This window comes from Parasteatoda tepidariorum, chromosome 2 (assembly GCF_043381705.1).
Source record: "Parasteatoda tepidariorum isolate YZ-2023 chromosome 2, CAS_Ptep_4.0, whole genome shotgun sequence".
NCBI classification, from domain to species: Eukaryota; Metazoa; Arthropoda; class Arachnida; order Araneae; family Theridiidae; genus Parasteatoda; species Parasteatoda tepidariorum.
Window position 1 is genome coordinate 9,328,552 of NC_092205.1, and position 72,089 is coordinate 9,400,640.

A 72,089-nucleotide genomic window follows, 5' to 3' on the forward strand; every position below is an offset into this window, starting at 1 on the left:
GGAAATTCTTTTGATAAGAATTCTGCGACTATTTTATGAAATGGTGCTCATTAAGTAGCTTGTGTAAAAAGATTTGAAAGAAAAATTATCTAGTATTAACCAGAACAGGAGCACAAAATGAAACAAAAACAATATAAATAAAAAAATAAACATGTTAAAAATATGGTTTTGATTTATGCGTTAGTGAGTCTCAAAGGTTACTTCAAAAAAAAGATTCTTATAAAATTTTTCACATGGAAGGGAAAAAAATTAATTAATAACAGAAACCGATAATCAATTTCAAAACAAATAGATATTTGTTATTTGCAACGATACAAAATAATAACTCAACTGTGCTATTCAATAACTTATTTTAAGGAGTAAATTGCAACCAAACTTGATTAATGTTTTTCAATGTAACGACGATCTGCTATAGTATTATTTTTTTTAAACGACAATAAATAAACTTACTTTATTTACTTATACCTCTGAAGGTTTTTCAACAAACGTCGATTTCGTTTGTTCGAGAAGCTGGATCACAAATAATACTGCAATTGAAAACTTTTTAAAACATTTCATTAGATTATGAGATAAAGCAACAAAATACATCGACAAAAAGCTTTTTAAAAAGGTATTAGAGGAGAAATCGTAGAGAATATTACAAATAATTTAAATACAATTTTCTTATTTAACACCAATTTTGTTTGATCAATAAATTGGATTACGAATATTATCAACAGAAAGCTATCAATTTACTTTTTAAAAGTAAACAGTAACAGAAAATGAGTGAAAAATTCATCATTGATGATTTTCTATAAGTGATCAATTTTCTGCGCTTAAGAAAACAGATTGTGAAAACTACTACAACTGAAACATTTTTTGTAGATTTTATTAAATCCTTAAGGATTCGTATATTTGCAACTGTATAGACCGATAAAGATCCATAGATCTGCAAATGAATAAAAGTGCTCAACCCAATTGCAATTTGCATGAATAGATCCATCAAAATCTCATTTATAAGTTTTGTACTTTCGTTATACAAAAAAAGGGAAAAAAAGTAGGATGATTTTGCAAGAAACTCTATTTTAAAAACTACTGCAATTGAAAAGGTTTAAAAAATTTACTTTAAATATGCAGACAAAATACTAATAAAGGTTTTTAATTAAATTACATTTGGATAGGCTTAAGGAAAATTACTAATTCGACGATTTTCCAGTTGGGTTTGTTTGCTTAAGAAACTAGATTACAAATATTGATGCATAATTAATTGGAAAAATTACGGTAGATAAAGAATAAAAATTTAACAGCATTAAGTTTTAAATATGGTATTAACTTAACTTTTTGAAAGGAACCTCTCCGAAAATAAGAAAAAGAAACATTCAGAATTCATAAATGGGATTTGTTTGCATAAGAAACTAGATTGCAAATATTACTGCAATTAGAAAATTAGTGAAAGAATTTATAATTCGATAAAATATTAAAACTTTAACTTTTTAATATGGTGTTAACTTTGTGCTTGTACAGGGAAAATGAGAAAAAAATGATATGATTGAGGTTTTTCTAATAATTTTTTTTTGTTCAAAACTTTTGATTTCAAACGTAGCTTCAAGTGGAACAATTTTTTTAAAAAAACTATTGGATGGCTTCATAAAATGTTGAAAAGACTTTTATAAAGAATAATATTGAGAATTTTTCAGTACGCGAATACTGGATTATAAATATTGCTGAAGTTTAATAGATCACAGTATAAAATTCAATTTCATCACTTTATTCTGTTGCAAGAAAAGAAAAAAACATTATTCCTATAGAGAGAGCCTGTTTGCACCTAAATGCAGCCCAAATAGATTCCAAACTCCCAGCACAAACCATATCAACATCGCCAATAATGTATTTGCAATATAACCTAAATTTATATAGTAATGTATTTATGTAAATGCAGCTTTAAAGTGCTAAAAGCCTTACAAATGCCAAAACATACAGATCCTACGGTAGCACTTGTATTGATGATGAATAGTTCTGCTTTCACAAAAAGAACAGTGCAATACGTATCATACATTTATACTTTTCTGTTTACTTTATCGATTTCATATCAGTCTCTCACCGGAATTACTTATCTAGTGAAAAGCAAACCACGAAAGCTGGAAATAGGTTATCTTTTATCTATATTCTTGATAGTCTGCCTAAGGTACATATGGTTGAGTGAATGTAAGTATTTGTATAGTTTAATGATAAAATTAAAGAAGCAAATGAGACAAAATGACCCAGACATGCGAAAAGCTTTTGCATGGGCGTTACTATCATTGCTTGCTTTTGGAATATTCAAACCTCTTCTTTATATGTGCTTGGCATTTAAAAATGAAGGTCATTTTGAGTTCTATAACTATCAAATTTCAGATGAAACCTTTTCCCTTTTGTTATATTGCATCAAATCCTTTTCATACTCTATACTATTTCACGTATTTCCGTTGACCGTCACTTTGTCCATGATCGTTTTGATGCATTGTTCAACTAAACTTCTGTTGGAATACAGACAGGATCTGACAAACGTGCGATTGAAGCAAAACTCCAGAGGATTTAAACCTGAACGAGTTACGGAAATTTTAGAAAGATTTTTCGTCATCAAAGGACTAATGGCATTCCTAAAAAAGGCACTTTTTGTTCCTATCTTTTTACTTATACTATTTAATTTCAGTTTTCTTTTTGTATTGCTGACAGAACTGTTTTCAATGAAAACTGGTTACTCAAACGCCTATATTCTCAGACAAGTCACAAATTTAGTGTTCGATTCAGCAATACTAGTGTCTGTAACACTTTTTGCATCGAAAATTCCCGAAGCTATGAAAAGAATTAAAGAAGATATTCATCTATTTGCTGTCAGCCACCGACACCTGTGCTTGTGTGACCAGAATATAAAATTTCTAATCGAAAGAATAGAGAAAACGGAAGAAATTTACATATCGGCTTGTGGAGTAATCCAAATTCAGAGGCATTTTATAGTTACGGCTGCTGGTGCTCTTCTGACTTACGGATTACTGATTTTAAATATGCCCCAAATTTAGTGTTCGATTCAGCAATACTAGTATCTGTAAAATTTTTTGCATCGAAAATTCTTGAAATTATGAAAAAAATTAAAGAAAATATCCGTCTATTTGCTGTCAGTCATCGACATCTGAGCGTGTATGACCAGAATATAAAGTTCCTAATCGAAAAAATAGAGAAAACTGAAGAAATTTACTTATCTGCTTATTTTTCATTAATCTTTATTATTTCCCATTTTTTCTCTATATTTTAAACTTTTTTATATGTATGTATATATACCTTCTTCATGATAAACTTCCTTAAATTATACAGCATAATATTATTACCTTGCACACATCCATTTTCGGGCCAATCCTTGGTAACTAACAAATCAAACGCTTTTCAGTACGGTAGTAAGAACGCCCTATAAAACAAATTCCCTCCATTTACGCTTTTAGCTCCTTTTGAGCTTCTGTTTTATATTTTGAAACATGGCAATCTTATTACGAAAATATTTTAATTCATTCTTGAAAGTTTCCTGTACATGTAAGTTCATTTGATATATTTTGTATTAATAATCTTTTCAATTGTATTGATATATTTTGCTTTGGCTGTATTGATACAATATTGGAAAGCATTCTTGTTTGCGACTATGGTCATGTGAGTTGATGGAAGAGATTATATCTTTCCGTTATTTTGTTTCCCGGATTTTTAATATTATTTAAAAAAAAATTTAATGTGATATTATAATAATTTTTTTTCTTCTCTTTTCATCATTAATCTTTGATTTTTTCCCCATGTTTTCTCTATGTTTTTTAACTTTCGATGTTTTTACATTTTTTCTATCAGAGCACTGCTGTGTAAAGCTGTTAGTCTGTTTTAAAAACGTAACTATGGTAATATAAAATAAACACAGAAATACATATTTTTCTTCTTTTTTTCTTTAACCTGAACAGTGCAGGTAAAACAGCTAACCTTTTTTTTCTATAGACACCAACATTTAAATATATTGAATGGGGAGGATAAAATGATGAATTTTGGAACGATAACAATTTAAAATAAATCTGATTTGTTTAATGGGAGCATAAAAAAAAGTTGCATAAAATGGAATGTTTTTCGAAAGTCGGAATAATGGATAATTTGAAAACGATCTAATTATAGTGCTGTTTAGGGGAAACAAAAAAAGTGCTGCTATGTTTTCCTATTTAGATTATAATCGAAGTAAATAATAAAAACTATTGATTGGTATTAATTTCATTTTCAATTGAAAGGATACATTATATAAATTTAATGTTTCACAAAGGCAGGCAAAACAATTCTACTATGGCAAATTTATTTATTGCCGTTAGGAAACTAATGACATTTACTTGAGTGTCTAAAATTACAAATACCAATGAGTTTTGAAAATTTGAAATCGTATACATTTAAGTACACTTCATAAAACACATAAATTTATTTTTAATGTTTAAGAATTATTTCAATCATTATCATAAATTTTTGAAAATGTTTGATAGTTTATGTTGATGTACTTATAAATAAAAACAAAGTCAATAAATCTAATTTTTCCTGATTTAATGGTCTTCGTAATGGTTTCGTAATGGTAATGGTTGATGGGCAGTCTGTTACCGGTAATTTTACAGTAATTTTAGAAAGAAAATTCTAACAGTTCAATTAAATTGTACAAGTAACAAGAAAGAACACAGAATACTGTGTATAATGTTTGATTAACTCATCAGTAGTATCCATTATTTTAATTTGGAATAACATATTCTCACTGAAATACTCATTAAAACTAAAAGTGACATTTTGGAATAATATGGTCGTCATATAATTCTTTGAAAAACTCGCAATTGGTAAATTGTGAAAAATAAACTCTAACTGAAATGTTATTTAAATCGAAAAGTAACAACTTGGAATAATATGGTCGTCATGATTTTTGGTAAATTGTGAAAAATGAGCTCCAGCTGAAATGTTCTTTAAACCGAAATGTAACAACTTGGAATAATATGCTCGTCATAATTTTGAAAGACTCGTCATTGGTAAATTGTGAAAAATATGCTTCAACAGAAATGTTCTTTAAACAGAAAAGTAATAACTTGGAATAATTCATTTAATAAATAATTTTTTGAAAGACTCGTCATGATAAAGAATGTACATTTTTAAAGCATGGAAAAAAATTTAAAAATGCTGTACAATATTGACCCTTCATTATTATTAACCATGTGGGTAAACAACTGTATATTAGGAAAGAGAATTACTTTAGCAAAATATGCATCATACATGTATATTTGTGTGTTCTCAATGTCAGCTATGTTCCAGCTAATGAATGGACTATATTATCTCATTAAATATAAAGCGAAAAAGCTTGATTTAGCTTATTTTTTATCCATTTGGCTGGTTGTTTGTTTGTGGAGCTCATGGTATCATCAGCGCAAGAATCTATTCAGTTTAGCGACAAAATTAAATAAACAAATGAAAAATCAACTTTCTCGGAATACAAAAATGCTTAAAGGTTTTCGGCGGCTGCATTTATTACTACTTGCTTTCGGAATATTCTATCCCATTATTTACGTATCTTTGATTTACAAAAGTAAGAGCTTCTATGAATTTTACGGTTACAAATTTTTTTCTGAAATCGATGCCTTTTTCTTCAATTACTTCAAAGCTTTTACGTACTCATTATTATTTCGCGTAATCCCTTCAACTATCACACTATCCATGACTGTTTTAATGACTATTTCAGCTCAGCTTCTGGCAGAATACATACAGACTCTGATTGAAATACAATTGAAAAGAAACTCTGGTGAATTTAGTTCTGAAGTTGTGAAAATATTGGAGAGATACTTCGTCATGAATAAATTAATTCTATCACTAAAGGATATCTTTTTCGTTCCATTCTTTTTACTCATACTTTTTAATTTTTCTTCGCTATTTATGATGATGACTAAAATATTTTCAGAAAAAGTTACTATTTCGTCCACTCGTTTACTTCGACATGCTGTAAATTTGGGATTTGATACAGTAATACTTGTGTCAATCACATTCTTTGCATCGAAAATTCCCGAAACTATGAAGAAAGTAAAAGATAAAGTTCGATATTTTGCTATCACTCACAGAACCCTGTGCGTCCATGACCAAAATGTAAGCTTTCTAATCGAAAGAATTGAGATATCGGAAGAAATTTACATATCGGCTTGTGGAATGATCCAAATTCAACGACATTTTATACTCACAGCTACTGGTGCTCTTTTAACTTACGGATTGCTGATTTTAAATATGAAATAACTGTGTTTTTGTTTTTTGATATTAAATGCTCGCTATTGATCAAAGAACCGCGTGTGAAATAGTCGATGCGGGGTTGCACCATTTCTGGTCGCTTCTTTTTTTTTATTGTTCTTTAAAATCGAAAATTTATATTCCTAATTCTCAATAGTAGGGTGAGTCGAAAAAAATAAATTTCGGAACGATTTACTCAGGATTTGTTGCTCATTGTACCAAAATTAGAAAATAAAAATAAAATTAAAATCGATTAATATATTCCTTTTGCGTATAATACCCCAAATCAATAAAAACTTGAAGAAATCGCGCTTTTTAAAAAATAAATTTTTTAAGTCGGCTAAAACTTTCGAACTGTACTCACTTTAGTTTTTATGCTTATTTGAAGGTTTAAATTATCCAAATAAATTAAACTCTTATCAACAAGCTAATGTTTTACATCAATGAAAGGTCTTATAAAAAACAGAAGTTTACCATTTTTTTTGTAGCCTTAACTGAGTAATTCTTCGCTTTTTTTTGTTAGAAAAGAACAACCCAGAACTCACTATGTGGAGGCGGTTGCTAGTCGAGTTTGAGTAAATGGTATTTTCGTATTTCAAACCACACAGGCATATATGATTTTAAAATGAGAAACCAGCTATTTCTTTTAAGGTCCCGAGGAATTTAATGAACTTGTGTGCAACGTAATGACTGACTCCATTGGTAAGAGTTTACCAATTGGAATAGGAAAAAATACCAGGCTACTGATTCGTCAAGTCTTCTGGAACAATACTTCAAGGTGATTGCATTTGAAATGTCCAAAAAATACAATTATATGACAATAATTTGTTGATTAAAGACAAATATCTGTTGAATATTTCACATGAATCTCGACATGATTAAACAAGACTTGGTGAATAAGGATCTAGATCCTTTGTACCATTCTAAATAGATAACTGTTGTCATCAGAGTCTTACGTTATATCTAAGTAAAATTTTAATTTCCTCCTAAAACCACACGCGTCATTGTGGTTTACTGTAAGAAAAGTACTGTGAATGAAATATAAGTTTTCTTAATAATTTGGCAATTTATTATTTTTATTTTGAATTGGTTATTCTAACTGTAACTTTATCCTTATTTCTTTTACTTATATGCGGACGCTTCATAATTAAGTATTACTCTGTGTACTTTTAAATTGTATTTGTTTGCTATTAATATTTCATTGCTTTTACGTTTCAATTTTTATAATTGCTTTTTCCTATTTTTTTATTCATTATGGGGCCTCGGGGCATTGTCAGTTTTTGGTATTACCACTGACAACATAAAGGCTCCTGTGTGTTGGCAGGCAGTGTGTCCCCTGATGAAGTACTGTTTTCCTAACACATATATCTAAAAATATTCTTCGTATTTCTGACTTTTTAAATTAAAATAAAACAAATTTGGGTTTAGCTACTCTTAGCGCTTTTCCATTTTGGTTTATTATTTTGAATGTTATTTACTTATTTTGTCTTTTTCGGAATTTGTATAAATCAGTTTCATTCTTTGATTCGAAAAGTACTATGAACTAATGTGTGAATTGTGAACCGATATATGTTAACTGTAACTTTGCAGTACAATATGTTTCATGTTTTCCGTCTAATTAGCAGTATCTAGAAATATAGATAACCACATATAGTTGGACAACGTCACTGTAATTGTATAATAAGTTGTCTAAAACCACGCGCTTATTTTGTTTATAGTGGTACTATAAACCAAATAATTTAAAATCGACTGTAACTAATGTGTAAAAACAAGTTATGTACTTTCAATGGAAGAGTGGTACTGATTCGTTTAGGTTTAGGAGAAACGTAACAAATCGCCAAGCAATTTTTGATGCCAATGATGATTCATCAATATCGGTAATAGGTAAGAATATAAATAAAGAACGAACTAAGTAACAAAATTTATGAAGAAAAGTGCTTTATTTGTTTAGAGGAGACGTAAAATGTCGCCATATTATTATGGACGCCAGTGATGTATAATTAATGTTAGTAATATGTATTAATGAAAATAAAAATATTAAGCTGTGCACTAAAAAGCGAAGTTTATGGGGAAAAGATACATATTCCCTGTTGGGGAATCGTAAAAAGTCGCCATATTATTATTATTGACACCAATGCTTCTTTAATTTGGGTAATATGTTGTAAAGAAGCTGCCCTCACAAAAATTCAAAAAATGATTTCGAATTATTTAATTTTAATCTTCTTTATTTTTTTATCACGCGAGAACATAAAATCATATTGACTGGGAAATCATAAAATCTAGAAATTTCAAAGCAGAATTTCAAATAATTATTATNTTTAGGTTTAGGAGAAACGTAACAAATCGCCAAGCAATTTTTGATGCCAATGATGATTCATTAATATCGGTAATAGGTAATAATTGAAATAATGAACGAACTAAGTAACAAAATTTGTGAAGAAAAGTGCTTTATTTGTTTAGAGGAGACGTAAACTGTCGCCATATTATTATGGACGCCAGTGATGCATAATTAATGTAAATAATATGTATTAATGAAAATAAAAATAATAAACTGTGCACTAAAAAGCGAAGTTTATGGGGAAAAGATACATATTCATTTCTGTTGGGGAATCGTAAAAAGTCGCCATATTATTATTATTGACACCAATGCTTCTTTAATTTGGGTAATATGTTGTGAAGAAGCTGCCCTCACAAAAATTCAAAAACTGATTTCGAATAATTTAATTTTAATCTTCTTTATTTTTTTTATCACACGAGAACATAAAATCATATTGACTGGGAAATCATTAAATCTAGAAATTTCAAAGCAGAATTTCAAATAATTATTATCAAGCAACATAATATACTTTCCGTTATATCTTCATCACTAATTAGAACTAATACTACTAAATCTGAGTTGAGATCTTTGCTTCCAGCTACGTGGTTGCTTATAAGGTCTGTTTCTTTACTCATATTTAATCCTGAATATGATTAAGCAAGCTTATTTTTATTTCGTCTGTTTAAAAATAATTTACCCTACCTAGATTATGAAACTTTGCCAGAGGATAACAAAAATACTTAGCTAACCATTTAAAATATTGTAAGAGCACATTATTATTCTACTGACGCTCAAGTCACTTTGTATGTGAGTTGAATTATAATATCGGGAGAAAATATATCTCTTAATTTCATGATTAACAAAATTCTAAAAGTATATATTATGAATTTTATACATTTTATATATTATAAAATATTCCCATGATAGCTTTAAATATGCTTTTTTTTACATAAAATGTTGACGTAATGATTTAAAATACATAACAAGATATTTATTTGCTACTAAAGAAAATATGGTTAGCATTGCAATAAATGATGACAAAATAGAGTAAGAAATTATGTCTTCGAATATATATATGTTTCGTATGTTTTAAGAGTTCACGAATTTTAATAGACATTAAGGACATAATTTGGGATTATCAAGTACATTCGAATCGACTGACTCATTATCAAGATACTGAACTTTCTTCATATTTCAAATAATTGAACTTATGCGAATATATTTTAGAACTTTCCTCAGTGATAAGATTGAAGTTTTAGTTATGCTTTTTTACTTAAATATGCAATGAAATATTTCTTTGAATGCATGCACTTTGAATTTTTTTCATTTGCAAATACCGTTTAAATATTAATAATGTAGTGTATGTGATGTAATTAAAAACTATGAATCATCTAATAGTATTTCCTGTAGTAAATCTCATTTTTAGATAAAAGAGTGGCAAATTTTAGATGAAAGTGTAACAAATTTTAAATTAAATGGGTAACTCTGGCAATCTTGGAAAATCGGTGTACATATTGGGCAGGTGTTTTTCTGAAGGGGATAGGATAATAGTGAAATGTAAGCAATAGTGAAGAATATAAGTATTAAATATATTTATATTCAAAAATAAGTAATCTCCAAAAATCGTTTTTATTTCTTGTTAATAGTAGTTAAAAAATCCTTTTCTCAGAAATAGTATATTATTAACGATAATTAATTTGGGATTTATTATCGCAACATGACATGAAATGATATTAAACTAACAAATAATCCGTCAACGCGTGTAAAAAGATTTTGTCCAAAAAGATATACATGTTTTCTAGGTAAGAGATCTATCTTTTAATAGCTCCAGCCCCAATCTAAAATAAAAACGTCTATTATATTTTCCATCAACGTCAAACGTCTCATATATCAAACGTCTATTATATAACTATATATTTTCCAAATATTCGGACAAAAAATATATAATTCACTAAATTATTTTCAAAATATATATTACCTTTAAGGTGTGTATATTCAAAATATTATGCTTTTATCTAGTGTTGACTAATCCATCCATATCCGGATTTGCTTTTAATTCTCTAACCGTGTAATTTTGATACCAACTTTGAAGATAAGGGAATAATTACTGGTTTAAACATTTGAGATTAATTTGCTTGACGGAGAACGTTTTGAGTGGAGCTAATTCGTATTTGCATTATGAATTGAATACGTTGCCACAGTTAGTTCGATTGCAGAGAAATTCAGTTTTAGTGTACATGTTTTTTTTAAATTTTGTTTTTATAAACTGATAAAGCATAGAAAACGCAAATGGTAATAGTTACTGTGAGATCGTAATCACAACAGAAAGTGCTGAGGAAACAATAGAATAAAGACTATTTTAGTTTTGTTTTAGTTTTAAAAAAGAAATAAAATAATAAGAAAGAAATAAAAAAAATAATAATTACAGATGTAACTTTTCGTTCTTCGTTTCTTTCTCTATCCCAGTAATGTTTTTCTTATGGCATGCATACAATTAATTCCGTCTAAAAGATTTAAAGACTAAAATAAGCTGAGTATAATATCGAATTATGTCTCGTAAAAAATTCAATTAAAATATTTAATAACGAAGTCTTTACGGTATCAATTATTTCCACCTTAGCAACTTTGAAGCAAAATATTTATGTCTATGGTGTTTGATGTTTAATGGCAAGTGCTCAGTTAGATAATTTTCCAGTTTTGATAATTCTATAAGTATATGCTGATGGCAAAAGATAAGGAACGTTTCCCTTCTTAAGAAGTTGAGTTTACAATATTATGACATAAACTGGAAGTTAAGGCTTTAATAATAAAATATAAATTAACTTTGAAATTACTTTACATTAGTGTGCACACATTATAATCTTAAAATTGGGTACTTGAAAGTGACGTTACGCTTGAATACTGAATCTCATTGACAGCTTAATCATGGTATTTGTTTATATGTTACAGCACAATTTATCAGCCATTCAGGTGCGACTACCACGCGTGACGTCTTGCAGGTATTAAATCTGATCTGAAAATTAATTCAGCGTGATAAGAAACCAAACCTAATAACTGTCAAGTTAACATACACCTATCTTGTTTGTACACAGCCATTTGATTTCAGCGGTTTACTTCTTCTGGAGAAGTAAACCGCATGTTATATATCATTAACGACATAGGAACGTAAACCCCAAATTAAACGCCTAAGTAGCACCTAATCAACTTTTAATAATTACTGAATTTAAATTATTTCAAATGCTATAGAATGCGTACAGTAAAGAAAAACAATTTAATTTTTTTCGAGTTATTTATTAAAACTTTTAAAAGAATAATTGTCAATTAGTATTTCTGAAGGAAAAAAAAAGGTTTTATATTAAAATATAATAATTTTCAGAAATACCAAAAAAAAAGAAAAAGATAAGACTTATTATAGAAACAATGTGAATGATTATTTTTTATCTTCAATTTGTCTTCAAGTATTTCATCTTTACAGACGTCGTCTTTCTTTTTTCGTTTTCTATGTAAGCGGAATACAGAGGAGGATAAAAATAGTTGCAATAGAAAATATCGTCTGCTGAGCAAAAGCAGACGATAATAAAAAAAAACCCTAAAGCTTTCGAAGTAAAGTGAATAGAAAAAGCAAAAGAAATTTCTTTTGACCACTTTATTTGATGAAAGGAGACTGAAATATAATTTGTGTCTTGTTAGCAACCATCATTTAAAGAGAGAGCTATACCAAAAAAAAAAAAAAAAGAAAAGTCAACAGGTCTTGTTATACTATTTTGTTCCTTTTTCAACTAGTTGTCTTTTAAACGAGGAAAATATTACACAGAGAATTTAGTTTATTCTTTTCTTATGAAGAAAAGAATAAATAACAACGAAAGGCACTTTCTATTCCGAAAATGAAAAGAACTGTCAGGGATTTGTGTTGGATATCTCAATTTTTCAAAATGAAGTTGGCAACACTCAAGCAAAACTTGATGGCCCGCCAGTTAATGTTGAAGTCTCGAATTTATTACTCCAGTAGTCGGATAAGAAGGAAAATATATAGGCAGTATTTTATTCCGGATTTAAGAATGAGAAATAAAGCTTTATGGTAGCCACTGTATATAAATCTCTCGATACATGCTATGCATAAATAAGCGGTACTTAAAGAAGTTTGTTTGATACAATTGAGTATTTTATTTCAAGAAAAAAGCTTATTGCGCTCCTTTGTTGTGGCACCCTATTGAACTTCTCTCATAATCCAAGAAACGTGTCAGTTTTTTAGAAGCAACGAATGTACAGATTTTATTATACAAGAGAAAGATTGATAGTCAGTAAAATGGAAGGTGCATGATTTTTCGCGAACGATTTTAATTTTAATCAGTGTCGTTTCCTTGGTGCAGAAATGCCAATTGTGTTGGCGTCAAGAAAACCGGATAAGCGAATAAAATTTATTTTCAATAAAAATGATCCCTCTGATATAATTATGCGTAGAACTATTTTAATTCAATGAGCAATTACGTTTTTGTTTAAGTTTGGATTTAATTTTGTGTCATAAAAATTGAAAATTCGTTACCTTTAATAATGAGAAGCGGTTTCTTTGGTTTGAGATTCTTAGTTTTTTCTAAAATAACTTTTTTTTTTTATTTATCTTCGACTGGCAGCTGAAAACAGATTTTACTTTTCAATGCCTAAGTTGTTTAAATCTTCTGTGCTTTCAATTTTCTCTGCTTTTCTGCTTTCAAACTACAATTATAGAAAACAATGACTATACCCATTGTCACATATGCAGCAGAACTACCACTCAGAATAAAGAAAAAATACTTATTTATTTTGAGAGAAAGTTTCTTAGAAAATATATGGACCACTCAAAGATGGGTTTTAAAGAGAATTGGGAGAAAATTAGAGTTAAGTAAACTATATAAAGACAAATATATAGTAAATTTAATAAAAACAAAAAGAATACAATGGCTCGAACATCTGGAGCAACAAAGAAAATCTATAAAAGAAAACTAGAGTAAAAGAGAAAGGTCAGACGCCCTAAGAAAAGATGGCTTTATGAGGTAGAAGGAGAGCTAAAAAAAAATGAAAATAAAAAATTTGAGGATAAAGGTCAAGGACAGGAAAAAGTAGCGCTGTATGGTAAAGGAGGCCAAGGTCCTTCATGGACTGTAGAACCGAAGAGTATGTAAGTAAGTAAACATAAGTATAATTTAAACAAACTTCATATGAACTATTCACTTTTAACCTTTCAATTCTTCCCAACTTATAGCTCAGTTTATTTAAGCTTTTTTTTGTGCATGCGAGAAAAGAATTTCATGCTCATAGCAGCTCTCATGCTTGATATTTCAATTCTTTGCTACCTACGCGAAAAAGAAATGAAGACTTTCTTTATAGCTGTGTAAGAGATGAATAAATGTCTATAAAATAAAATAAAAGTTTTTTCATTAAGACCATTCCAAAGGGCCATCTGTGAAAAGCTGTGTTCAATCATATACGTACATAAATTTTTCAATTCAAAATTGTGAAACATTAGATAATAACTTTTTGCATTATTGCTAAGGAATCTTTTTGGAGTTTAATGAGTTTTTCAGCAAGCAAACACTAAATCGAAATTCAAAAGTAAAATTGTAGACGAAGTTGCAATGGTAAACGAGCAAATTTGTAATGATAATGACGTTATAATGTTAAATGTTATAATAACAAAGTGATTGAAAAGAAAAATGATTTATGCTCAGAAAAGGGTTTTAGTAGAATCATAAGAGAAATTGTTTGGGCACAGCAAACATTAGCAAACAGAATTCTTTTGAGTGCATGCATTCTTTCTTTTCATGCATTCTTTTCAGTACAGCTTTTGATCTGATGATCAGACTTTTGCGTTCTAATGATCAGATTTTTATTCCCTGTAAAAATTGTTAAAAATTGAAATGTAACATTTTATACAGAATCGAAAATAATTAAAAAAATTTTATTTATTTTTGCTTAAATGTTTTTTACCACATTAATGGGTATAGTTTTATTTAAGCTATATATTTCTAAGTAAAACTCGCGTATTCTCTGCTATAATTTAAAGCTCGGGTATCAAGGTGGTTAAATTTTTGCTCATTTTCTGAAATTCTGATTCTAGTGATATGCTTTTAAATTTATCACTGTTGTCACAAATATGTGTTTTTACTAAATGGGCAATGTATGTACTAAAAGAGAAGCGTTTTATGCCATTTCAGAGTATGGTAGGGCATTTTAGTCCAACAATTATTTTTTAGTGAAATTGTATCATGCCTTATATATTTGTCCAGTGTACAGTGCGGACAAAAAAAACGAAACATCCTGAACAACCTTTGATCTAATGATCGGATTTTCGTGTACTACGACTCAAACGTAATGGTTAATTTATGCCAATTTAAATATATGACTTTTTTAAAATTGGATTTATCAGAAACTATTCGACTGATTTCGTTTATATGCCCTATTTTGCGGTACAGAAAGACATTCCTTAAAATGATGTAGAAATTTATGTGTTTAACGATTCAAAATTTTTTCGACAATTATTAAATAAAATAATAAATTTACATTAGAAATTATATGTTGCGTAGAATTATCTTTTGATAAATGAATTTTATAACTGTGTGCAAAATTATTTCAATCCGCTTGAAAAATGCAAAGAGTACATTTGATATTAAGGGGTTCAAATTTCCGACAGCACTAATTACCAAACTATTGGGACCATCTTTTTCAAATTACTAAAACCGAGTCGCGGTGGCCCAGGGGATAGAGCGTTCGCCTTCCATTGAAGTGAACCGGGTTCGAATCCCAGCGATGGCTGGTCGATACAAATTTCGCATCTGGCTCGCAACGACCACAGTGTTTACGCAAAATATCTCCAGTGGTAGATGGATCAAAGGTTGGACTCCCTTTGCCGCCTGCCTAGACGGGAGTTTTTTCGTGGTTTTCTTCTCCATGTAACGCAGATGTGCTTTAGTTCCATCAAAAAATCTTCCAAGAAGACAAATTTGACATCCCGTAAATAATAGAAAAGAATAATGATAGCTCAAATCAGCAATAAAATGAGTATTTGTAGAAATTCATTTTTTGAGGGGTGGGGAAGGGGCGTATAATGAGATAAATCAAGACAGCACTTCATATTTGTTCATAATCTAAAAAATTGTTTTCCATATTTTACCTTTAAAAGTCAATGTTTCGCTATTTGATTGGCTGAAATTATTAATTTCCTAGTCGGTAAAGTTCTTACATTTTTTCCCTTACAAAAAAGTAAGGTGTTTTTGAGGTTGTTTTGAGATTGGCAGATGTAAAAAAATGTACCCGAGCTAGAAAATGAGTTTACGTTTGGAACCAAAAATAACCTCACTAATAAGCCCTAATTTTAACCGCCATATACACCTCATAAAATCATCCTCATATATAACTCAGCAATACCTTTAGTTGAAATTGGGTGAAATTATTTACACTTCAAATATACTTATTCGCTTGAAGTGTAGAAAAAAAAAGTAGCCCGTGCACCTTAAAATTAACCTATTCTAAACTGGTTGCTCTAAAATATACTTCCAACAACCTCAAAACAACCTCAAGTGTGAATGAAACACCTTGATTTTACACTTTGAAAGGTTGATCTTTCAAGTTTGATTTTGAAGTCAACTTCAAATAAACCTTAAATCAACCTTGACACCTCAAATAAATCTTAAAAACACCTTGAATTTTTGTAAGAGTTATTTTATTATAGTTTTTATTATATGTTCACCTGACGTACTTAATATTAATTCATAAATATTAATTCATTTTTAGATCCATGTCAAAAATTTAACTTGCACATTAGCGGTTGCAAACTACATTTAAGCAGGGAGAGAAACAAAAATGGTATAATTTTTTTTTAAAAGCACTTCTGAGGAAGGCTGGACTGATATGAAAATCAGTTTGATTGCTCGAAAAAAAAGAGGAGTTGAACGGTAATATTAAAAACACCTCCAAGTTTCATAAGACAGTCAAATTGTTTTTATATTTTCATCCCTCTTTCCTTACTACTGATTCGTCTGATTTCGATAGCGTTCTTGGTTTTCCTTCGCTTAAATATTTGTTTGAAACTCCAAATATGCATATTTTTTACAGCAGTTTTAAAAATATGTATTAAGGTGGTAGTTATTGAACACTCTGTATAAAAGATAAAACTCCATTATTTGTTTGGAGGATGTTTCTAAATTTAAATAAATAAAAATCAAATTGACGATTGCAAGCTCTTAAGAAATTTTGCAATGGGAGGTCCGCGTGACATAACCTACTTTTTTTCTTAATCGTTAATTAATATTACAATTTCTTTTCCTTATAAGTACACTATCAGAACTTCATTTCCGTTTGCGTCTTTTTTTAGGAAAATATCATATGACGCAATTACGGTCAGCAAATTCTTTTTCAGTTTAATTAAATGCAACCTTGACACGATTTCAGCCTGCTATATACTTTCACTTTCACTTTGATTCTTGTCGTTTAAATTATCATAATTATTATAAATATGTCAAATGAATTGAAGAAGGTCAGGAGTGAAACTAAACTGGTGTTTATTCAGGGTGACAATTATTGAGCTACATGGGGAAAAAAACGTAACTTTAGAACCATTGGCGAGAATTAGTAGAAACTTGGCGGTTTAATGCTGGGCAAGTTGAGATTTTTTTTTTAGCCCTTTAACTTTGTGTTGAAAATATTGAAATACAGTCAACAAAAAAAAACAAAAGAAAAAAGGTACTGGCACACCTATATTATTTTAATTATTTGAGTAACGAAAAGTTCTAACATTTCTAATTAAACTGTGTTACACTCATATTTCAATGAAAATTATATCACATAATTTTAAACTAATAATGATTGATCGACTAATAATTTAAGCCATAAATAAAGAATTTACAAAAAAGCACATTTTCTTTTGCAAAAACTTATATGTATATTATATTGGCACACTCAAATTTACTTACAACTACAAGATGAAAGTAGAATAAAACTTTAAATTCACTAAGACTTTAAATTCACTAAAATTGATTCAAAACTTGTTCTAGGATTAGAGTATTAAGTCGCGTTCATTGTTCTTTTGAACTTGTGTATTTATTGAGTATGAGACCTAAGAAATGTGAAATTCCAGGCTCTGTTCATGAAAAGATAATATGTCTCCGTGAAATATGAAAAAATTATCGGGATATTGGAAAGTAGTTAAAATTGAGCTTTTCAACAGTTCATTCCATTATTTAAAAAGTGGAACAAACAGGATCCAGGAAAAATAAACTTCGATCTGGTCCCTCAGTCAAAGTAAATGACGCGGGAAGGAGGCATGTCCAACTCAAAGTACTCAAACTTAAGCCAAAGATTTTGTTTCAGCTTCTGGCAAGTCTTCTCGCCTACACCACAAACTATGAGAAATGTTCTCCACATGAGTAGTCTTCGGGGTAGAAAGCCAGGAAAAAAAACCCATTGTTAGTGAGGTTAATAGGAGAATTAAGGTTAATAAAGAGATTTGAGTTTGCTCTCACTTATCGAAATAAGCCAATGGAGTTTTGTGGAAGCAAGTTATTTTTTCTGATGAGAATATGTTTGAAATATTTCGACCAAAAAGCATTTTAACAGTTTATAGGAAAAAAAGGTACTGCTCATGATCAGAATAATATCTTGTTAACAATTAAACATGGTAAAAGAAATGTTATGGTTTTTGACTGTATGGCACCTAATGGGATGGGAAATTTGGAAATTATTAATGATAGGATGGCAGTTCTGCCTTGAAGAGGTGTTGCGACGTTACTTGAAAAGCAGTGCTAGAAAATAAGGCCTCCCAGACACTCATATATTCCAGCAAGATAATGATCCTTGAATGTAACAAGGGAATGGTTGCTTTATAATGCACCAAGGAGGCCATGCACTTCCCCACAATCTCTTGATTTGAACCAGATCGAACATCTTCGGCCCCATCTAGAGCAAAAAGAAACCACATTACAGGAAAAAGTTCTTCTGAGTTCATTCCTGGAATAATACAGGGTGTTTATAAAGTCCCGGACTAATTTCGATGTTTAATAACTCATAAAATAATAAAGATAGACTAAAATTAATAACATAAATGGTTAGATAGATTAGAAAAGTTTCATGACCCTTGTCAATAAACTTCCACGTGTGCCCCCTTCGTCACACGGAAAATATCAAGTCGATAGTCAATTTCACGCCAGGTAGCGGCAAGCATGTTGGGGTTTCCACAGAGGCTATTGCGGTTTTAATTCTGGCTTTTAGGTCATCAATGTTCGACACGATCCTCCTGTAAACATTGTCCATTATAAATCCCCAAAGAAAAAAGTCCAGCGGCGTTATATCAGGTGATCTGGGTGGCCAAGGAATTGGACCTCCTCGCCCAATCCATCTTCCTGGAAAATGGTCATTCAAAGAACTACGAACGATGATACCCCAATGAGGTGGTGCACCATCTTGTTGCAAAAAGGCATGTGGTTGAAGCGCTTCTAGTTGTGGAAATACGAAGTTTTCCAACATTTCTAAGTATACGACTGATGAGATAGTCTTATCTGTAAAAAAGAAAGGCCCAATGACTCGGTCGTGCATTAGTTCACACCACACATTAACCTTTGGGGAATCCCTTTGTGTATCACGGTATACATGGGAGTTTTCAGATCCCCATATGCGCACATTATGGTGATTAACAGTGCCAGAAACATGAAAGGATGCTTCGTCGGAGAACATTATGCGCTTTGGAAAATCAGCAGCATCTTCTATCCTTCCTACCATATCTGTTGCAAACGCCATCCTCCTAGGCTTATCGTCCGGTTCCAAACCTTGAACAATTTGAACTTTGTATGCATGCAGTCTTAATTGTTTCTTAATAACCTTGCACACCGTCAAAATTGGCATATCCAATTCTCTTGCCGCTGATCTCACAGATCTTCTAGGATTGTCTAAAAATGCCTGTCTGACACGCTCAACGTCAAAATCACTTGCGCAGGGACGTTCGGGTCAAGGGTCATGAAACTTTTTGAGTCTATCTAACCATTTATGTTATTAATTTTAATCTATCTTTATTATTTTATTAGTTATTAAACATCAAAATGGGTCCGGGACTTTATAGCACCCTGTATTTCACCAGATATCACCAAAGAGTTAGTGAAGTCCACGAAGATTAGAAGCTGTCATTACGGCCAACGGACTGCGTACAGGATATTAAAAAGCAAATCACCAATAATCCAAAATGTTATTATTTGTTTTTCAGAGTGAGCTAGCACTTTTTTTTTCAAAAAAAATATTATTTATGTTTGTTTGAAATTCTGAATTCCGGAAGACGGTCTGAGAAACATCCCTGAGGATCATCCGAAGACATGCCATCAGAATTTTGATCCTCTGCATAGGGGATGGCACTTTTGCTTCGGTAGCCTGAAGACCTGCGTACGAAGTCGAGCACTTTGCGATAAAACAATGTAACGAAGATCAATACCGTATACCCTCGAACCCTACGCAGACTGATCCAAGTGTTCACCCACCCACACACTGACCGCAACCAGTGATGCTCGACTTCAGTGATCTGATGGGAATCGTGTCTTAACGATCCTGCGGGATTTATGATGAAGGTAAATAAAAACCATAGTTCGAATTAGGTTGGTTGATTTGTCTTGTAAGAATTTCAATCAGCTTAATGTGCTAATGCTTTTTTTTGTTAACCGTACATTGTTTCTGAGAGAATATCAAGCACAGAGGTTACGTTATTTTCCTAATCTGAATTCCCGTGAGACTTTTTTGTGGTGCAATATTAAAGGCAAATATTGCTCAAATAACCACCAAAGCTGAATTCAAATTTAGCATTTAGAAGGTAATTTGGAAGCATTGATGTATCGATTTGAGCTTTGCAAATTTTACTATTTTGGATACCACAAATTATAGCTATTAATGTCAAGCATTTTGGCAATTCAAAAACATCTAAATACCTTTAGCAATTTTGGAAATGTGTATAAAATGTTTAAACTCAGTTTCTGAGAAATTTAGCTTTGTTTTGTAAAGATAAATAATTAGCAACCTGTAACATCAAAGCTTGTTAGATAATGGCTAAGGTGTCCAATCCCTGCTAGCTGCGCTCACTAACTTGAGTAATGTAACGTGAGTGAATGTAGCGAGCAGGTGATGGGGCAATTGTATAATATAAAAGTCGATCTGTCACAATGTTCCGTTAAACGTTCTGTTGCGTGGATGTAGCAGGCTCTAATCCTATCTGTTATTCAGTTCGACAATTCGTTATTCATAATGAAGACACAAGTCTGCATGTCTGTGTAGCAATAAAAATAAAAGTAATAATCTGTAGCATGGAAGCAACAGGTTCGAATCCCGTCGTGACCTTTGTGGTGCCTTTCTTTAACTTGAGTCCCACAGTGGACTAATCGTTAAGACACGGTTCCCAGCAGATCACCGAAGTCAAGCATCAACGGCTTCGGTCAGTGTGCGGCTTGGTGACCACTTGCGAAGGAGCTAAGGGCATGCGCTATTGGTCTTCGTTAAATTGTTCTGCCGTAAAGTGCTCGACTTCACGTGCAGGTCGTGTGGCTACCGAAGACAATGTGTCATCCCTGCTGCAGAGGATAAAAATTGTGATGGCATGTCTTCGAATCATCCTCAGGGATGTTTCCCAAACCGCCACCAATAGCCCATTATGCAGCTCTAGTGTGACGTAAATAAACTACTACTAACTTGAGCTGTCTGCTTTTCAACTTGACATAAAACGTATGTTGCTATGAACATACAAGCCTGGGGGCCTCTCTGGCCGAGCGATATCGCCAGCCAAACGCTGTGCAAAGCGTGGAGGTAGCGGGTTCGAATCCCGCTGTAACCCTGGTTGTAATCTTTGTGCTGTCCTTCTATTTGACAAAGGTTTATAGGCCTAAATTGAGCACACAAGCCTGCAAATGTATGTTAATCCAATAAACAATATACACAAGCTTGTATATGCACGTGGAATAATAAATAAATAAATATAAAAATTGGTTTTAATTTAGATATACTGTAGAATTTTAGATATACTTGAAAATATTAAATATACTTATGATATGGAGTAAGTAAAACAATTCCGAAATTGATGTCTCTCTTATTTAGACTCTCCCTTTGTTTATAGTGTGGCATATGCATTTCTTCATTCCAAAGCATTTAACTGAAATACTAACTAAGCGTGAAATTGGTTTAAAAATTGTGTTAATTTGGTATAATTCTAAATTTTTAAATGCGTTTTTCTACTTCTTGCATTGTTTTAAATATTTAAATTTAAAAATTTGTTTGAATATTGTCTATTTGTTTCAGAAGTTAGTCTGAAAAAAACTATTGCAATTTATAAGTAAAAGTGTTTACGTTAATAAACGTTCACAACTTTATTTAAAATGTTCCATGCATACTGTGAAGTAAATCCAGATAAATAAATGGAGCTCAAATGTAATATTTCAAATTGTACTTTTTTATGAATGAGAAGCCTTCAAAAATCAGTTGACAGATCAAGTAAACAAAAACCACGCAATCTGTAATATAAAATTGCCAGTGGTCCACAATGCTGCACAGGGACATTTTTAAATTTTCGACATTATTTTCAGCATCGGTGATTCATAAACTGTCCTGGACGTGAGTATGATAAGTGATTTAAGATTAATAACCTGGGCACCAAGATCTCCAAGCCTGTAGATCATTTGAAAAATGCTTTTTTTCTTAATGGTCATAAAGTCATTAAATCAACACAATACTCATTTAACAAAAGCACACATTATTGCCAACGGTAATGATGTGAAAAGTCTATCTCTAGAATTTACTATTTTTTCTATTTTCTTAAATTTCTTACTATTTTTTTTTTACTATTTTTTTAAATTTCTTCGAAATTTAGGCTAGTAAATTGAATTATATTTTAATTTTTTGAAAACCGGGCAGAAAATGTGATTTTTACTCTTAAATGAGGCAAAAAATTTATACAACTTTAATTTAATATTTAATTATTCACAATTGTTACATAAAGTGATAAATTTTTATTTTTAACACTTTTTTACGCATTGTAGGATATTTTTACAGTGTGTTTCTTCTTATTTTGTTCTGGAAAAAAAATACACAAAACTCAAATAATAAGATATCTATGCGTCATAAAACTGTCCGATTAGTTACTTGAATCGAATTCCAACCTTTCTTATAATTTTTCATTAGAATTGAAAATTCCGACAAACGAGGATTAAATCAATTATATTTTTACATAGACAATCATCTTAAGAAAGCATGCAAGCACCAAAATAAGTCATAAAATATTTCTTTAGTGATAAAATTGCTCCAATTGTATCCAATAGATTTTTATCAGAAGGGATGTACGTGGTATAATTTGTGAAAAGTCCCGATTAAATACTGAAAACGCACCTTCTAGGTTTATCGTCTAATCAAATCATCTCGAGTGCTCCAGAAACTTTTAAATAAGTAGGCAAATTTACTTGTCTCAAACCTTTTTTAACTTCAAGAAAACACTTTCAATACAGGTAAATATTGAGAAATCAAATGCATCTAAAATGTAAACACAAACCTCTATTGTGATCGTCAAAAGAACGCATCTTGAAGGGTTTTATTTTTCAAATTATGAATATATTTTTTGTTTTAATTCGCATCGAATATCTGTTTTTCAGAGTCCAGTTTCATAATTTATTGATTTAGTGTCTTTCAGACAAGATTGTTCTCCTTTCCTTATCTTTTTCTTAGAAAACTACTGATTTTTGAATGATGCTGAGACTGCTTTTAATGATACTGTCCCTTTTTACTACGCTTTTATTCTCTCGCTAAAATATTTGTCAGGGTGAAATCTTGCGAACGAAATTTAAACAAATTTCAACGTAGTTAGGGCCTGAAACCATCACCACATCCTAGAAGAGAGAAGGCCTTCGCACGGATCACTTTAGGAGTCTGAAGGTACGAATACAAACTGCGCTGTGGGGGAAATAAAAACGATGTACTAATGGGTTGCATTTCTCCTTTATTGAGGCCAGTGTGGAGGCCCTCTACCTTCTTGGCGGTGTTGCTGGAACTTCGTATCTGATGACATTGCAAGTTTCAACCATTTCCTAATCTCTATAACTAGAAATTTTTTGTCATTTCTCTTTATCACCACCTATCACCAAGTTTATTCTATCACCAAAATGTTGTTGACCATTTTCCCACTAAATAGTGTTCTTAAATCTCTTTTGAAGCTCTACTGTTTCTGATGACACTATAATTTTCGATCATTTCTTTACTGTTACAAGTTGATTTTATTGCTACTGCTAACAACAGGTAATTTTTCATTAAAATTTCGACCATTGTCGAAACAGTGAGAATGTTTAAATTTTAAGTGGCGCTTTGCTCTGGATGATAGACAGCTAAAGACAGAATTTTGTCACCTAATGATCTCCAAAAGAATAAAAATTCAAATTTCACGCACTTCCTAGCTAGTTAGATTGTTCAAAACAGAACTTGGAACTCTGAGCTGTTTCAGTTATTTACTGACAGAGATATAATTCTAATCTATATCGCCAACAATAACTTAAAATCAAACTTTCGATCTCATACCAACTAGCTGGAATGCTCGAATTTGACTGATGCTAATGCAAATTAACTTAAAATTGTTTCAACTGAAACAAGCAATATTTATTGCAATTTTAACAATAATTGAAATTTTGATCACTTATAAACATAAAGTTAAATAAACAAATAGAAACCATGTTTTTGCTGTCGGTCTGACAAAAATAAGATTATCTTCTACTTTTTTAGTTAACTTGCAAAATACAGTTTTTAAAAATTTTATTTGCCAATGTTTTTAATATTATTTTCCCCTTTACTTTCCAAACTACATCCAAACTCAAACATATTGTTCAGAACTCAGGTTCGAATCCAGCTGTTACTCTGGATGTATCTGATGTATCTTCGTGCTGTCCTTCTCTGTATTGCACTCCTTCTATTTGACAAAAGTTTATAAGCCTAAATTGAACACACAAACCTGAAAATGTTTGCCCAATAAAACCAAACCAAAATGCATCGTGGTTACCAAAGTTGTACCGTAACATAGTACCATCTATGGACATCGAGCATCACGAAGTCTATAGCGTATGTTAAATTTTTCAATGCGTTTAAACTTAGTATTGAACATACGATGTCTTCTCAAATTTTTTTTAAAAAAACTTTTTATGAAAAAAAATTGTACATTGTAGGCAGCTAGACGTGAGAGTGAAAATGGCTTTGCCCACTCATTACAAGGAAGGTGTGACGATTGCAGAATGGAATCCAGGCCAAGTGAAAAGAACTTTTTTATCAGAATGCATTTTACGAGTGGACGTAAAATTTAAGAATTCTATGGTTATAAATGGAAGTAAGCATAATTTTTTAATTTGCTAATTAATACAAATGCATTTTCGTAGCTATACGATAGTAGCTCGGGTTTGAGTGTAACATGAGCTCTTTCCTGGTTTGAGAATCCTTTTATAAATTGTTCTGATTTTAACTTACAGCTTAAATAGCGTCAAAAATATGTCTCAAAAATGACCAAAGATTTAAAATAAAAAAAAAGAAAGAAAAAAAAAGAAAAAGCTAAAAGAAGTTAAATACATAGTTTGCTGCGTTCTGATTTGAAAACTAGAACGCAGATCTTTCACACTTCGATCTTTCAAATCAAAGCTTATAAAATTAGCAACAAAGTTTTTTTAAATTTTATAACCGGCCATGAGCATCAGATACGATTTTGGGTTTACAGTTATAACCGTTCAACTCCGTAGCCTTGTACTTTTGAACTCAACCTAAAAGACGAGGGAACTCATGTATCAAGCACTCGGGGAGACTTCGTGATAGAATTAATACATATTTGCTTTACATTGCCACGTGAGATTCTAATCCATGATCCGCCTACCACTGAGGATATTTTACGTCAGCACTGTGGTTGGTGCGATCCGGGAGGTTCCGAATAAATAAACTTTTTCTGGGATTCGGATCGGGGTCACAACGTTGAGAATCGGGAGGGAGCTGTCTATTCCCTAAGCTATTGGAGAAGAGACAGGCAATCTTAAAATCTTTAGAACAAAATTTGAAAACAAGGCATGTGCCCATGTAATTGATTTAGTTAGAATTTAGTTCATAAACTTAACTCTACTTTTTTTTTCTCGTAATTTTGAGTTTTTCAAAAATTATTTAAATTTTATGTGCTTTTATAGCGAATTTTTCTCACTTTTTTGCTTAAAGTCGTATTTCGTTTCGCTGTGCAAAAACCAAGAAACTAAAACTTACGAAATTGTGTAAATTGTACAAGGAGTGCGTTTTGGAATAAGGAAATAAAATTACGATTCGATTATTAGTTCGAGAATTACCATCTGTTGAAGTCGTACTAAAAAAAAAAAAAAAAAAAACCCATGTAAACCGACCTACAGTACGTTGAAAAGCAACTATAGAGTTGGAGTTTGAAACATTGAAGGAGCCATTTCCATTTATAAACTTAGCACGAGTTTCTTTTTTCTTTCGAAATAGCGATTTCATCGAAAGTTATTGCAATTTTTTTGCTTTTAATAATGAATTTTTATCTATTACTGTACAAAGATTTTATTTAATTCTCTCGCGATCTTTATTTTAAAATCTCGCACTTAGTTTGATATCAAAAGTAATAAAAATAAATACATGTAGCAAATATAACAATCAAATATAGAAAACAAATAAGTAAAATAAATTTTGCCATTTAAATCGAAATTTTTAAAAACCTAAAAGACTCAAGAGAGGTAAAAACAGTTTCCAATTGGAATTGTTGTATCGTGTAAGACTATCGCTATAGATTCTTCACAAGTAAAATTATTCATAATAATCTTAAATAACTTATTGTCACATATTCTATATTCCAAAGTATAAACATTTCTTTTCATGTCTCATATTTTAATCGTTCATTTCATAATAATAATTTCATTATAATAATTCATATTTCATTCATTGCATTTCATTATAATAATTATACAATATATGAATTAAATGGTATTTGTTTAAAGAAAATATCAATTTTTTAATAGGTTAAAAACACTGATGAATGAAAATCAACCACTGGTATAGGTGAGGAAGAGATTAGGGTGCAGCTTACTAATAGTATTATTAAAAACAAAATTGGAGCTTTAAATTTCCTCGATTAGCGGACTTCCCTCCCTCCTTTTCGCTGAAGATTGCTTAGCAATCTTAAATGGCTTCATTTGAAAAGTGTTCTTGAGCAGGAATCTTAAGAATTCAAATCAATTATTAAAATTTAAATAAAAGTTCCCTTTCAAGAATTTAAAACTTTTAGTCAATAATAAGCTAATAAAAGAATTTTTTTTAAATGAAAATAAATGGCATGCATTAGAAAAACTTGCAGAAATAAAATTATGATGGTTTTAAAAAAGTATTAATATTAAATTTCCATTGCTTTATTAAAAGCACAATTATAAATTTCAGAGCTTTGAGTTTTTTACTATAAAGCTGCCAAATGATCTATCCATCAGGAAATTAAATTGAAATAAGTAAAATGTAATAGAAAAATTTGGTGAAACTAAGCATTAATTACGCTTTTACAAAACAATTACTTTTCTATGATAGAACCCTTTGTTGATAAGAACTATTCGATTTTAACCTCTCAATCCCTCACAAATTATAGCTAAGTTTGTTTCAGCTTTTCGTTGTCCTCCACGCGGGAAAGAATTTTCAATTAGAAATTTGTGAACATGCAAGTTTACGCTTTCACATCTGTGACAGCTTACGCGCTTGATGTTTTAATTCTCTATCACCAACGTGAAAAAAAATTTGGACTTTGATGTTGATTCCGGGATTGCATGGATACAAAACTTTGTATTGCTTAATAAATAACTTTGCATTTATTTTTTCAGGGTGTGTACAGCAGTTTTCAAAAACTGAAATTAAACGCACTGTGTCTCGACATTTTATTTCCACAATCAAGTACGAAACTAGTCGCCAAGACGTATCATACATAACTGGCATGTCTTGGAGTGTGTAAACTTTGCCGTCTGAAACTCCAGGATTCATTGGCTTTCTTGCGAGCTGCAAAGTAATTAAGAAGATTAAAAAAAAAATTGCTTTCATTTTCCATTTACGCGATTTTATCTAGCCAAATATACTTCTATTTTTAAATCTTTCTTTCCTTTGAATAAAATTTTATTTACATAAATATGTGAATGCTTTAGTAAGACTCTTACTTCAATATAAACTTCAAAATATCCCATCCACACTGACTAGATGATTGCGCTCATACTGGTCCACTCACAGAATTCTCTGAGCCATTGAGTTCAGTATGTTTACTCATTACCTGCCAAGGCTGCGTATTTTTTCTTGTAGTAACTAGAAGTGCACTTAAAGTGTCTTTAAAAAGTGGTAGTAATAAAGGTAGGTATTTTAGAATTTTAACTACCACTTGATTTTTTTTATTAAATAATAACAATCTTAATATCGCATGGTATAAAAGGTATTTTTATCATTAATATATTATGGTTGAAACGAATGATTTGTTTTTCCTAGATAAATTCTAAGAATAAAATAATTAAGTTTCTAGTTATGTCCCCGAAATTGAAAAATAGACAAGTTTCGGCATTAGACATTCTTCATAATTAGTAATTCTACAGTAAGTTTCACCCATGCGATGCTTAATTTTTTTTGTTTTCTTATCACCGTCGTTGAACAGTCGACCCGATTTTGAGTTACGACTACAAATTTTCAACTCCGTAGCCTTATAATTTCGAACCCAATCCAGAAGACACGGAAACTCTTGGAGCAAGTAATTTCGATTGTAGAGATCTTTTTGATGGAATTAACTCGCAATTGGATTACATGGAAAGGAAAACATCCTACTGTTAGCCTGACAAGGGGACTTTAAAACCTGATCCGTCCACCCCTGAAGATATTTTTATAAGTCAGCACTGCATACCTGCCAACTTTTAATCCTTTCAAGGTTAATATTCCCCAGTGGTAATAAAATGAAATGTAAATTACAATTTTAGGCAGAAACATTTGCTGTATTATGAACAAGCTTATGCGGATTACTAGAACAGTATTGCATATTAATGTATATGCTTAATTTTTTAAAAAAATAGTGGTGAATTAAAAATATTATAAATTAAGTTTATAAATGCAAGGAATGTATAGAAAGCATACATTTTACTACCACTTTAAATATAAAAATAAAATTTTACGCCAAATGCGTAAAAGTTGGCAGGTATGGCACTGTGGTCGGTGCGATCCGAGTGCAGAATTCTTATCGACCAGCCATCGCTAGAAATCGGACCCGGGTTACCTCATTGAGGTGCGAATGTTCTATCCGACCTCATTGAGAGCTCAGTTGGTGATTACGAGTAAAACCAAATGTTTGTGTTAGACTCGCGTTGAATTTGGGCGTTAAGAAATATGCTCTAGTTTCCTTTGCAACGAAAGCATTAGGGAAAATATTTTAGCTTTAAATTATTCGTTAATAGATAGTTTGATTTGGTGTTGAGGAAAAGCTGCGTTTTTATTATATATATTTAGGATGCTTTTAGTTTAAATGTTGGTTTGTATGTAAAATGGTCGTCGATGGAGGTTGGTCGCTCTTAGAGGTTTCCCCCACTGACTTCAAAATTGTAATCAAAGGTACGTGATTTTTTGTGAATGATTTTAATTTTGATCAGTGTTATTTTCTCGAGAGACTCAAGAGGAGACTCATGTTCGAATTCCAGCGGGGGCTGGTTGTTACGAATACTACTCCCGGCTCGCACTGACCACAAAGTTGACGTAAAATATCCTCATCGATAGACGTATCATGGGTTAAAATCCCTTTGCGTCTGGCTAACCGTAGGAGGATTTAGTGATTTTCTTCATGTAACGCAATGCGGGTTAGTTCCATCGAAAAGTCCTGCACGAAGACTAGTTTGTCCCAATCCTTGAGCCGAAAGTTCCCTTTTCTTCTGGGTTAGGTTCAAAATTACACGGCTGCGTAGTTTAATATTAATAATCGTAAACTTTTTGCTTCCAATTCTTCTTCGTTACATTCAGGAAATTTTTTTCTTCTGTCCCTATTAGTCGTCAATGTTGGCATTATTTTCCAATTACTCGTAAACTTGTAACAAGTAATTCATTCTTCTACTAAATTTAAAAAGTTTTATCCTTATAATATAATCCTTGAAAGAAGACTTGTTAATAGCACAGCAGTTACAAAAGAAACATAAGTATACGTTGCATAAAAACTTAGATTTATTTGAAAACCCCTACATCTTTTTAGAATGTAATAAAGATGTAATAAAAATCATCAAACTAATTATTTCATGATTCATTAATGACCCCAGCAAAAAAAGGTTTTCAAGAACATCCCTGCCCCCCCCCCGGAAAAAATCAAGACTAATGTTTTAGTTCAACATGTGCTACTCTTATTACGTAAATTGTAAATTTTACTCGAAGATATACAGAACATGGCTGGAAAGAATTATTCTCACTTAAACAAAAATCTGAAAAATAAATATTCCCCCCCCCCTCCAAAAAAAATTGAAATCGAACCCTTAACCTGAATAACTAAATCGTAAGTAGTAAATGTGCTTCTCTTATTTGTTATTTTTTGTAAAGGTAAAGTGAAACATTGATTATATAATAAAGTTGGTTGGAAAACCATTCTCCACTAAAAAGTGATTTTAAAATATTATCCATTTAAAATTATTTTTTTAAGAAAATTATTAATACATAATTTTTTTTACCATTTATTAAAGCTGTAATTAATTTATTATTATTAATATTTTATTTCTTATAAAATCTACATCAGTCAAACTTTAAACTGTGAGCTGTTTTTTATTTAAATTTATTTATTCATTATTTAAATCAACAGAGAGTTTTGGTGATGAGTATTATAAATTTTAAAACTTATAACACAAAAATCAGTAGCCTGAAATTTTAAATTATTTTGCAAGATCGAGGCAATAAATTGTGGCTTAAATTTTATTTTATATTTCATCCATAGAGAATATTTTATCGCCAAGGTTCTACGAATCAAATGAAGAGAGGAGTTGAGTGAATCGACTTGGTAAACAAAAAGTGATTCAATCACTGTCTGAATTCTTTGCCTATAAATATTTGATAGACCTTGACTCCGAATATTTATGCATATGTTTTCTTGGTTTTTCGTCGCTTCCGGAGAAAATGAAACTGAATTTTAAAACAACTCAACTCACACGCAAGTTCTGTTAAATGACATTTGCTTCAACCGCCCTTGGTATGGCAACATTAAGTTTGTGTTTCTATGGTTTTGTTTGGTATCGTTTTTGAATTTCAGTTGTCACTCGATTTATGCGCTGAATTTTTTAATACAATTCATGTTAAAGTTTCAGAAAATTTCCTGTTTTTTTGTAATTACTTTGTGCTCTTATGGCTTTATGTTATAAATCAAATAATTCTCTATGTAAGTAATTAAAACTAGTTTTACTTATAAAATCTCTGCTTTTTCTTTATTCTCTTAATTAGCCATTCTTGAAAATTCTTGTACTCATATTTAATTATGTTTTAATAATCTTTATATTTTTCCAATTTAAATTTTTTGTATTCTTCTTGATTTTATTTTCATCTTTTTTCGATTCAATGTATGTATGCAGACGACAATGAATACTGGCATAACGTATATAATATTCGAATGTTACATGTCGAATTATTCTCATTTTGTTTAATTAATTTTGAAGAATTAACTGTAGTAATTTATGATGTTTTGATGAGCTTTATATATTTTGACATAATAAACTTTTTTTTTTAAAGAAAAAAAATTAAATTTAGTGTATATTTACAGGTGATTATAAAAAAAGCATGACATTCGAATCTATCACAAAGAAATCGCGACACTCGTCGCAATCTATGAAGGTAATCAAATTGAAACTTATATTGATAGTTGTGATTTATTTGGTTTTATATCTGATAAAAATTACTTAAATTTTTAGAAATTTTATATTTATAATTGAGTGTTTCCTATGAATTTTATATTCATCTATCACTATGAACTTTTCCTATACTAAGGGATTTTTCACTAGCCTGCAATTGTTAACATTTATTTTCTTTTTCACCTAAACTTTTTGATTACTGTTTTAAATTCATGTAATAAGTTTATTTGTTTTCAATAAAAATTTAGTATGAAGTTTTAAAACTTGTCATTTAATATTGAAAACTGTTGAAAATATCTAAAAATTTTACAAGCACTGTTATCATGAAAGAATTGTGTTTTTTAGTTAAGCTTGGCTGTGCAGATTTCAGTTTAAAGTGGTCTCCAAATTTTGGTGACAACTGGGTAGTGATATGGGAGAAACTAAAAAAATTGCAATAAAATGGGACAAACATGAAGAGTGAAACCAGTAGCCACCTCTAAAAAAGTCGATCTATAGTTTTTTTAAATTTTTTATTTTATTGCTAGTAATAGAAACAAGTGGTAACATAGTTCCTTAGCAGTTTTTTAATTGCCTGATCAAGTACCATTATGAAAATATTCTCCTTTTGCTTGTCAACCAAAACAATTGTTATCAATAATTTAAAGTAAATATTGGTATATCAGTACCCGCAAATCTTAGGGATGATCTTTCAGTACAAGAGAAATTAAAAATACATAAATAATAGAATTGGGCCAAAGAAAAAACTTATATTCACCTCCAAACAAGCTGCTATATAGCTTTTTTTTAAGTTTATTTTAAATTAAACAGTGGGCAATTTCAGTTATGCTTTGTTGGATTTAGGTTTTGTTGGATGTGAACAGGTGCTAATCGGAGAAAAACCCCATAATTTTTGTTCATTGATACTTACGTATTATTCATGTTTCGATTATAAAAAACGCCTTTAGAGTACAGTACTTAACGTGCTAAAGCTTATTGTTTTGATTTTTTTTGTTTTGTATTCAGTATGTCATGATATACTATAGTAAAAACAATTTATTAATGAAACAAATTGTATTATTGATGGAATTTTTTAGTTTTGATTCCCTCATTCTCATTTTAACAAGTAATTTGTTTTAGATTATAAATGATCCTGTTCATGGGCAAATTGCTCTACACCCTGTTTGTATTGCTATAATTGATACTCCTCAATTTCAAAGACTTCGAAACATCAAGCAAACAGGATTTTTAGAATATGTTTATCCTGGCGCAACTCACAATAGATTTAATCATAGTTTAGGGTTTGTATTTTTAAATTATTATAAGTGTATAATGTTTTTTAATGCAATATTGGATCTATATAATTTAGTATGTATTTATAATAACCATTTTGTTTATTTCATGATCTAGAAAATCATTAAAAATGTTGTAAAAATTGTTATTTTTCTTTTAAATGTATATATTTTGTAAATTTTTTTTTATTGAGAGATTCCGATTTAGAATAATATTTTCATTCTAAAATTACGTTTAAATATTAAAATAGCTTTCATTTTTTATTAATGTTTTATTGATTTCTTGAAAAACATGTTTTTAAATATCTGCTTTCCAAGACCATAGAAAAAATAAATATGGAAAACTCGTTTCAATGATCTTCTTTTAAAGAGACTTTTTTTCTGATTGAGAGATATTTTGCAGAAAATATTGAGTGTTACAATAAAACAAAAAAAAAACAAAAAATATTTAAAAAATTTTGTATTAAATAAAATTGTCATATATGCATAATAAAAGATGCACAGGTCATCAAAATTTAACCATTAGTATAAAAAATTTTTTACAATGCATATTGTTTAATTATCTTAAAGATGTTTTAAACTGTTATTGAAATTTTTATTGCTAAATGTTGTTTATATTTAATATTTCATTGGTAACGACAAAGATATTGGGGGTCATCTGGCTTTAGAGGGGAAGAGAATCTAAAATCTTCCGTTTCATTTTCTAGTTATGTACTTCGTTCCTTTTTCAAACTTTTATCCGGTTAACCTAAAAAGTGATTGGGATGTCTATTTTGAAATTTACATTGTGTGTAGTTTCTTTTTAAAAATTAGGTTTAACAAATTTATGATATACTATTAAATGTATATAAGATGCCCTTAGAATAACAGCCCCTCATTTGCTCTATCGAAAACAATGAACAAGATAAAAAAACATTCTGATGCTGTACTATTATATTTTTACCCAAATGTAATAAAAATTTGTCATTATGTAGTTATTTTGATTAAAAAGCATTATTTAAAGTTTCAAAATCTTATTCAAAGCAAATTTTAATAATTCAATGTGTGTAAATTTCAGTTTTTCTATAACCTAAAACTTAAAAAGATTTAGAAAAGCCCCCTTGATATGATATTGCAAGGTGGGGCAAAAACTGAGTTTTCCCTCGAATATTGTAAACTCTAACTACCGTAGACAATTTTTATTGTTGTCAATTTAGAATTATTTTAATTATATTTTTAAGCTATAAATATTTCTNTCATTATGTAGTTATTTTGATTAAAGAGCATTATTTGAAGTTTCAAAATCTTATTCAAAGCAAATTTTAATAATTCAATGTGTGTAAATTTCAGTTTTTCTATAACCGAAAACTTAAAAAGATTTAGAAAAGCCCCCTTAAGTTTGATATGATATTGCAAGGTGGTGCAAAAACTGAGTTTTCCCTCGAGTGTTGTAAACTCTAACTACCATAGACAATTTTTATTGTTGTCAATTTAGAATTATTTTAGTTATATTTTTAAGCCATAAATATTTCTCTAAGAATTCTAAAAAGTTTTTTCATTTATACTGAAAAGAGTTTATTAAATGTATTAACAATGTTTCCATTAAATATGCAACAATGGTTGTATTAAAATGTTATCTATGAAATAATCCCCATATTTCTATCTATCAATAATTTAAAAAAAACAATTTTACATAGTTATGATCTTTTTATTGACAATTCTGAGTTTAAGGCAGAACTATACTTTTTTCCTGCATTTTTCCTCCACATTTTTTTACTATGTATTGCAAAAAATAGTATGCTTTAAAAACGCATTTCTACTATGTAGATTTTCTCTAAATGTGATACATTGTTAAAAAATTATGGAAGTTGTAATAGATTTACAGCTTCTTAATTTTTAGATCACTTTATCTAATTTTAAAATAATACTAATCTTATTTCAGTTAAAAAAATTTTTCTTTACTTTAATTAAATATTTTTAACTTTATTATTGAATCTGAATTATAGCTATTACAGCACTCTAATGTAAATGGTATTCAATATTTAAAAAAAAAAGAAAAGGTGTTCGGTTCTAATTAAATTGGCTAGCCCTTCTATTGATCTGATGTTAAATCATTTTTTTTATGAATCAACTTGAGTGAGGAAATATATTATGTTTTATAGCTTAGTGAAATTTGATTTTAATGTTAATATTTCTTGTATTATAAAATATCCGCATTTCCTTTACATTATAAAATATGTAAAATTAAATTTTGATATTGAACAAACTAGTTTATTCTCTTATAATTATTTTTAGGGTTTGCTTTTTGGCTGGAAAATTTGCTCAAGAATTGCGGGAAAAACAACCAGAACTGTGTATTTCAGATATTGACGTTTTATGCATTGAGCTTGCTGGCTTATGCCATGATTTAGGACATGGACCATTTTCTCACACATGGGAAAGATTTGTCAACATAGTTTCAAGAAAGAAGAATCTCGGAAAAGTTTGGAAGGTATTTATTTTTATTTTTCGAGTTTCTTTTGTGGGCATCCTTAATTTACCCATAAACTGTTGAATCTTTAAGCAAAAAAATTAATCAGATAATCAAGGTTGAATGCAAGTTTTTTGAATTTCAAGATGAAAGTTATGTGGCGTGAGAACAGCCTTTCTCAAGACTTTGAAAGTCTTATTATCATAATTTATATGCTTTTTGGAAATTCCTCTTTTAAAATTGCAGTTTACACTTTGATTCTTTGAACATCTTCATTACTTCTTCATTATATTCACTGTCAAAAAATTTGTATTATAAGTATCGGCTTTCTCCCTAAACGTTTTTAGAAGGGCGGCTTGCCCTATCATCCCTTTGATCTCTATAAATATGCCCACTTTGCTTCTTCTTTTTTTTTAGTAAAAGTTTGTCTCATTACTTAATACTGCATTTTTACTCAGATTCGATTTTAAAGAAATAGCTCACTGTTTGAATATTAATTGCACACTGGTAAATTTATCTGTGTTTATAGGTTTAGTTCTGATTACTATTACAAATATTTACTTTGTTAAAATTATTCTTAACTGGATTTTTATTCTCAACTATTTTCTATAATTTTCAGTTTCAATTATAGAAAAAAGCTTTCAAGTTATTTATTAATTAATAATTTTTTTTAGAACAATTTCTTCTCCAAAATAGCCTTTTAGCATACCTTTAATTTTTTTTTATAAATTGCAAATTTTTCTCTTTTTTTGGTGATATATAATAGTATAAAAGGGTAATTTAAAAATTGTTGAAGATCAAATGAAGTTATTACATTATATTACACAATTTGATAATTTTTTATTGTGTTAAGTGAGTGCCCTTTCAAAATTGAAAGTGCCCTTTTCTGTGAGGAGACACCCTGCTTTTTTCTTTATTCTTAGGGCGAACTCTGCAAGTATTTTCTAAAAAATAGGTGACACAGTATGTTCAATAAATTTTAAGTAACTTAGTTATGATATGAATTAATAGGTTTAAAATAGTGAGCATTATTCTATAGTATATGCACATTCTGTAATGAATATAAACTTTAATATGCTGGGTTTTCCTTTGAAAATTATATTTTTGTTTATTTTGTTGCAATACAGTATTTTGTTTTGGTGGTTTCAAGATCGAAATAATTCTGTCTTGAAGCCATGTAAACAGAAGTACAGTAGAACCTCAATTCACGGAGTTTCCTGTTAACCGAGCCAATAACAAAGCCTGTTTTTTTCCTTCTGTGTAAGCCACGAGAAAGACCATACTTTTTAATTCATTGTCTGGCTCTACTGCCCCCGAAAACATTCAACTTCCAAGAAATATTGCACCCTGAGAAGTCAATAGCGGCAAACAATGGTTTGTTTTCAGTGGCTGTGGGGCTCTATTGAACACCAGATGCAATGTGTTATCAGACTGTCCTTTTGTAACAATGTACTTTTGCAACAAAGAGTAACAGAATATTTTAAGGAATAGTAATGTAAAATTAGCAAATTAATGTATATTAAATTTAAAAAATACAATTAATTTTTGAGATTCGTGTTATTTTTAAAGTACATCATTTAGTTTAATTTTAAAAATTGTTAAATAAATTCTATTTCCTTTCTGAAATTTATTACGAGTAGTTGATTTCCTTTTTAAATTTGTTCAGCTGTGAAACATAGCTTTATTTTATTTTTATTATTTAAGAAACGTACTGTTGTTTTTTATTTCAAAAGATGTTAAATTTGTGAGCAAGTTAAGTTTTAAACACTTGCTCAGATAATGGAGGTTCTACTATAATGATATAAGTAGTAATGATATAAGTATATAATGAATGTTTATGCAATATTACATCTTATTTTCAAGGCAGTTATGTACTCTTTGTATGTGCAGATAAATTGCTTAAAACTCTCTTGAGTCAGTTTGAATTAGGTAAAAAATTTTATATACTGCAAAAATATTTTTATATTGATATTTACATTTAAAAAAAATAATTTTGATGTTTTTTTTATTAGTTAGGAGAAGTTTTGCTTAACAAAATAAATTTAAATAAAAAAAATGTGCAACTCTGATTTAGCATTGTTCATGGGACAAAAACATTGTTAAATATGGGAGGGAAGTTGCAATATCAGGTTTATGAAAATACCCCTCAAGTAAAAATTAGTAAAAATGTATAGAAACTAAGATAAACACATACTAAAACTTCGATGTAACTTTTTAATTTTAATAAAGGAGCCAAAGCTTTCATTTCTTTGACTTAAAGATTTTACTTTAAGTCAAACTTTGACTTAAGTTTAAACTTTGACTTAAGAGATTTTACTTGCTTATTATATTTAAATTTCAAAGATGACAATGAGCTTTCTAGCAGTTCTTCCCAGTTCTATCTCTTAATTTGTTTGATGAAGTTTTTACTGTTTTCCCTTTATTTAGCATTTTCCCCAAGTAATGCCATTTTGATTGGATGATATTCTCTTGGCAAAGAATCATTTTAAGGGAAGATCATGCAAGTTCTAATGATTTTGCTAGATCATTTTTCGTGCAAACAAATTACTTAGATTTTTCAGTAATGCTGATTTTTTTTAGCCAGGGACAAGGGCTTACGTTTTGCAGCATTTTGCTTTACAATTTCTCACTGAATGAGAAGCAAATAAAGAAAGAATTTAACCATGCCGCGTTTTAAGCTACTAGTGACCTCAAAATTACCCTTTCCTATTGTTCGATTGATAAGCATGCAGGGGTGTGAAGGGAGATAGGAATTTCTTTCACTGGTCAGTTCAATCAGGACCTGAGAATGTTGGGAGGTCCTAGAGAAGCATGTTATTAAAGGGAACAAATATAGAATATGTGATGACGCATTTTGACAGATAAACACCCCTTAAACAATAGCTACTTGATTTGGTTGCTTTTCTTAAGATTATAAAAAAAGTAATAAAAATATGATATCTATGAGGGGAAGGGATGAGTAGAAACATTAATATTTCTTGGTTAGAATGTAGGTGGGTGCTCTAAATACTAGACCTAATTTAGTTTATTGACATAGGAAAAAAAAGAGAGAGAGGTGAAATGGTGTTAATGCTCGGAAGTTATTGTTCCCGAATTCGGAGTACATTCTGAGTTCTACTGAAACAGCAATTTTCACAAATATCTTTGCTTTGTTTTTTTCAGCATGAAATTGTATCTGCCAATATGATTGACTACCTGATTGAAGAGAACAACTTATATCCTCTTCTTAATAGCTATGGTATAGGACCTGAGGAAATAAATTTAGTTAAAGATTATATCATTGGGACAAAGGTACCTTTCATTGCATTATTTTTAAAGTAATCATATAACTTTTTAAGAAATTTTTTTTTGATGACCCCATTAGTTGCAGCTAACATTCAGTTGTCTTTTATAGCCCACAGATCCCAATAGAGCATTTCTTCATCAGGTAATTGAAATGTTTCCATTATATTAAAAAAGTTTTAAGTTTCTGTATTTAAATTCACTAGAGTTATTGTAATTCATGCATATTTCTGATTTCATAATTTTGTTGCGTGTTTGGTTTTGATCCATTATTGTTATTATTGTTGCAATTTTTAATATCGATGTTTATATTGAAGTTTAAAGAAAATCTAATTAAAAATATTAATGCATTTCCGCAACAGGCTTGATAAACACACACAACCTGATAGTTTTTGGGCAATGAGAGTTCTGGAAGTTAAGGCTGCATAATTTTATAACCTATGAGAGGATGGTGAATGTGATCAGTATTATCAATTTCACAGGCAAGCTATTACTTCAGAAATAAGCCAGTACTTGCTAACCTGAATCTGAACGTTTATTGTCTTTCACATGATTGAGCAGTGCCTTAATCAACGTGTCATCATAATTTAAAATTAAACTATGTGTTATATAATTGTTTTCTTTTAATAACTTAAGTTATAATATTAATATATCTTTTTTACATGAATACTTAATTTAATCATTTTTTTAGGAGCATTATATTTAATGACTATTATTTTTGATTTATATTAATAAAAAATTGTTAGTTGCCTTAATTTTAAATTATAATTTTTTAATTAAAATCTTGTTTCATCTTGTTAAATTTTGAACTTAACATCATTTAAAAAAAATTGACAGTTATTTTACTGCATAGCTATTAATCTGGAAAAAATATGTTTAATTAAGGGAGTTTATCACCATTAATAATTGAATAACATTGTTTTCAGCATGTTTTTTTAAATTTATTACTAATTTCTTAAATACATTTCTTTTTCATTCATTAGCAAAATAAATAATTCATTAACAATCAAATATGCCATTTGCTCACAAATATAAAGCTACACGTCATATTCGCCTATATTATTACATATGGTTAGACGCTCCATTAAGAAATTGCGTGACAATAAAGGTAATTAAAAAATAAATAATAAGGTAAAGAAATGATTAATGCTGTCTGGCATCATGTTTAGCAAACAAAGACAAATATTTAGTGAAATCTAGGTTAATCTTTACATATTTTGTATTATAGTTAAGAATGAGTTACAATTTAAGAATGCACAACAATTGTTAATCGAGCCCTAGCTTCAACTGCTGAAAAGCCGGGGGAAATGAAGGAAACACGTTTTTTTTTAGTGTGCTCTGTTTGCGTTTAGGCCACAACCACTAGTGAGCAAGGCAGTTCTCATACTTTGTCACCCTTGGTGAGGCAAGTCCATCAAATATACATTAAGAAATGTATTTATAATTTACATTTTATTAAATATGTTTGTTTACATTTATGTGTTTATAATTAACACATTATTAAAAATGCTGATGTTGGAATTATAATACTAGAATTACGAGATTTTTCAAGGTAAATAGCATTTTAATCTCAGAACATTATTAAAAATTATTTTAAAATTTATTAAAAAACACGACTGTAATGCTGTATGTATTAAAATCATTCTCACAATTAAAGTAATTTATTCTTATTAGTCTGCTAGCCAAGTGCTCAGAATCATTATTAAAAGGATGTTTAATTGCAACCAGGTTAGGTCATTGTCTCTGATATTTAAACAAAGTTATTTTTTTCAACTAAAAATGCAAGTCAGTTGTTTTAACCAGTATGTAATTTTTGTGTCTCAGAACTAGCCCATTGAGTAGTCCTTTTTTTTTAATCGAAAAAATATTCCAAGTAGCAATTATGTTTATTCTGTTTATTTACATGTTATAGATTGTGAATAATGATGACTCTGGATTAGATGTTGACAAATGGGATTATTTCCTTAGAGACTGTCATTATTTGGGTTTGCCTTGTAATTTTGAGTATGAACGTTTAATACAGTTTGCTACAGTTCTTCCGGTGGGTGGAAAGTTTCAAATCTGTTTTAGAGATAAGGTAAAAAAATTTTGATTTTGATTTTTTTTAAGTAACTCAAACAGCAATTTTATATCTATAGTATGTATGTGCACTTATTATTTATGTATTTCTTTAAACATGTAGTTCTTAAGCTTTCATAGCATTTTTTTTAAAAACTCTTTTACGTTTTAAAATGTAGAGGTACTGATACAAGGTTTTAAAAGATTTAAATTTCTTGATATTTAAATTTTTTTTTTGTTAAGAAATTGTTTTCTTAATTGTACCATGTTCTAAACAAATACAGTTCAAAAATCTATGTAAAAGTGACAGATATAGATTTTTATGTTTAGTAAAAGAAAATAAATTATCAAACTATATTTTTTAATAGAGAATGTTAATAACCTACCATAATTTTAATGCTTTTAAAAGTGACAATGTGTCCAAAATTTTAAATATCTTTTAATTAAAAAATATTATACATATACTTTGCAAATACTTGCAGGCATACTGCGTTTAAAGGCAAATTGAAATGGTTCTTTTAATTCTAAGGTTTAATTAAGTTTTTACCAATTCCTTTAAAAAATGAATTCATTGGGGCTCCCAAGAGATAATCTTTTCTGTATCTTTTTTTTAAGAAAAAGTTTTGCTTCCCAAATCTTAAACAATCTTTATTTTTAAATGATTGCATAAAAAAGCTGTTTAAGTAAAATCTTTGCTGAAGTTTCAAAATTATTTATGTCTATGCATTTTTCTTGAACATTCTCTTTTGTGTAGCATTTTCCATGGTAGATAAGTAAGCAATCCTAATAGTATAACGATTGATTCAATTGCCATCTATTGCTTCTGTTGCATGTCTGAATTAAATTTCTGTTGCATGATCTTAGTTTAAATATTATGCTTTTGTAATTAATTTTATGACAACTCATAAAATTAATTTTTCAATTGAACTCATAAAGTCTCACATAAAGATAGAAATTTTACTGAAATTCATTTAGAAATACTTTTATTTTTTTACACAACCATCAAGGGAATTGCGTTATCTTCACACTCATTTTCAACTTTATTTGCATTTTTTAATGAATTTTTTTTCGTAACATACTATCCTTAACTTTAACCATTCATAAGAAAATTATTTTTTAAACTTTAAATAAAGTTGTATCAAATTAACTTACATCACAGGTAAGAATAAATTAATGCATTTGTATCCTCCGAAGAAAGTTAGAAAAGCCTCCTCTTATTGCGCTTCCATCTGCTGATAATTGAGAAAACCACCATCAGGAATAAAATGAATAAGTAACACAATTCTGCAGTAAATAAAGGCTGAATAATATCTGTTAGTGTTTTAATAGAAATAGTTTCTTTGTGATGTTAACCTGTTGTTAGTGCTTTGTAATGTTAGTACCTTGATAAACAAAAGCGGAGATTTATAGATAAATCATTGACTTGTATTTACTAGTTTCTACAAAAAGTTAAAGTGCAACCATTAGAGTGAGAAATGACTGCGCTGTTTTCCTGTATTGCTTAAGAATAATGTGTCAAATGTAAATATGATTTTTATTACAAAATTTTATTAAATTAACAGTGAAAGAGTTAATTGTATTGTCTGAAAAAAAAACCTAACAGAATCACTGCTTCATAGATGGCAGATAATTTTGCCTCAACGTAATACACTTTCTTGTTTTAAAATAATCAATTACAACTGGTTTCAAATCTGCTTTAGAATAATGAGTAATATCTGAAATATGTTTAAACTTGTGCCTGAAATACATTTTGTGTTTAGTTCCTATTACTAAATTATTTAAGCTGCATTAAACAAAAGAAAAGTCTACTTTCTTATTAAAATTCTGTGATGAGCTAGATGCTACATAAAACCATAAGTTTGTCATTCTAGAAACATAGCAATTGCTGTTTCAAATGCAAGAAATTTTTTTACCATATTAAATTTTTAAATAATTTTGTAACCTATTTGTTGTTGTGATAATGTATTTTTTTATATCAGATACCTATTTCTGACTCAATAATGGGACTTAAAGTTCTGTTGTTTTTAGTGTCTAAATTAAGTGTTTAGTGTTAGATTGTTTACTGAAGAATAAACAAAGTTTTTGTATTTTCAGGTCCTAGAGTCTGTGTATAATGTGTTTCGAACAAGGAGTAATTTGCATCGTATGGCATACCAGCATAAAATACTTACAACGATTGAAAGAATGTACTTGCTTTTTTAATTAAATAAATCAATTTATAATATTTTTATTGTTTTCTAATGTTTTATTTTTATTAATTTTCAGGATAATCGATGCTCTTATTTTATCTGATGGCAAATGTTTTGGACCTTCTGGGTGAATATATATTTATTTATTTAGTATATTTTTTTATTAGATTTTTATTACTTTTCTTTCTTAACTGAACAAAATGTGAATCAGATTAGATATCTGAAATCTAATCAGATTATAAATTGTTGTACAGTTTTTATCTTTGGACAATCATTAACAGCAATTTTAATCTTAAATTAGATTATTCCTCTAAGATTATTATTTAATTATAAAAATTGGTTTAATTTTCAAAATTATTAGCTTCAAATCAGAACTTTACAATATGTTAGTTCTGATCCTCATGGATCATGTATGCTGTTAAGTTTTTTTTTTTTAATGTGTAATTGATTAAATTAAAACAAACTGTTTTATGAGATATATATTTTATAAAAAAACTAAATAAATTTAATAATTTTATAAACTTTTATTGATATTAAATATATTAGTCTAATTACAGTCGGACCAGTTTGTCTCGAATCTCACGGGATAAGCGAAAAATTTGAGATAAAGAGGTTTCCAGTTATACAGGTAGTTTAAAAAATTAAACTTAATTAAGAAATTCGATTAAAAGTGCTTTAATTGTTTTTAATAGAACAGGCATTTCTGCAAACCACATATATCTATTTTCATTAAAAAAAAATTTAACATTTGTGCTCGATTATTAGAAATTCGAGAAACTGAGGTTTTGAATGAAAAAGTTTCGAGATGGACGTGGAAAATACATTCATTTTAAATAGTAAATTAAAAGAATCTTAGAAATTTTGAGATATAGAGGTTTTTGAGATAGACAGGTTTAACTGTACATACTTTCAAGTTTAATAAATCTTACATTTACATTATATGCTGTTAAAACCTATACCAGTAATTTCCTAGCAAAAAGCTCAAATAATTTACTGTATTAAAAAGTTTTTAGCTCCATATTTCCTTTTATGTGATAATTCTTTTTTATTTAAACACAATTTTATAAATATTCATATTTCCTTTTTTTAAACAGTGAGTTAATGTGAGTAATAAAAAATTTACCTATTCTACTTCTACATTATTATGTTTAACTCCATAACGAACTATAAATTATTCAAAAAGGTACAAAGATAGTGTCAGATCATCTATGCATTGTTATTATCTATGTATTAAAATGCCTAAACTCAAATATTAATTATTCAAATATAATGTCATTATTATATACAAAACTTTTTCCTTCACTTCAAATAGTGGATTAAATGTTTTATTTGGTGCATTTACCTAGCGCTGATCATTTCGATGGCTCCCAGAGGCAGAAAAATATACTGTGGTTAGACAAAATAATGGAAACTCTTCTCTATTAACACTTTTTTTGATCTTTTTAAAAAAAATACTTAAATAATCGTTTTATAAATTTAAAAGTGTATAGTATATGCGATTTCTCATACTTAACAACAAAGTTTAGAGATTTGAGGGACCGACAATAAGTTACTAATCTAAAATAGTGTTTTTAAACACCCTATGCTAAGAAATGTAGCAATGGATTTAAAACTTATAATAATTAATTTGGTCATTATGTCTAATAATTGCACAAAATTTCGTAATCCTCACTTATATATATTTATGGAGATGTGGACATTTTTATGAAAAACTGATTTTATTATCTTAGTTTTTTTGCTATAACTTCGATAAAATTAAACAAAATTTTTGGAGTAATTTAAAATTAATTACAAAATTATTACTTTAAAGATTGAGAAAAATTGTCGCAAGATATGAGTAATTAAAATAGTTCCTTTAAACTGCATATGAACAGGAAAAATTTTAATTTATTTTCTTAATTTATAGTAAATCGTGTATGGCAACTAATAAAAAAAAATCTGATTTGAATATCTTAAAAATGTAAAAAGTTTCATGCCTTTTTCTGAAAAGTTTAAGTATTTATTAAAAGAAATCTCAAATAGATATGACGCTTTCGCAAAATTTATTTTACACCATTAAACAAGATTTATTGAAAATGACACCTCATTATTGGGGATCATCAACCATTAAAGTATCTTTTCTTTTGTTTTCTTTCCTTATACTTTAATCATATTTTGGTTTATGAACGTTTTTTGCAAGGAGGATGCAAAATAATTTTTATGATACAAAATAATATTTATAGAAGCCCCTTTATCATTTTGAGTTTGTTTTAAAAGGTACAAAAAAGCATAAAAGTAGCATTTAAAAATTTTAAGATATTTAAATTTGACTTTTTTTCATTACTTGCAAAATACTGAGAAATGATGAAAAACAATTTGTTTAAATTTTTTTTGTGCATGCACGGTATAAAAGAACTACTTTAATAACTTATATATGCACAGGCTTCAAAGAATTTTTTTCAAATTTAAAATAAAATTTTTTAATTAATTTTATGTTGCTCTAAAAATTTTGTTAAATTTTATTGAATATTTTTAAAGTTATAGTAAAAAACCGTAAGGCAAAAAAATTAGTTTTTTTATTATAAAAATGTCCATATTTCCGTAAATATTTAATGTAGGATTACAAAATTTCATGCAATTATCGTATATAATAACCAAAGTAATTGTTATGAGTTACAAACTTATCGCTGCATTTTTTGGCATAGTATGTGCAAAAACACTATTTTCCATATGTATGTAATTTATTGTCTGTCCCTGAAACCTCTAAAAAGTTTTAAACTTCATTGATAAGTATGAGATATCGCATGATCAAAACACTTCTGAGATTATAAAATGTAAGTATATCTTGAGAAATTAAAAAATTTGTCAGTATAGAAGTGTTTCCATTATTTTGTCCACCCCCTGTATATATAAGTGTATATGTGTATACAAGGCCCGCACTTATCATTTGCTACTTAGCCAAATGCAATAAAATTGCAAATTTTGCAAATAAAATTGTGCTTTGGCGAAAGTAATCAAGGGTTATTTATGAGATGAATAATAAAACTGAAACAGTTTCATTTTGTTATTTTGTAATTATTGAAGTAATATATAATAAGCTTCGTTGATTGTAATGCTAAATCGCACACTGTGACCACAATAGTTTTTTATTGCATATATAGAAAAACTGAAAAAGTTTTTTTTTACGATATTGTTAATAATCAGGGAAATTAGGGTTAATTAATCTAATTGGCAGTATTGTTAAATAACGATCATTTGCATCAAGACTTATAATCAGTTTTCACTAAGAATTTCAAACATATTCAAACCAGCTTTGCTTGTGTTTGAGGAACAAACATATTTCTGAAGGGTGTTAGTTTAAATTTGAAGCAAATATTTATAATTTACTTCTAAGCTCAGTTAAATTTATTACATCACAATATCAAAAGATCACATGTTGTTCATTTATTCTTTTCCAAATGATTTTGGAAAATCTTTCTCTAAAAATTATCGCATTAATGACATAGAATCTCTAATGACAAACTAAATCTAATTAAAACAAAAGATTTTTGTTCATTATTATTTAATTATATAAATATATTAGTTTCTTGAAATTTTGATCTTATTTAACATGAAAAAGATGCTTTCTATGCTTTGTAATATTAAAATATTTTCCTTTCTCTCTTTAGAGAGGTATTGCAATTTTGGAATTGGAGTATTGCTGCTGCACAACCTTTGAGTGAAGGGCTTCAAGATTTTCTGAAAAAGTATTGCATTTTGACTGACGAAGTAGTGTTTTCATCTATGAAATTTTCACCCGAACAGTCTGTTAAACCTGCATCTAACATAATTGAAGCAATTGAACGGAGATCTTGTAAAGACTGTGGTTTCTACAAGCATATTGGAATGAAAATTCTGCCTCATTATATTAGTGAAGTAAGAATTATGATAATTTAATTTCTATTTCTTGTAAAAAATAGATAATTTAATTTATATTTTTAGTAAAATATTAAGGCAGTCTACTATGGATTTTAGTTAGGATATAAATTATTTTAGAATTTAATTTTGGATTTCTATTTTACGAAAGAACAAATATTCTTTAATTTCTCTTGTCGTTCCTAATTTTTCTTAAATTTAAATTAGTTTGTAATTTTATTTCTTCTTTATTTGTTGAAGATATTATAAAAGTATTTTTTTAGAAAAAAGAAATATTGGCAATCAATCCGAAAATCTCAATGTATATCAAAGTTATGCTTTACCCAAAGTTCTTTAAAATACTTACCTCTGAAGGTTATTTATTTATTACTCATTAATATTAACAAAACTTTTTTTTGTGTATATTTTTCAAGAAATTATTTCTGTCATGTAATATTTTTTTCGGGAGATATTTTTTTTTCTATGATAAAATTAAACTTGTTACAGTATCTCTATTTGGTAGAAAATGCTAAATAAAAACTGGAAAAAAAATGTACATAGTTTTATTAATTTTTGTTTAGAAAAATTTAAGTAAACTTTTTAGTAACACACATTTCTTATCTCAGTAAAGAATGTCTTATCTTTTTTTACGATTATGTTTGTTGTAAAAATAATGTTTTTTGAAGGATGCTCATTCTCACATTCATCCATATTCGACTTAAACACCGAGAAGATCGGGATATTCAAAGACATACATACATGTTATTACTAACATAAAATATTATCAACACAATCTGTGTGATCCTGCTTAAATTTTTACATAGTGCTAATTTGTACATAGTGCTAATATTGTATAGATTTTTATTTCAAAATAAGAAATCATTACATATCTTTTTTATTTTTAGTGGTATCTCTTAATGCCGCTCTGAATAATTATAATAAAAATTATCCTTTATAAATTTGTAAATTTCAGTTTAATTAATTATTACAAGTCTTTGGCAGTTTAATTTTCAGGAAGTTATTTATAAGCAAAATATACATTAACTTAAAGTTTTTTTCCCGATAATTTTAGTTATTTTTATGCTGAAAAAAATCTGATGTTTCCTATTTATTGGTTCTTATATTTTGAGAGATAAAATTTAAGCTCTTTATGTACTAGCCGTTTTGACAAAAATTTTAAATTTATATCTTGCAACTTTTTGAGACAAGGTAAATGAATAAAAAGGGTTTCATTTTTCTCAAAGAATATTTCTTTCATCTAAAATCTGGAATAATTTGACAAAAGGAATTATGCTTACAAGAAGTTTATTATGAATATAAGTTTATTTTTGTGTGAAATGTAATTTTTTTATTGATAGATAGGCTAAAAGCTTATTAATTTTCTATTTTAAGAAACTTAAGGTTTGGATGAACTAGCTCACTCTTAAAATAATCTTTAAATTTTTTTTAAACTTTATTTTTGAAATGGTTATGTAGTACAAGTATCTTACAATTATTACTTTCTCTCATAAATTACTACAATAATCTGTTAAACCGAACAAATTCACTGAAAAAATTGTTTTATTCTAAATAATTCATTTAATATTTTGTATTGTGTAATATTATTTTAAGAAAATTATTTATATTAAACTATTTAAATGTGTCATTTTTTATATTAGAGAGAAATTCATCATGGTATTACTTCTTTTTTGTTATCTGCCAATGAAGCTGTGATGCAATCAATTATAAATTCTGATCCTTCAAAAGAAAACTTAAATCTTACAGACTGCAATTTCTTGAAACCAGATGATATTTGTGTTTCTGTAAGTATTGGGAGGAAAAATTACTATGGGATTTTTTTTAAGTAACTAAACTCTAATGAAGTAGGATAGATTTGATGATTCAAAAATATCTAATACATACTCGATATAAAATGGTTTCAAAATTTATGTGTAAGTGCCAAACTAAGTTTTACCAATGCATATCTAAGCTTATTTGTTATTCAAAAATCATTATTTAAAGTAAAATATAATGCATCATTTTTAAGAATAATTATTTTAATTTAATTCTGTTCTCAATTTTATTTCATTATTTAAATCTATTGAGATAACATCTCCCAGTGGTCGTAAAAACTACATTATTATAGTTTTTTACAATTACAATTGCTTTGTTGCAAATATAGTTAACTACAAATACTCTTTTTTAAACAGTCACAGGCTACTAAGCTCACGTAAAAAGTAGGTGCCAGGAATCTCTACAAACTGGTTTTTTTTTTGTATCGCACTACTCACTACACTACAAACTACAAAAAAGTAGTGACTACCAAAGTTTCACTACTTGTAGTGCGCTTCTTCCGACTACTGATTTCCCCATTTTTCTCTGTCCTGAACATCAGAGTCACCACAGTCACGTGCTTCCTCTCATTCAGTAATTTTGGAGAAAAAAGAAGGGTGACTTGCGAGAGTTCAAATGAGTTCTCTTTTCTGGTAGATTCATGTTTTATACTTATGCAGGCAAGAGAGGAAAGTTGAAAGGTTTGGAAGTATTAAGATTAGCAGCCCAGCAAAATAAATAGCATCATTTTTTGACAAGACTTTGCTAAACTTAAAACTATTTTAATATTCCAGTTTTTCAATTCGTAGAAACTGTACAAAATTGTATACATTTTTACATAATTATTAAAAGTTAAATTTTTGAATGGTTTTAAATGCGTTAAAAATGTATAAATAATAATAACTTTTGATAAAACTTATTACAATTAAATTCAGTAGATTTCTCGAAAAATGTGAGTTATTTTGTATCCTTTTTGTGTATTAATTATTTTATTAGTTTAGAAAAAAGACGTTGAAATTTTAATCTAACATATATTTTACAACAGTACTGCATCTTGTAAAAATATGGATATCTTTTCTGGCATTAAGAGTTTTGAAAAACATTTATGGTAAATGATTTTGCTCATATTATAGAGTCAAAAAATAAAATAGAAATTGGGAATAAAAATTTAAATTAAAAAACTTTAAAAAAAAAATATGCTCCACTCTTTTCGTCTTTCCGATTTTATTTCAACTTAACACCTACGATGATAAGTTTAACCAGCTTTCATACTTTGGCTTGAATTTTCAATTTTTCATGCATTATTGCAATTAAAGAAGAGCAGTATAAATTTAAAAAGATCTGATGATTTTATCAAAATTTTTTAAGTGATAAAGAACTTTGCCTTGTCAAACAGTTTTAATAATTTTGTAATAGTGCAGGAAAGGATGCATTAATTTATAATAAATAACTCTATGTAATCATTATTTTATGATTGTTGCTGTGAAAGTTGATGAAGTTGTGTTTTTATGTGTTTTATTTATTTGCTAGATAGTTTTGAAAGTCGGTTATTCTATTATATTCTTTCTAAAATTAGAGGGAATAAAATGGAATAATCAGGATTAATATGATGTTTTGAGGAAATGGTGAACATTCTATAGTTTCATTTATGTAATAAATAAAACAATTGTAATTCCAACATGTGAAATATATAAGTATGGTAAACGTATAGTGCTTACATAAGAAATGTATAAGGTCATCAAATTTTTGTTGTACAATAATATGCAGCTCAGTTAACCAACATTTTTCAAGATTTTTGACTTTAAAATTCTCACGTCAGTTATTTTCATTAAAGTAACAAAGAGAAAGGGAAAGTAGGAAGGTTAAAAAGTACTCTCTCTTGATTCACCCAACAGTCACGTGGTCTCCTTATGAGGACAAAAATTATCTTTATGTTATATTTCACATCTATGGATAATAGAGTAAGAGAATAATAAAATGTCATGAAATAAAATGTAATGTATTTTTATCCCATTTTGTTTAAAGATTAAAGGCTACACTTTTTACCATTCATTTTTGTTTTATTATTATCATGGAAGTCTACCTGAGTAAAGGTTCTTATTTTCTTTCGAAATAGTATTTTTAAATAAAAAAAAAAATTCTTTTGAAAATCCTTACTTAAAATAAATGCAAAGTATTTTTTTTTAAACTTCTTTCTATTTAGAACAAAGAATATTCTCTTAGCTTAGTTGTTCATTAAACTTTTTTAACACATTAAAAATGTATGGGGATAACAGATACTCCATTATTTTGTTGCTAAATTATCTTGTTAAAGAAATATTTTTCCTATGTATTTTTTAAACTTATTTTCTGAATATCAAAGACGCACTTTTAAAAGTAAATTACAAAAAAGAGTATCTTTTTCTCTTGCTTAATAATCTTTTTAAATAAATGTTCTAAAAATCATTATTATTTTAACATAAATTACAATTATTGTATCAATGATTTTAGTTTTAGGTTAGATTTTATACTTTTAATAATTTCTTCACTATTTTTTTTTAAATGTTGTAACAGTATAATGGGATAACAGAGCATATAGATTCAGATATTTTATTTTTTAATTTTGAAATAGGTTTTTTTAGATTAAGATTTTGTCCACCAAATGAACTACTTGAAGTAAAATTAATCAAAATCACTCAAAAGATTTCAAAGGATTTTCAATCAAAGGATTAATTTTTTATTTAGTTCATTTTAATATATATTACTTTTTTATCATAAATAATTATCAAGTACACTTTTAAAACAAAATTTCTTTATAATTATTGTACGTATTTGAAATTTTAAGCAAAGTAGCTATTGTGCTCGTGTTTGATTTAGAACAATGTCATGTTAACAAATAAGTTGAATTAATTCTCATACATGGTTATCCTTGGCAGTTCTACCTCTTAAGTTAAAATATGTTATGCTTCAGACAGGTTTAGTATTAAAAACACTACAAATAATTATATTAGTATGTAGAAATTTAGTAATGAATTTTTATAAAATTTTAAGGTTGAAATTTATATCTTTACTTAGTAAATTATAAATTTAAATTAAAAATTTTTTTTAAAAATAATTTACTTGAAAAATATGATTACAGAGTTTTATAATTTTTTATTTCTGAAATTTTACATTCTTTACATACGTATTTTTATTAAATGTTTTATTTAATTCAAAAGGTAAGAATTAATTGGAAAATTATTAATATTATAATAATTTCATAATTTTAAAAATATTTTTTTTAGCATTTGCTGCTCTTATAATTCAGATATTTTATTATTTAATACATGTTTATCTGAAATTATTATTGTGAAATGATGTATTGCATTCAATGCTGAAATATATTTTTTCTTGACATTGGGATTTGATATTAAGCTTTATTTCAAAGTATTTTTGGACGTATGATATTGTCTTGAATAATGTATAGAATGTAAAGTTTACTGTATAGAATTCGTAGATAATGTTGATGATCGATGATAGATTTGAAATTTAATTATATTTTAAACTCGTAATAATTTTTTTTTCTGGCTGCAGTTCTTATTGATCAAATTTTCTAATATTTTTAAATATAAATAAAGTGCTAAAAAATGTGATTTTGTTTCACTTTATTTACAGGTTCTTTCAATAAACTGGGGAAAGAAGGATAAAAATCCTGTTGATTCAGTCCACTTCTACTCTAAAAACCTAGTTTTGACCAAAAATTTCTTTGAAACTTCAGCCTTATTGCCAAAATCATTTGAAGAAATTCAAGCTCATGTAATATGCCGTCGTAATGATCCTTTCGCTATACAAGTTGCTAGGCGGTGTTTGGATAAATTCTTTAACTTTTTTCATGCTAATGGGAATGGGAAATAATAGTATAAAATAAAAAAGCAGTTTTTGTAAGAAAAGTTACGAAAAGTAAAAAGTAATCAATAAAAATGCTGATCAGCACACATCACAAAATCCATGTATGTTATTTCCTGCATATGCATGCCAAAGTGCTGTTGATGCATAATATGAAAGACAAAAAAGGAAAACATGATGATGGTATATAAAGTAAGAAAGGGTATAAGAGAAGGTAATTTATGTAAAAGGATGTTTCAAACTTATTATTATTTTTTTCATTTTAAGTTCTATACATTTGACTGCTTTAGTGCTATTTATAATTATTTCCCAATTGTTTTATCTTTTCCTTCACTTTTGTTTTTATTTATACTAAAATATATATGTATATATATCTATATTAATATATTGATTTATTTATTTGGAATTGTAAAAATTATATTTACAAATAACATATGTTTCTTATTATACATTTTTGGGTCTCTAAACAAGTGCTGTTTATAAAAATGGCACAAGTCATGAGCAATGTGATTTCAACAAAGTATTTGTTTTGCCGTCATTGTACTTTAAGAATTTTTTTTAAACCAAATATATTATTTAGCATTTATATTTTTTATGCATTTTTTTTCATGAGATAGTAACTAATTTCTTGTACAGGTACATAAATTTCTAACTATTAGAGTAAGCCTAGGATAGATGGTCATAGTTTTTTTGTATGAAGTAAAAATACTAAGAATATGGAAACAAGAAATGTTTAGGCATAATTTAAGCTTCATAAACACAACATATTTTGGGCAAAAAGAATGTGAGAAGAGAATTGTTTGACAAAAAATTCTTGGTAGTGGTCATCTGTCCTTAATGTCGGGTTAAGCCGGCTATCCAGTTCAGTAAAGGAAAAATAAAAGTAACATTTAATCATGAAAAACTTATGATAATATTTAAATTATCACGTCAAAACAAAATACATTTTAGGTAGTAGTATTACTTGTTTTATACTGGTGCTCAAAATTTACGAATCGAAAGATAGTATTATGATTTTTATTAACTATCTTTGGTTTTTAACTATTTATGATTTTATTGCTATTGATTTTTATTATTTTTTTAAATATTGTATTATTTACTGCTAAAATTGCAGATTATAAACGTATGATAGAATAAATCTCTTAAAAGAATTTTCCAATTCATACACAGGTAAAATGTTATAAAACTAAATTGTCATAGTTATTTCTTTTATTAAATATTAATAAATTAATTGTGTTATTCATGAAATAAAATAATAAGTACACAAACGCTTAAAAATTTTTAAGCAAATAATTTTTCATAATTTTTTTTCCTGTAAGTGATGTAATTATAAAAAATTTTTCATGTTACATAGTCTTAATTTATTTTTGTATAATTCTAAGTTAATTATATAAAAAATGAGTGAATGTAAGAAATGCTAAGAATAGATAATTTTAAAAAAAAAAATCAATTTTTTTTCTTAAAGGTGATGTTATTATTGTTTAGAAGTTTTTTTCTTTAAATTCTTTACTCTGTTTAAGAAACAATTAAGTTACAATTGTTTAAGAAACAATTTGAAAGTGTCACTTTTTATTTTAACTTCGAGGAAATTCATTTTCAAACTTACTCTAATTATAAAATTTTGTTGCACTAATTTATAAAAATCTTTACTAATATTTTATTTTAGGTTTTTAAGACTTTTGAAAGGTTATATGAGAATATGAAAATTTTAGTATTAAACTCAAAAATACACTTAAAAAAAATCCTATATAAAATGAGCAATTATCTGAATTATTAATTGAAAGGTTAAATAAGAATATAAAAATTTTAGTATTAAACTCAAAAATACTCTTAAAAAAAATCCTTTATAAAATGGGCAATTATCTGAATTATGTTAGGTAAGGGTTACAGATTTAAACCTGAATTTTTGAAAACTGATAATTTATTTTTGCTTAGTTACCTTTTTTTTTATTGAAACAGTAATAGTTACTGTTTCAACAAAGACAAGGAATGCACAATATTGATTTATTTTATGTTGATAAATACTGTATATTACAGTTATTTTTATAATACTAATTCACAGATACTAGCTATTAATATATTATGTCTTATATTTGGTTTGCAGAGAAACAATTATTTATTGTTACCTCTTGTGCTATATTTCCTGGAAAATTTGTTCTCAATTTTTAAACATTAGATAGTTTCTATCCTGAATATCTAAATTGCTGTTTCATTAGTTTATAAATTTAAAGTAACATCTAATGCAAATTACAATTCTTTTCGAGTTACTGCAATAATACAATTCAAAAGCTAACTTTAAATAAAGAAGAATCACACAATATCTGCATTTGATCAAAATTCTTTATATGTTTTTGTTATGAGAACTAGATTGTGATATATGTCATTGCACTTATTAACCTAACTACATAAACTCTCTTGAAAATATTTTTTTATAAGTGCAATTTGAAAGATTTTTATAATAAGCAAGAAAACTTTTATTAAAAAATTTCTAATTCTTTATTTTTCCTTTCTTATATTATGTAACTCTTTCAGAATAGATTACATATTTAGTTGTTTATTTTAACCTTGTGTATAACAATGTAAGGACTTATTACAAACATTTTGTTGGAAAGCTTTTTAGGCTTTTAAACATTGTAGTAAAAAAATTCTTTACAAGAAGTCAAATAGTCTCAATATGTATCAAAAAGTGCAATATTGAAGCTTTTTTTTATTGCTGGAAATGTTATATTTCCAAATTTTATTATTTCAGAAATTGTTTCAAAATATTTTATTGGATGCCAGTGTGATTTATTTGTGATATTGTTTACTGTGAGTTGTTTTCTCTATTTTTCATTTTTTGTGAAAATTTGTTGTTGCTTTTATTTTCGGTGCTATCATAAAAGAAGATTTTCTTTTAAAACTATAATTGCAAAACTTTGCAATAAATAATGTATGTATTTTTAATTGTTATTTTTTTTCCATTTCCTACTCGTTACTATTATATAAGTTCATTCAAAACACTTAAAGAATTTTTATGTATGTTCGAGTTTTAGTTTTTAAAGAAGGAAAATGCTTAAATTTTTTTCGTTGTTGTGTGCTAGAATTATTCCCAGGTTATTAATAAATAAAAATATGAAGTTTCCATTGTTTTTCTTAATTTCAATTTATAGTGGATTGCTTCTAAGCTTATTTACTCGAAATTTATTTTGACCTGAAATTAATAAATTTAACATTTAATGTGAATGTTATATTTTGTTTATAACAGAAACTTATTTATGTTAGATTATTAAATTTTATGAGTGTTTCTTTTTTAATTTATTTGTGTTGTGTAAATTTTTCATTGTGTAAATTCTTTAGCTTAAAAAGTTTCGTTTTTCTTTATTTTTATGTGACGATTCTTTTCAATTTTATTTTTAAACTATTGAAGCCTTTGTTTTTAAAATATTTTATAAATATGTATCCTTCTGTTCTGTAAGTTGGTTCTAATTATTTGAATTTATTCAAGTTGTTCTCTAAAAAAGTTTTTTTTTTGTACATAAGAAACTAGATGGAGAAAATAGGAAATACTGTTTTTTTTCCATCTTTTTTTCTGAAATGATTTACAAGCTCAGAAATATAACTCATTAAGAATTGACAATACTGCTTCATGTTTGAAAAGTGCAAAAAATTTGGGAAAAAAAACAAAGAAAGAAAGGAAAAGAATAAGTTAAATTTGTATCTAGCGTATTCATAATATAAAACATATTTGTCGTATTTATATTCACTATTCATTTTTTCAAAGCTATTTTTATTATTTTTTTCTATTACTCAAGGATTGTGCAAATTTATGTCAAGATTTAAAATTTTTGTTAACATCCTAATAAAACATAGTTATTTTATTTTCTTAAAATAATATTGCTCATAATTTTGATGAATTTTATTAATTTATGCTTTAATATGAAGTATTAAAATTTCACAGAATATGATTAAAAAGAAATATATAAATTTTAATTATACCTATCACATTTATGAAAAATATAATAGTTATAATTAAAATTTATTAAAAAAAAACTGTGAGAAGGAGGAAAAATGAATAGTTTATAATTTTTTTTTTTTGCCAAATAGTTAAAGTTCAATTTTAAAACTTAAATTAACTTGAAATTACAACTAAAGCAATTACATTTATGCACTAGCTATAAATTTTTTTATGTATGAAATATGTATGATGTCTGATGTATAAGCAATAATATTCACATATTTAATTTTTTTATTATCTTAGTTTCTCTCTTTTTCGATATTAACAAAATTTTTTTAAAATTTTAGTACAAGAAGTTACTTTTCCATTAGCATTTTTATGAGTATAAATATTTTAGAATTGTAAAACCGATTTTGCTCTTTTCCAATTTTGTTCTGATTTTTCAAAGTGACGCTTAACTTTTTCTTATGATGTGGCTTAGAGTAGTATTTTAAGGTATTAAATGTGAATTAATAAGTTTTATGTCAAGTCTATCTTTTCTAATTTTTTATTTAGTTAGCTGACAGCTTTTGAACTAATTTCCTCAAATAACTTTTTTCAAAATCTTTAAATCTATATTACTTAACTCTATATAGTTTAGCTTTCTTTACAAACATTCTTATTTCTTTACATTATTTTTAAAAACCAGGATTTAGATTTAAACTATTGTAAGTCTGTTAAAGACTTTCAAGTTATGTTGCTCAATATATCCGTTTATTAACTAATACTTGTGTAAAAAGTGGGAAATAAGTATGTTTAGTCTCTTATATATATTTTGTCTCTTTTTTGAGAGTTGTAAACCACTCCTAGGCTTGAGATAGTTATAACTTCAGTAAAATTTGAATGTTTTATAAGAACCTGTATTTTCGTTATTGTCATTATTTGTATTACTCTACTAAAAAAGTTTTTTTTAAAAATGTTTCTAGTGCACTGCCCTCGTGTTGTTTCAAAGCTTTTTTCTGTTGACAATACCGTAATAAATCATATATATGTATATTTCTTACATGCTGCTAACAACCGTTTTTGTCGTTGTCACAGAATTTTTTCTAGTGATAACAAAATGTAGATTAATATTTATGTCTAACAAATGTGATTTAAAAAAAAAATCTTTCACATCATACATATAAATGGCTGGAAAGGGCCAAATATCTCGAGAAATATACACTGGATTCAAAAAGTATATAGGGATGCATTCAATTCTTTTTTAAAAAGCTGTTAAATGATACCAAACTCAATCTTCTACCCTCTAGAGGAAAGAGGGGGACCTTTAAATCTCAAATATAAACCCCTATTTTTTTATTACAGATTTGGATTCTCCTGAGGAAAGAAAACATATTTGACCTATAGGTTTATGCAGTTTGCTTAACAGATGGTGCTGTAACCAAAAATAGTATATCATAGTTTAAAATAGTATCTCAAAATCCATGAGATTAAAAAAAATATATTTTTGGCATTTTTTTCAAAAACAAATTAAAATTGAAATCGATAACCTCTTGCATCTCTATTTACCTGCGCTTAATCCCACCAGTAGGAAGATCGTGTTAGGTATCATTGGAGCTTTTAAAGATATTGAATACGTCTATTCTCACGTTTTTGATCTGATGATGTTTATTTCTCGAGATGTTTGATCATTTTTAAACTTTCTTACATATCCTGTAGACTGAATCAGTAATTCGAGGTTTGCCGTGGGAGGAGGTCAACAAATAAACTGATATTGTGTTTACGTTCATATATCTCCAATAGAAACATCATACGGAGGGGGCACCTTAGAATTTCACATACTTTCATGTAACGGTCTATTGTAGTATGGTACATATTTCAGTTGGAACTATACTTGAATATCTACTTAAAAATAGTGTTTGTTTATTTAAATTATGTGATAATTTTATTTTTTCGATGCGTTTGTTAAAACTAAGAGCAGTTCCATTACAGGAACCCTTAGAAACTGTTTCTTGATTGGTTGGTGGTATGTTGAGTGTTAGACGTGAAAATAAATTTCACATGTATATATATGATGTATTATTTTTTTTGTATGTGTAATAAATATTTATCTTAATAATTTTTCGTTATATATTTTTAAGACTTCATTAAAGTCCAAAAACTTCACACTTGAGAGTGTATAAATAAGAGAAGTAAACTAGATATTCTCAAAATTTTTTTGCATAAATAATTTTGCCCATAGCTTGCATAGTGCTGAAAATGTATAGTGCTCACCCTGAATAACTTTTAATCAGAATTTCACGTTCTAGGTCTCAATTTTTATGGCTCAAGGGGGTGCAAAATATGCTAATTAATTAGCGCAGACAATATTTTAAGTTACGAAATCAGGCCCCAAAACACATGTTCTCTGAATAAACAATTTTTTTTTACGACGGCTTTAGATTTCTGGATTTCTTAGATTCACATTTCTTTTTTAAAATTCGATTTCCCAGGAACTATTCGACCGATTTCCCGCAAATTTTGTATTTTTATACATAAAAGTATATTCTTTGAAACGGAGTAAAAAATTGTCTACCTTACAATACAAAATTTCTTTGACTGTTATTAAAAAATTAATAAGACACAATAAATCTATACCAAAAACTATTCTTTGCGTTTAATTGGCTTTGGATAAACGATTTCTTAATTGTGCCGCAAAAAGTTTTCAACTCGTTTAAAAAAATTCTAAAAATATGGTAAAAATCGCAAAAAAAAAAAAAAAAAAAAAAAAAAAAAAANAGATTCAAACTTTGGACCGTTCTTCTTACAACACTATTGGGATCATATTTCCCAAATTGCGGCTACCCCCTATATTTCGGGCGTACTGTCAGAAGTTTTGACTCCCCCTTCAAATCCTTAATTTGACTTTGTGCATATTTCTCTATCTCAATATAATCGGGTATCTATCTATGTAAAAAAGAAAAAAGGAACGCTTATTCGAGAAGTAAAGTATCTATTTTTAAATATTTGTTTCTCAAGAACTATTCAACTGATTTTTTCTCCCAAATTGTTTTGACTATTAATTCAATTATCTGTATAGAAAATGCAGAATGTATATGAATCGGGGTTTGACAAAATTTTGAAACACTCCTATACTAACTCATTTTATTCACATTTATCAAGAAATACTTAGAGATTTATTTTAAAACTTTAGAATTGATTAGTTAATGCGATCTCTCATGCATATCAATTAAGTTTAATTCTTTCATCGCGACGAACGAGATAACTCGTCTTCTAAGAATACTCGCTTTACTCTATTGTTGTGTATTAGTGAATGTAGTTATTGATTGTAATTGTTATTATTTTTTATAGTAAAATAATTAAGTTTTAAAAGAAATAGTGTGTTTTAATTTTACTGCTGCGGGGGAACTCTAAACTCAGAGGGTGGGACAAAACCACGTCATTGCCGCGATGAAAGAGAAAGTGTAAAACTTTTGGAAGTTTGAGGGATGGCCAATAAATTACGACAATAAATTTTAAAAAGAAATCGACAAATTAAAAATAAAATCGACATTAAATTTTTGAAAAAAATATTTTTAAGCGCCATATGTCTAAAAATATAGTTATAAACTTGTAACTTGTATTAATTACTTTGGTTATTTCAATTATGGTTATTTTATATTTGGTTATTTTGTATTAATTACTTTGGTTGTGCAATAACTGCACAAATTTTTGTAACCCTAGCTTAAATACACAAGTAGGCGACCTTTGTGCTAAAATATAAACTAAGGTAAACAACGTTTAAGAGCACAAAAATATTTATAAATTTCACTTGCATTTATAAATATTTTTGTGCTCTTAAACGTTGTTTACCTTAGTTTGTCCTAGCTTAAATATTCATGGAAATATGGACATTTTTATTAAAAACTAATTTTTTTGCCTTACGTTTCTTTACTCAAAATGCAGAAACATTTTATAAAATTTGGCAAAATTTTTGAGTTATTTTTAATTAATAATTAAAACATTTTAAAATATGAAAAAAATTCATTACAAATTGAGCTAGATATGAGTATTTAAACTAATCCTTCTTGTAGCGCATGCGCGAATAACAAAATTTTTTATTTTTATAATTTCGTTGTGAATCGCATTTGATAAATCACATTTGAATATCATGAAAATTTAAAGAATTTTCTAGGAATTTTCCAAGAAGCTTTCGTACTTTAAGAAAACTTTAACTGATAAGGGGTTTTCCATAAATTTCATTTCTTATCATAAAATAGGATTTAATAACAAATGATAATACAATACCCTCTACAATGACGGTCAAAATGTAATGGTATAAGGAAATAAAACATGTGAAATAAATACTTAATAGGGGATAGTCCTATATTATGCCGATGTCATTTTTAAGAAATCTTAGTTAATCGTACAAAATATAATTTGTGAGAAACCCCTTGTTTTTCATACCTTTCTTTCAAAATTTACAGAAACTACTGAGACAATTGGTAGAAACTTTTATATTTTTCAAATATTTAAATTGGATTTTTTTCCTATGTTACCAAATACGAGTCGGAACAAAATTATGAAATTTTTTGAAATGTTTCCGGCGCATGCTCAGTATGAAAGGATTATTTTAAATGCTCAAATATTGCGAGATTTTTAATACATATTTTTTTAAAAAAATGATATTTTTGTTATTAATTGAGAATTATTCGAAACGTTTTGTTTAAATTTATGGAATATTTCTGCAATTATATAATAAAAAACGTTGGACAAAAAAAATTAGTTTTTTGAAAAATGTCCATATCTCTATGAATATTTAAGATAGGTTTAGGAAATTTGGTGCAATTATTGCTTGTCGTGACAAAAAATATTGTTACAGGCTTATTGTATATTTTTGGCTTAGGGTGTTCTAAAACACTATTTTCCATTTGTAATTTATTGTCGGTCCCTCAAGTCTCTGAAAGCGTTAAACTTTATTGATGAGAAATCGCATAATCTTAATACTTCTAAAGTTAAAAAATGATGCTCTAAGTTTTTCTTGTGAAATATGTAATTATGAGTCAGTATAGAAGTGTTTCCATAATTTTTCGTATGCGTGTGCTGCTGCCCCTGTATGCGTGTACTTAATAAAAATTCTTAATTCTGATCCGATAAGTACAATTAAGTATTAATACACTATCTTTGCTACCACTGGAAAAAATATTCTTTGAAGCAATGGAAAACCCTTTGTAGAACTCTTATAAAAGCCGTACTATTTTTCATTTTAATTTAGCGTCATCGGTGTAGAACGATTTTCTGAGTTTCCCCATAACAAATTTCAAATATACATAGCTTATTTTTTTTATTTCAACTAATGCATATTACCAACATTGATTAAGCATCATTGTCGTCAAGAAAAGTATGGCGATTTACACATTGCATTGAATATTTTATCACACACATCGCATTTGCCATGCGTAATGTTATGACAACCTAATTAATTTTTTCTGAATATTTTGCCCTCTGAGTGATTAGGAACTTTTTTTTTAACCATCAGGAATCTTACAAAATTGACTAAAATTTCGTTATAAGGAAAATGTTTCATTATAGGCAATGCATGTAACTTATAATTGGTATTTTGTATTGAGTTGAGTTATAATACAGCCGTTTTAGATTCGTTATATTTCATTGGAAAGTAGCCAAGTTTAAGGTGCAAGCCTTATTTTGCAAAAGAAGTATTTCTTAAAAAAAAGTAACAATTACCTGGAAAAATGTTTTTAAATGTTAAAAAGTAATTGATAAATTATTAAAAAAATTTGTTATCAATTATTTTTTTAAAAAAAAGTTTTTTGTTAACTTTTTTATAATTTATGCATCGATATTTATTTATTTAATTTTAAGTATTCAGATTTGTTTTATTTTAAAATATTTTGACAATGTTAAAAGAAATCTATTCTGAATTAATATAAAAATGAAGTTATTTTTTTATTAAAATGATAAAAAAAAATTTAATAAAAAGGTGAAAATAAATAAACATTTGATATTTATTAATATTTAAGTATTCATGTATAATTTTATTGTGAAATATTTTTACAATATAAGGAAAGTTATCCTTTTATTAGAATTCAAACAGGATAAAAATAAATTAAGAAATACTGCAAAATAAATAAATCATAAATCATTGAAATAAATAAATCATTGAAATATTTTAACACTGTAAAGAAATCTTTCCTGAATAAGAGTAAAAATAAAATTATCTTTTTATTAGAACTCGAACGGGGATTAAAATTAATAAATAAATAGGTCAAAATAATAAATATTTATTTGTTTTTAAGTATCCAGATTTATTTTATTTTGAAATATTTTAATGATGTAAAGAAATATATTCTGATTAAATGTAAAAATAAAGTTTTATTTTTATTAAAATTCAAACATGATAAAAACTAATATATAAATAGGCATAGAAGTTTAAATTTGAATGAAGCTGATTTTAAAATATGCGTCATTTTATAACTACTGTTTGCAAATGATCAATGTTTTATAAATAATTTACTGTCAATCCTTTCAAGTATTATAACGCCCTACTCAAATGCTATTTCATTCGAGAAATTACAATGCGTTGCCTGTTTCGTTCAGTATTGTATTCGTTAAATAACCCACCAGAATTTTTTTTATTCTAAATTCTGTCAGAAAAAGGTATGATTCATTTATGTTTATGACGTCATGACTGATTTTTACGATTCGATGAAAATAAATAGAAAGGGAAAGAAAACTATAAAGAGTTGATGGGGAAGAAAAAAAAATCTCTTCTTTTTTTAACCTTTTCTGCTCGAACAAAAGGATTCTAGCCATTGTCGTTCGCTATATAAAACATGTCTTTGAAACTGTCGAAATCGATGGCATAGTGGTTGTCTAAAAGATTAAAGAAATATAGATGGTCCAAGTGTATAGTTGTAGCCGAATATTATTAAAAAAGATTTTCGAGAATAATGGAACAAAATAAGATTTGTTTCATTATTCTCGAGTATTAGAAACAAAATATTACATTCGCTGAAAAAAAGTTTAAGATTAAATCATCAACATTGTTAAATCATTAAATTCAAAATTAAATGACAACAAATTAAATTATTAACAGAACTCACATGTTCCCTTCAGTGCTAACTAAGAACAATGGAAGTAACCCATTTTTAAGTTCATTTTTGTAAATTATAATTTTTTTCCTTTCTGCTTAGGTGTAGTGACGAGGGGGTTAAGGGGCTTGTGTCCACCTCCATTAATTTTACAACACTACAGAATTTTTCACTTACATTACTTTTTTAAATTACAAGAAATCTACTTTTTAATTGATTAAAAAATTAAAAAGTTTAGCTTACTTCTATATAATATAATATNAAAAATTTATAAAAATCCAAACTTCTGATTTTTATAAATTTTTTTCCTCTGGTTTCTTGTTATTTTTATTATTATTTTTCTTTCCCCCCTTTTTTCATTGTTCTGTAATTTTTTCCATGTTTTCTCTACATTTTGAACTTATATATATATATATTAACAAAATTAATCGCAATTTTTTATGTTGTCGATATATTGATGACATTTTTTGCATTAACTTTCCTAAATTTCAAAAATTATATCATTCAATTTATCCGAATCGCCTAAATCTTATTAAAACTAATGTTGCATTAAACTTTTTAGTTTTTAGATTTACATATACTGTTGGGTCACGAACCCACTCCGCTAACAATAAACTTTAAATTTGAGGTACGCAGTCTACAAAACCATTTCAGTTGCAAAGTTCAGCATTCAGTATCAAAGCATTCAGAAGCATTTTTATTTCTCAAGTTATCAGATAGAAACGAAACCAACTTTAAGTTGGAAGTTGAAAATATTAAAGTTGAACTTATTTAGTAACGTAACTTATTTACTGCATAACTTATTATTTAAAATGTACTTATTAAAAATTCATCTTAAATTAAACTTATTAAAAATTCGTATTTCATGTAATCCTTAATTGGGATCTTGCACTTCAAGAAGAAGACTTCCCATACCCACACATGTTACCTATGACGTCAGCACTAGCTACTCTTTATCAGCAAAATGGCTTATTCTACCTAAGTTAGATTGTTAAAAGCCGTATCTCACATCGAATTAGTTGAAATGTAATACTTTCTCGTCTACTTCTTTTACTTAAACTAGATTTATTATTTGTCTATGTACTTTATTGTAATCATAATAGTATATTTTTGTTTTGCGTACCTGGCAGCTTCGATGCATTATTAGTTTTGTTTATGTTCCACGTGGCTTTGTGCTTGTCTTTGTGTTAAGTCTCTGTGTAAATATATAGTGAAAGAATAGAAATCTTTGAGAAAGAATCTTTATGAAAGAATTTCGAATGTGTCACATAAGAGAATTGATTGACTTGGCTTACTCGAAATCGAATGGAAAGAACAGTTGCTAACGTAAATAAATGCCACTTTTCAACAACCAATCAGGATTGAGATACCGTCACTTGCAGGTATCTCATTGTATTAATTCTACTAATCTCAATAACGATAGATAGCACTCAGATCTAAAATTATGTTAGAGTTGAGGTTTCAATAAATTCTGCCTAGTGAACACACTGGCTGAATTCAGTTGTCATTTATTTTGTTTTAATTTAACCGCAGTTGAACAACCGACCCAATTTTGGGTTTACAACTACTAATGTTCAACTCAGCCTTGTAATTTTGGATCCAATCCAGAAGGCAAGGGAACTCCAGGATCAAGTATTGATAAAAATTTGCCTTCATGGAGGACTTTTTTTATGGCATTTGCGTTATATGGATTGGAAAACCACGAAAACCTTCAGAGGTTAGAGTGTCGACAAGGGGACTCTAACCCGTGATTCGTCTACCACTGAGGATATTTTACGTCAGCACTGTGCTCGGTGCAAGACGGATGCGGAATTCGTATCGACCAGTCATCGCTGGGTTTCGAACCCGGTTCACCTCAAAGGAAAGCGAACACTCTAGCCCCTGATCCTTCACGGTTCATTGATATTTATTAATAATTACTGGTTTACGTAATGAATGTGAATAATTTATCACATTTACTAAAAAAAACATGAATATCATTAAAAATCCCAGTTATTAATCAAATTTATTACTTTAACTGTAGCATATCGATAAATTAGGAAGTTCATGATTCTTTCATCTTCTTTCAATTACAAAAAATTAACTAAGTTCTTTCACAATCACCTTCAAATAATTTAAGAATAGTGAGAGAAATTAGTAAAAAAAAAACATAGAGAAAACGAAAAATTCTATTAAAGAACAACCATAACGTAAAAATTGCTTTTTTGTCAACTAAATGTCAAATGCGGTTCACATTTATCATAGAAAAACAAATTTATTAGCGGACATAATAAAACATTGTCTAAACAATGACTGTCGCTTTTCAATGAAAGGTAATAAATTCTGCAATTTTTACTTTTCATTCGATTGTTGTATTCCTTGATTTTTAAAAATTCGAAAAGCTACTGTTTAATTTTGTTTTACTTTATCGTTTTTTTAAGGAGGGAGATGCTCAAAGCATCAAAACGTGAGAAAAAAAAGAAAATTCTTTTATTCCAAATGATCGTTAAGATCTTTTGGATCTTAAAGAACTTTTTCTCGTTACTTTTATGAGTTGTGTTCGTCATGACGTGCGCGCGCAAACGATTTGCTTCTAAGAAGGTAGAAGGGTGGAAAGAAAAGCAGTAACTTGTTGCAACGAGCCAATGGACGTCCAGGAATTATTATTAATATCATCTTCTTCATCATTTTCTTTTATGCGTAAGGATAAGACAAAATTTACACCCGAGATTTTTGGAAACAGTTTGCGGAATCATCTTCAGTTGGAGAAAGTTTCATCGGTCTTCCCAATTGGATACTGTTCAGATATTTAAAAAATTAAGTTTGATAAAGATTAATAGTAAAAAGTTCTCATTTCCAAAAAGTTAAAAAAAATTACTTAAAAAAATGTTAGAATATTAGGTAAAATTTATATTAAAAGTAAAAAAAAAAATATTGTTATTATTAGTTTACTTGAATTTATTTATTTTATGCTCTGTGAAAGAAAAATAATCTTTTTGAATCAGAAAAGTGATGTATTTTTCAGTTTCTTCAAATTTCTGTAAAATTTTATGACTATGCTTCTTTGACAACAATATGATTACGAGGAATTTATGACCGTGCATTACTACTTCATTCTTTGGCACACAAAAATTGAATCAGTTTTAAAAAATTAATTTAAAATTGATAAGAGTTGAATGAAAAAAAAAAGCTTTTAATTACCTTACATACTATTTTTTTGCTGAACATAAATGGAATCTTTTCATAATCGATAAATGACTGAACCTTTTTTTTTCCATCTTTATAAATTACTTCATAGCATTTTTTTTTTTTTTGAAAAATAGTACAGAATGGACTTTATAAAAATGCTAAAATTGAATCGCAGTTTGTGCACAAGGAAAGAACACAAATGTGATATAGACAAAAAGTGTTTGCTTAGTTTGTTTTTATAATAAAAGTTTGAAATTAGTGAAATTTTAAAAATGTCAGAAACGATTGTGATGACCAGTACAAGAAACGCGACTATAGTACCCTCTGCACCAGGACAAGATGTCGATACAGATAACACTAGAGAAACATGGGGCAAAAAAGCTGATTTTTTACTGTCTGTTATTGGTTTTGCAGTTGATTTGGCAAATGTTTGGAGATTTCCTTACCTTTGTTACAAAAATGGAGGAGGTAAGTGAATGCTTTTTTGTTGTATAAATTTGAAAAAAATATTTATTAATGTTTTTCTTTTAAATTTGAAGTAGTGAAAAAGGAGAAATATTGAAAGAAGTTGCAATTAAATCTTATCATTATTGATTACTCGTTGTTGCAACTAACACTTGAACTCTTCGATTTTAATGTGTTGTGTTTTATTCAATATAAGAGAATTCCAAATAGAGAACAAAATGAAAATAATTTCTAGTTACTTACATTGTGGTCAAAAATACTAGCTTTACTATTTCAGTCTGTTTTAAGATGTCATTTATTTATTCTTAGTACACTGTAAAAAATTACGGTATAAAGTACCGGCATTTTGAGCGCATCATCCATAAAATCCATCTTAGCCAAAAATCTATTTTCACCGTAAAATATTATACCATGATTTTTACAGTAATATTTATTTAATTAGACTGATTCAGTGATTTTACGATAATTATTTTTGTAAGAATCACGATGCATCATGTGTTTTGTACGATAACATGTTCCGGTAAAAATGGATTTTACGGTAAAAAGTACCGACACCCTGAGAGCCAGTATTTTTTACGGTAATTTGATCCAAAATTTTTTGTAGTGTAGATTTCAATTAAATTTTTAAAAAAAATCAAGTGGATTTTTTTTGTTAATTCCTACAGTAGCGAAAAAAAACACTAACTTTTCTATTTTAATGTGTTTGTAAGATAATCTCGATTTAATGTTATTAATTTTATATTAGTCTTTCCACTGTAGTGGAAAAACATTTACTTTATTTAAATACGTTTTTAGATACCTTGTATTTAATCTTAGTAGATTTTAAGAAGAATAGGAAATGGAAATGAATCTTCCTTTCAGTTAAATCTCACTGAAGTCGTAAAAACACTGACTTTTTTGTAATTAAGTTTTAAGATATTCTCTATTTATTTATTATTATCGAATTTCAATTTATTTAAAAAAATCAAATGAATTTTTCATTTACTCCTCATTGTAGCAACAATTAATATACTGACTTTTCCATAATGATGTTTTTTATTTATGTTACTAAATTACAAAGTAAAAAAACAAAAAACAAACAAATGTAAATTAGTCTTCCTTTAGTTACTTCTCATTGTAGCTAAAATTGATAAACAAACTTTTCTGTTATAATAATAGCAATTAAATATTATCCATCAATTTTTGTTTTAAAGATCAGATCTGTAGCACTTTCTTCACAATTTATATTCTAAACCAAGATTAAATGTGATTCAGATTTGTATGAATGTCTCACTGTTTTCCCAATTCATTTTTAGAGCTAAATCCAAGCAGGATCCTGATTTGTATAAAAGTGTTACATACTTTAGTATATGGTTATGCACCTGGTATTCAATACAACTATTTTGTTACTGGTGCATGAATTTATTATTAAGCATTTTTTACATTATTTTTATGTATTTTCAATTACTAAAATGAAGAGGCACGGTGGCTCAGCAGATAGAGAACTCAATCCGGATTCAACTTCTAGCAGGAGCAGGTGGATACGAATTCTACCCTCGACCGCTCACACAGGCCACAGTGCTGATTAAAAATATCGAGAGGGGTCATGGGTTAGAATCCCCTTGCTGTCGGGGTAACCGGGGTTATTTTCCCTGTGAAGCAAATGGGAGTTAGTTCCATTAAAATGTCGACCAAGAATCATAATTTATCTCAATTCTTGATCCAGGAGTTTCCTAGCCTTCTGAGTAGAGTTCAAAATTACAAAGCAATGGATTTGAACTATGATAAAAAATAAAATATCATTAAAATAAAACAGTTATTTTTTTTTAAGTATTATTTGTTACTAAAATATATTATAAAAGTTAAGAAAACAAAATAATTCTACTCGTTAAATTTAATTAAACAAGTGAGTTTACCTAATTACTAAAACAGCACTAAACTCAACCCAAGTTGCTATTTTTTCCTATTAAAATTTGCATATTAAAATTGAATGTTTTAAATTAAATTGGAAAATTACTAATATTCTTTTTTTAAAACTATTTGTTAATTTCGAACTGTCGAATTCGCACAGTTTAACCAAGGCAAAATGCCAGAAATTTATAAAAACACAAAATTAAGTGAGATTCAATGGAAAGAAATATCTTTCATTAATATTTATGTTGTCGTAAAAACAGCTGAAATAGTTTTTATTCGTAAATTCTTACAGTACCGTAACTTCTTCACTCGGGACTATGGCGCATAAATTTGTGTTCCCTTATTTGAAATCGCGCCGTTGTTTTTGAAAACAGTCAAAATAGTAATTAACTAAAAATATATCAATAAATTAAGTTTTTAATATTTTGTTATTATACAATATCATTTAATAATTTAATTATTACATAGGTAATTTTTCGCGTTGTGTAATCAATAATATGATACATTAATTTTTTGGACATTTAGAAAAGATATTAAGATAATTTTAAAAAAAATAATGTTGAAGGATAATAGGAATTTTTATGACTCTAAGAATTACAGGCCTTTGATAAATTTAGACAGATTTCGTAACTAAAAATTTGTTTTATACTCAGAAGTTCTTTCAAAACAAGACTTATTTTATGCTTGTGACTCAAGTAAATAATGTTTTGCTTGAGATTTTCTTTTTAATCGTTTTTAAAGGTATCCGATACTTGATGATATACAATATATTTTCAACGTGACCTGTTCCTAGAGAATTTAAAAAAAAAAAAAAACTTTTGATTTTCTGCTTAAAAATGCAATTGTTTAAATTTATTATCACACAAAATTATCAGGTCAAAATACATCTGAAAGCACCCATGTTTGAGGACTTTACCTTAAAGTGCATAAATTTTTAATTTCACACTCAATTTTTAATTTTATCTAAAGCAAAAAAAAATTAATTAGACTACTGTCTTAAAGTAATATCAGGCGGCTCAATGCTATTATGTTCTTTTTCTCCAATTGATTTATACTTTAAAGTATGTAACTTTTGTTTCTCTATCGCAAATTTAAACATACAGAAATAAAAACTTAAGGGAACAATATACATAAAATCTTAATTTAACTGACACAATAATAAAGTTTAACCAATAACTGTTTTAAACGTATTCCAATAAAAATAAATTATTGACTGGATTTTGAATACGTAAATAACAATTCCTGCAAAAACTAACAGCATTTCACTTGGAATAGTTTCATAGTTTTGATTTATGTTTAAACTGGGCACATTTAAAAAAGCAGGTGGGAAGAAAGGAAAAAAATTAGTAAAGAATTAGCGAAATTGATCACATTAACCAATAACATTTAAAAATAAAAATTAGTTATAAAGTAAATTATTCCCTTCAACACCTATTTGTGGGCTGGAGGTCAATGGAGGTTGTCTCCACCATATAGTAACCAACAGTATGATAATGACAATTTGGTTAGGAATACGCACCGACCGTCTTTATATTCCAAAATGGCTGGTATCCATCAATCTCTTAAGTTGGTTGGATTTCAAGCCACTCACCAAACTCCATATTCGCAACGACAGCTCAAATCTTTAACCACTAAGCCCTCGCGAATAATTGGTTTTATAATTTTGCTGCTTCAGTATTTAGTAGACCATTGTGTATTTAGTAAAAAAAATGCATATTAACTTACTCTTTAATTTTTACAAAATCACAAATAATTTCAACGGAACAGTTTGAATTTTTAAAAAAAATGTTTCAACCAAACGCATTTAAATACGCAGAAAAAAAAAACCCAGAAAAATTCACAGATACTAATGGCAAAAAATCATTATTATATTTCATGACAAATTTAATAACAACATTTACAATTGAAACAGAATGATAAGACAACTGCTTAAAAATATGAAATAACTGATTTTTCTTGAAATATTGGAGCAGAGAAATCAACTTTAGTTTCACATAAAAGAGAGAATTTTATCTAAAACAAATTAAGTTTTTAATAGGAATTTTGGAATATGAAGATCACCATTAACTTCAAAAGCTGATAGTATTTTATGTATGGAACAGCGTGGAAAGTTCTGATTTTGTTTCAGCTTGTAATACAAAAATGAATAAAGACAGAAAAAATTTGAAAAATATCAAAAATCAGGAATAATTTAAAAATGTTTTTTTTTTTAAAAAAAGTACTAATTCTTTTAACAACTTAGAAATGTTCCAGTATCATATCACTTTCTGCGTTGAGATGCAGGCAGCTGCATTAATTTCACAAAAATGAAGCTGTATTATACAAAATAGTTTTGTTTAATATTTATATTTAACACATTTTAAACCCAATTCAGAAATAAATGTAAAAGAATATTAAAGTAATCAGCAAAACTGAAATTTGTAAGACAGATCACAAACAGGGATATTAAATTTTAGAAACAAAAAATGAATGAGTCACTATTCTCCCAAAATTGATAATAATTTAAACATAAATTTATATGATTGTTAATCTTTTTTCGTCATTTTATAAAGCATATTCTAAACGGTTCTTGGAAAATTAAGAGCAGCAAAATATTTAAAAAAGTTTAACAATATTAAATTTTGATTAGTGTAAATTTCTCTCTCTATTGTATTTTATTTTATAACCGTCGTTGAACATCCGACCCAATTTTGTGTTTACGACTACCATTTTTCAACTCCGTAGCCTTGTAATTTTGTACCCAATGCAGAAGACGAGGGAATCAAGTATCTCCTGGATCAAGTATTGGAAGAAATTTGCCTTCGCGGTGGATTTTCGATAGAACTAAACCACATTTGAGTTACATGGAGAAGAAAACTGTGAAAATCTCCCACGATTAGCCTGATGGCAAGAGGACTCTTAACTCATGATCCGTCTATCAATGAGGATATTTTACGTCAGTACTGTGATCGGTACGCATCCACCAGCGATCGCTGGTCTTCGAACCCGGGTCACCTCATTGGGAGACTCGAGCTCCATACCCTGAGCCACCACGACTCACTCTCTATCTATTATATAACCAAAACCTAAAAGCAATTTTATTCCTATTTTCAAAATTTGGCTTAAATCTGAAGCTTGATTTTTTTTGTAGGGATAGGGATAGAGTGGCAAAGGGCTGCTGTGTTTTCCGTCTAAAAGTGTTCTATTTCTCAGAAATGGAAGTATTTTTTTTTTTTTTTTGAGAAACCAGAAACCGCACTGATAGGGTGATGGTCAAATTGACGCAGCCACTTTATGTTATTTTCCATAATTCATTAATTCTCC

At 28.0% G+C, this 72,089-nt stretch overlaps 3 protein-coding genes across 6 annotated transcripts in view; all 3 read left to right on the forward strand.

Annotated features, from left to right (window-relative positions):
- The first annotated feature begins 21,500 nt into the window (after window positions 1–21,500).
- On the forward strand, window positions 21,501–27,749 carry LOC107449957 (uncharacterized). 2 transcript variants are annotated; one of them, XM_016065650.3, is made up of 3 exons: window positions 21,501–21,638; window positions 24,778–24,935; window positions 27,451–27,738. In XM_016065650.3, the coding sequence occupies exons 1-3, from the start codon at window positions 21,634–21,636 to the stop codon at window positions 27,576–27,578; spliced, it is 291 nt and encodes a 96-aa protein (XP_015921136.2). In that variant the 5' UTR covers window positions 21,501–21,633; the 3' UTR covers window positions 27,579–27,738. The 2 variants fall into 2 exon arrangements, with proteins under 2 accessions (XP_015921136.2, XP_015921135.2); XM_016065649.3 differs by lacking the exon at window positions 21,501–21,638 and adding an exon at window positions 21,778–22,192 and having other exon boundaries at window positions 27,451–27,749.
- Window positions 27,750–30,660: 2,911 nt separating this feature from the next.
- On the forward strand, window positions 30,661–52,400 carry LOC107449956 (SAM and HD domain containing deoxynucleoside triphosphate triphosphohydrolase falten). 3 transcript variants are annotated; one of them, XM_043044541.2, is made up of 12 exons: window positions 30,661–30,806; window positions 31,371–31,441; window positions 32,578–32,738; window positions 35,004–35,199; window positions 38,341–38,469; window positions 38,573–38,605; window positions 40,373–40,537; window positions 42,613–42,704; window positions 42,784–42,834; window positions 46,355–46,601; window positions 48,239–48,382; window positions 52,026–52,400. In XM_043044541.2, the coding sequence occupies exons 1-12, from the start codon at window positions 30,782–30,784 to the stop codon at window positions 52,263–52,265; spliced, it is 1,554 nt and encodes a 517-aa protein (XP_042900475.1). In that variant the 5' UTR covers window positions 30,661–30,781; the 3' UTR covers window positions 52,266–52,400. The 3 variants fall into 3 exon arrangements, with proteins under 3 accessions (XP_042900475.1, XP_015921132.2, XP_042900476.1); XM_016065646.3 differs by having other exon boundaries at window positions 30,784–30,992; XM_043044542.2 differs by lacking the exon at window positions 38,573–38,605 and having other exon boundaries at window positions 30,784–30,992.
- Window positions 52,401–65,834: 13,434 nt separating this feature from the next.
- LOC107446382 (Sodium-dependent dopamine transporter) overlaps window positions 65,835–72,089 on the forward strand; it is an 86,164-nt gene continuing 79,909 nt past the window's right edge. The window contains exon 1 of the mRNA XM_043044543.2: window positions 65,835–66,896. Within this exon, the coding sequence (XP_042900477.1) occupies window positions 66,701–66,896 (196 nt within the window). The 5' untranslated portion in view covers window positions 65,835–66,700. The remainder of the gene's footprint in view (window positions 66,897–72,089) is intronic.

Coding starts and splice junctions, on each gene's coding strand:
- LOC107449957 (XM_016065649.3), top strand. CDS start 22,122: ATGCTGCACAGGGACATTTTTAAATTTTCGACATTATTTTCAGCATCG. Junction 22,193..24,777: donor ATTCATAAACTGTCCTGGAC/GTGAGTATGATA, acceptor TGTACATTGTAG/GCAGCTAGACGTGAGAGTGA. Junction 24,936..27,450: donor TTCTATGGTTATAAATGGAA/GTAAGCATAATT, acceptor TTATTTTTTCAG/GGTGTGTACAGCAGTTTTCA.
- LOC107449956 (XM_016065646.3), top strand. CDS start 30,959: ATGGCTTTATGTTATAAATCAAATAATTCTCTAT. Junction 32,739..35,003: donor AGATTTAATCATAGTTTAGG/GTTTGTATTTTT, acceptor AATTATTTTTAG/GGTTTGCTTTTTGGCTGGAA. Junction 40,538..42,612: donor AAATCTGTTTTAGAGATAAG/GTAAAAAAATTT, acceptor TTGTATTTTCAG/GTCCTAGAGTCTGTGTATAA.